Source organism: Anopheles ziemanni, chromosome 2 (genome assembly GCF_943734765.1).
Source record: "Anopheles ziemanni chromosome 2, idAnoZiCoDA_A2_x.2, whole genome shotgun sequence".
Classification (NCBI taxonomy): Eukaryota; Metazoa; Arthropoda; class Insecta; order Diptera; family Culicidae; genus Anopheles; species Anopheles ziemanni.
In genome coordinates, this window is record NC_080705.1 from 45,601,109 (window position 1) to 45,673,197 (window position 72,089).

The 72,089-nt window shown below is 39.6% G+C and overlaps 3 protein-coding genes across 3 annotated transcripts; 2 read left to right on the plus strand and 1 right to left on the minus strand.

The window, feature by feature from the left end:
• The first annotated feature begins 14,657 nt into the window (after positions 1-14,657).
• On the plus strand, positions 14,658-15,603 carry LOC131285760 (ER lumen protein-retaining receptor). Its single transcript, XM_058314620.1, has one exon. It carries the CDS (start codon positions 14,767-14,769, stop codon positions 15,403-15,405), a length of 639 nt encoding a protein of 212 aa, XP_058170603.1. The 5' UTR covers positions 14,658-14,766; the 3' UTR covers positions 15,406-15,603.
• Positions 15,604-17,611: 2,008 nt separating this feature from the next.
• On the minus strand, positions 17,612-18,707 carry LOC131294957 (zinc finger protein 62 homolog). Its single transcript, XM_058323012.1, has 2 exons — positions 17,997-18,707; positions 17,612-17,931 (listed from the first exon to the last, which is right to left on the minus strand). Exons 1-2 carry the CDS (start codon positions 18,659-18,661, stop codon positions 17,637-17,639), a joined length of 960 nt encoding a protein of 319 aa, XP_058178995.1. The 5' UTR covers positions 18,662-18,707; the 3' UTR covers positions 17,612-17,636.
• A 50,746-nt stretch (positions 18,708-69,453) lies between these two features.
• On the plus strand, positions 69,454-72,006 carry LOC131286091 (zinc finger protein Noc). The gene is made up of 2 exons (XM_058314961.1): positions 69,454-69,965; positions 70,255-72,006. The coding sequence occupies exons 1-2, from the start codon at positions 69,879-69,881 to the stop codon at positions 71,878-71,880; spliced, it is 1,713 nt and encodes a 570-aa protein (XP_058170944.1). The 5' UTR covers positions 69,454-69,878; the 3' UTR covers positions 71,881-72,006.
• The last annotated feature ends 83 nt before the right edge of the window (positions 72,007-72,089 follow it).

The following is a 72,089-nucleotide window of genomic DNA, read 5'->3' on the forward strand; positions in this document are numbered from 1 at the left end:
GCATCTGGCCTGACTTCAAGAGCTGTTACTAACGTCTCATACTCGTCGGGTAGACTACTGAACAAAATGGCGACAAGCCATTGTTCGTTCAACACGTCGTTCTCTTGTAGCCCGTTTAACCTCTCCACCAGGTCGGTCAACGTAGCAATGTGCTGTTCCATATTGCCATCCTGCTCTAACCTTAGTCGGCATATTTTACGCATTAACGACACTTTTGTGCTCAAAGTTCTTTTCACGTGCACTTTATCCAAGTTTTCCCATGCCTCTTTCGCGGATTTTGCTTTTCTAATATGTACCAACTGCCCATCATCGACCGCTAATCCGATCGTAGCCATGGCATGCTGATCCTTCGTTGTCCATGCGGGAGTAGGTGGCTCTGGTTTCGTACCAATAATAGTCTCCCAACTATCCTCCTTTATGAGCAGAAGCTTCATTTTAAACGACCAATTTTCATAATTGACAGCGTTCAGCTTAATAAAGGATGCCATTTTCTCCGCCATTTTGCACCGATCACAATAAGGTTTACAAGTAGCACTAGAACTGCTCGCCCAATAATAAAGGAATGCGCAAAACAAGTTTACGAGGACAGACGCGGGAGCAAAGCAAAATAACTCAATTTTCAGGAATCGTTCCTGGGCCCATAACCTGTTGAATTTAGGATTAGACACGAAAGACGGTTTTGAAATTAACGCACGTTTATTCCACGGTTTGCTACAACTGACACTGACACGAGCGTTTACCGTGCTTTTTATACAGATGGTCAAAGTTCATACATATAGAAGGTGTACCCTTGTCACCATCGCGGTTTAACATATGATTGACACTTCTCCTGTCATTTGATGCTTGTATGAACAGTACATTCATGTCAACCTACATATGTCAACAATCATAACCAACTAATCTATCAAATTTCGGAACAAACCGATGATGTCTCAGAGACACCTTTCCCAACTTACAATAGAATAATTATAAAAAGACCTAATTTTGACGAAACCGCAATAGTAGAGACCCTGAAAAAGTATCATAATGGAAAACAAAAGCAATATTAGCTCCAGAAAATTTACTGAATCTAATTCAAATTTCTTTTAAGAATCATTTTAGCAGCTCGGGTTACTTTGTAATAACGCACTTCCAAGTCGAAGACGTGGCATCTGTCGAGGAACAAAACAGATTGGTCACGAAGGAACACGAAAGAGCTCACAGAGGAATTAACGAAGTCGAAAACCAGCTGAAGAGAGCGTATTTCTTTCCGAAGATGCGCTGCCAGATAAAAGCTGTGGTGAATACATGCACTGTGTGTAATTCACATAAATACGAACGGAGACCGTATAACATCAAAATATCACCAAGACCGGCTACTGGGAAACCCATGGAGCGTCTACACATGGATATCTTCAGCATTGATTCACGAAGTTTTCTGTCAATGGTCGACTCGTTTTCTAAATTTACACAAATGATCCCAATAGAATCCAAGAATTTAGTAGATGTTAAAGCAGCACTAGTAAAGTATTTTAGTAATTTTGGAATCCCTCTTGAAATCATTACCGATCACGAAACGACATTTACGTCGGTACAGTTAAAAACATTTTTAAGCAACTTAGGAACTTCGCTAAAATACGCGTCATCATCAGAAAGTAATGGACAGGTCGAAAAAACTCACTCCACTATAATAGAAATTCTAAATACGAACAAACACAAATTCCAAAATTCAAACACTTCAGAACTTATACCAATATCAGTTTCATTATACAATGCTACAGTTCACTCATCAACGGGCTACAGTCCGAACGAAATTATTTTCAACCAGTTAAACGTTAAAGATCCCAAAAAAATACATGAGCAGGCTGAGAAAATATTCTCATCAGTTAGAACCAGCCTAGAGCTCTCTCGACAAAAACAAACAAACAATAACAATAGGAAAGAACAACCACCCGTGATAAACGAAGGTCAGGAAGTTTATGTAATTCCAAATGTTCGGAAAAAATTAGACCCAAGAGCGATTAAAACAGCAGCGGTTAATGTTAAACCGAGAACATTTGAGAATTTACGGCAAACAAAAAGGAATAAGAGTAAGATTAAGAGAATTAAAAGTACAATTTAGGCTTCACCATTAACTATTCGGCCGGGGACGTCCGTTTTTCCCCCCCGGGAGGAATTATAAACTGGTATAATTACCCTAAGTAAACTAATTGTCGTTACTGGCAACACGGCCACGCGCGGCGAAGCTAGCTGGGAGATCGAGAGACAACGATCGCCCCTTTTTGATTCGAACCTCCGAGCGAGCAGGTCCAGCTTAGCATTTATTATTCAAAGTTAGATTAAGTTTAGTTTAGGTTAGGTTTGATGAGAGTATAATAAATTTATAACGTTTTTTGAAAACATAATTATATGAATATAAACGTTCCGTTGATGTGTGCTAAAGCTGCAACAGTTGAAAACCGTTTTGAATTTCAGATATGGACATATTGGTAACCAGAATTTAAAGAAGTTAATCGCAAAACGTATGGTGCATGGATTAGACATCATAAATGACACATCGAACAATCTCAGTGAAAAGTTTTGCCATGCTTGTGTTCGCGGCAAAGCACCACGAAAGCCATTCAATAGTAGGAAAGAAAAACGTGCAACTAGACCGGTCAAAATAATTCTCAGTGATGTTTGTGGACCTATTACACCGACGTGGGATGGTTGTAACTATTTTGTAACTTTCACCAATGATTACACTCGTTTGTCTGCTGCGTTTCTAATAAAATCTAAAAGTGAAGTTTTGGACCGGTTCAAAGAATACGAAGCTATGTGCACAGCACTTTTTGGAAAGAAGATTGAAAAACTAATTTAAGACAATGGAACCGAATATATGAACACAGCGTTTAAATCATGTTGCCGACATAAAGGTATAATTCTACATCCCTCTATACCAGGGATGTCAAACATACGGCCCGCGGGCCACATGCGGCCCGCAAGCACATCGGATCCGGCCCGCGACCCCTTTGAAGCAATACATCGAAAGTTTGGATCTTTAAGTATTAGCTATTGTTTGAATAGCAAAATGTTTTTTGTTGAATTGAATGAATTGCAAGAGAACTCAACGAACGTCAATTTCAACAATTTCTATAAGAAGCTGATATACAACTTTGATCCACATCACGCCGATATATTGCGGTGAACATGAGCAAAGATTTCACACAGATTTTCGAGACAAGCGAATAAATAGTGTTCATTCAAATCAACGTCATGAACTACAAGAGCATTCTAAATAAAATAACAGATGTGGAGCAATAAGTTAGCTATAGTAATAATGCACATTCAAACTTTTTTACTTTTTTTAAATCTTTACCAAAATGCACAATAGCGTAAAAGAAAATTTATCTTTTACTGAAAATTGTAAATTTTATAAGAAGTAATATAATATTTAAAAAATTTGAAGGTGTTAAACACGATTGACTGTTTGGATCAAACCACACTGATAAGAACATATTTTCATCAATCCAATCAATTTTACGTTTTGGCCCGCGAGCCTATTTTGGGGCGAAATGTGGCCCGCGAGGTCAAACGAGTTTGACATCACTACTCTATACTATATACACCACAGCAAAATGGTGTTAGTGAGCGGCTCAACCGAAAGATCATCGAAAAGGTGCGTGCAATGCTCATCTACCAAAGTGTGTCTAAAACCCTGTGGGGGAAGCAGTATATTCAGCTATTTATCAAATAAATAGAAGTCCAACTCGTGTGCTGGATGGAGACTCGACTCCTTATGAAGACTGGTATGGTAGAAAACCCGATGTCTCTAACATGCGTGTGTTTGGCAGTGAGTGTTTTATCGAGATATCAAATCGAGATAAGAAAGAAACTAGACGACAAGAATGAGCGGGCAATTTTTGTTGGATATGCCCCGAACGGGTATCGTGTTTTTAAAGACAATAAAATATGCATCTCACGCGTAGTGCAATTCAACGAAAACAATTTACCGTACAGTAATATCAACGAACAATCGCATATTGATAGTGACATTGAGTTCATAACGCGACCAACTGAAAACAATAAGAATCAAGAAAATGGACAAGGCAGTGAAAATAAACTCGATGAAGAAATGTTAGGCAGTGATGATAATACCAGTGAAACCGACTACTCTTCGGCGAATGATTCAACAGTTTCAGCAGGGAGTGAAAATGTTGCAACTGAATTTGCACAAACTGGACTACAATCATCCAGTGTACGAAAAAATCGAGGAAAGCTACCAGAATATTTGCATGATTTTGTGGTTGGCGTAGCACACAACAAAGAAGCAACATGTAACAGTAAAAAGGGGGATATACAAAATTTAAGTGAAGTGTTGAATATAGCAACAGACGAAGAACCAGCAAATCATCGAGAAGCTTTACGAAATGCTCACTGGAAGGCCGCCATGTTGGACGAATTAAAATCGCATCATCTTAACCAAACCTGGAAGCTTGTCCCTATACCGAAAGATAAGAAAGTAGTTGGTTCGAAATGGGTGTTCAAGCTAAAACGTAACGAAGCAGGAGAAGTCGTTAAGCACAAGGCCAGAGTTGTGGCACAGGGGTACACTCAAAAGTACGGCGAGGACTTTGAGTAGGTGTATGTCCCAGTCACACGACATACGACTTTCCGAACATTCCTAACCATAGCAGCGAACAGAAAAATGATAGTGAAGCAACTGGACATCAAGACAGCGTATCTTTATGGTGTTCTTGAAGAGGAAGTTTACATGTATCAACCACCTGGATTCGAAGAAAAGGGAAAGGAAAATCTAGTTGGCAAGTTGCAAAGGAGTATCTATGGACTACGACAATCAGCTCGCTGCTGGAACAAGCGTATCAACGAAACTAAAGTTTAAGGAGTCCATTGCGGATCCATGCATGTATGTAAAAACGGACGCAGAATCCAGTATCTATCTACTCATCTATGTGGATGATATACTCATCGCGTCACAAGACGACGCTACAACAGGTCATCCGGAGTCTCAACGATGAGTTCGAGTTAACTTGTCTTGGGGACGTGCGCCAATTTCTTGGCATGGAAGTTCGTCGAGATGAAAAAGGTTAGACCATTGGACTAAGAAGATACATCGATAATCTGCTTTCAGCTCATGGGATGAATGATGCAAAGCCATCGAAAGCACCGATGAATCCAGGATTCTTGAAGGAAGACAACAAAGGTGAAATGTTCAAGGACCCTACGAAATACAGAAGTGTAGTGGGCAGTCTGTTGTATCTGTCAGTAGTGGGCAGACCGGATATTTCTACTAGTGCCGCTATACTAGGAAGAAGATGTGATGCAGTACGACTGGACAGCTGTGAAGCAGGTGTTGCGATATTTGCTAAAGACGAAAGACTACCGTTTGCGTCTCGGAGGAGGGCAAGATGACTCACTACTGGGTTATTCAGACGCGGATTGAGCCGGCGATCTACGAAGTCGAAAATCAACATCTGGGTTCGTCTTCACATTTGGAGGGGCAGCCATTGCTTGGGCAAGCCGTAGACAGACAAGTGTGACTTTGTCTTCTATGGAGGCAGAATATGTCGCACTCAGCGAAGCATGCCAAGAAGCTATCTGGTTGCGGCAACTTCTGATTGATTTTGGAGAGCAGCCGACGGGACCTACAGTGATAAGAGAGGACAACCAAGGATGCATTGCGTTTGTCCGCTCTGAGCGACCGAGCCGTCGATCGAAGCATATCGACACACGTGAAAGATTCGTTCTTGAACTGTGTGAGAGAAAGCTAATCACCCTGGAATATTGTCCTACCGAGACGATGGTAGCAGATGTCCTAACTAAACCCTTGGGGCCGACGAAACACAACATCTTTTGCAAGTTATTGGGATTGGAGTGACGATGTTTCTGCGTAGCCTGCACATCGAGCAGAAGTGTTGAAATGACAGCTAAATATGAATTATGAATTCTGGCAGCACTGCTGTCACCACAGCAAGGTATCTTCTTCTTGACGTAACGACCTCTTGGTCATGCCTGCCCATTAAAGGCTTACGAGACTTGTTTTCCTGTTGTACGTGGATAGTCAGTCCTCTCGTACAGGGGAGGGTCCGGTCTCGGTTGGGATTCGAACCCACGCCGTCGAGGTGGTGAGCCCCGGCGCTCATGGGCCGATTTTCTAACCGGCGCTACCGCTCGGCTGTCGCGGATCCCCACAGCAAGGTATAAAAGAATGAATAAAGACTCGAATGCGTGCACTTCCTTTAGTTAGACGTTTCCAACATGCAAGGCTTGCGGTATTACTTTACATTGACTTTGGTCCTATTTTCTCTTTCCCAGTGTTTCGTTTCGCCAGCCCACCAGCAGTCGCTTCATGATGCTTGTAGGAGTAGGCATTGAAGAGAAGAAAGGAGAACTAAAGAGAGAGCGATCGCACGGAAAGAGAAGTTCCAGAACGAACGATCAGTCAGTAGCTAGGTGACAGTGCAAGGTGACGGACGGAATAAAGACTAGTGGATTCTACAATTGGCGCAGCCGGTAAAGCAAGGAAGAAGAAAGAATAGAAGGAAAGGAAAGCGTTGGCTAGACTTCTCGCAAAGGAAAGGAACCTCTAGATCTAACAATGAAACTATAAAGTAGCGCAATCATAAGTCTGGCACGCGAGAATTCGCACCTTGACTACAATGCTACAAGTGAACCATACCAGAGTGACGAGGAAAAGTTAGAAAAGTGAGTGAGCCCTACACATGCGTGGTACAAGTCAAGCGAGTGGAATCCATAGCGCCACAGTGGAAACAATAGACTTCCAAGAAATGTGAGCCCGGCGCAGCCGTAGCACACGAGACACGTCTGGAAACCCGAAGTGAGTCCGGCATAGCCGTAGCACATGAGACGAGCCCGGTCGAACCCGTAGCGTCAAATAAGTAATACCCAAGAAAAGTGAGCCCGGCACAGCCGTAGCACATGAGTCGTCTGGAGAACCCGAAGTGAGTCCGGCATAGCCGTAGCACATGAGACGAGCCCGGTCGAACCCGTAGCGTCAAATTAGAATAGACCCAAGAAAAGTGAGCCCGGCACAGCCGTAGCACTTGAGATACGTTTGGAAAACCCGAAGTGAGTCCGGCATAGCCGTAGCACACGAGACGATACCGGTCGAACCCGTAGCGTCAAATAAGTAATACCCAAGAAAAGTGAGCCCGGCACAGCCGTAGCACATGAGTCGTCTGGAGAACCCGAAGTGAGTCCGGCATAGCCGTAGCACATGAGACGAGCCCGGTCGAACCCGTAGCGTCAAATTAGAATAGACCCAAGAAAAGTGAGCCCGGCACAGCCGTAGCACTTGAGATACGTTTGGAAAACCCGAAGTGAGTCCGGCATAGCCGTAGCACACGAGACGATACCGGTCGAACCCGTAGCGTCAAATAAGTAATACCCAAGAAAAGTGAGCCCGGCACAGCCGTAGCACATGAGTCGTCTGGAGAACCCGAAGTGAGTCCGGCATAGCCGTAGCACATGAGACGAGCCCGGTCGAACCCGTAGCGTCAAATTAGAATAGACCCAAGAAAAGTGAGCCCGGCACAGCCGTAGCACTTGAGATACGTTTGGAAAACCCAAAGTGAGTCCGGCATAGCCGTAGCACACGAGACGATACCGGTCGAACCCGTAGCGTCAAATAAGTAATACCCAAGAAAAGTGAGCCCGGCACAGCCGTAGCACATGAGTCGTCTGGAGAACCCGAAGTGAGTCCGGCATAGCCGTAGCACATGAGACGATTCCGGTAGAACCCGTAGCGTGAAATAAGAGTGGACCTAAGAAAAGTGAGCCCGGCACAGCCGTAGCACATGAGACGTCTGGAGAACCCGAAGTGAGTCCGGCATAGCCGTAGCACATGAGACGAGCCCGGTGGAACCCGTAGCGTGAAATTAGAATAGACCCAAGAAAAGTGAGCCCGGCACAGCGAGCTGGGACGAGCCTGGTTGAATCCGCATTGTCGTGGGAGAAACAAAAGACCCATGGAAAGTGAGATCAGCGCAGCCGTAGCACATGGAGACGAGCCCGGTCGGGTCCGCAGCGTCGTTGGAGAAACAAAAGAAAAGCGAGCCGGCACTGCCGTAGCACATGGGACGAGCCAGGTTAAGTCCGAAGCGTCGAAGGAGAGAGCACTAGAAGGCGAACTCGGCGCAGCTGTAGTACGTGCCACGAAACAAGTGTAGCAACACACGGAAAGAGCAATTCTTGGAAGAGTGCGAAAAGAACCAGCGATGAGGCATGAAAAACGCAACGAGAACAAAGTAGCATTGGGAATTGGTAATGCCGGGGACGAACTGGAGAGGAAAGCAAAAATTGTCATCGCAACGTACTAAAAAAAAAAACAAGCGTATGCCGTAGAGCTTACGTGAAAACAAAAGAGGATGGATTTCAAAGCAGCTAGTACCACAATATCACCTCACTTGGGCACAGTAATGGAACCGGAAAATACCCGTTAGAGCCGTTCAACTCTGAGGCGAAAACCCCAGACCAGAGAATGGAATGGGAAGAATGGCCCAGAGCACTGCTTCTTATCCTAACCTAGGAAGGGCTGAAGACGAAATTCTCCCACCGCAATTGCAAATACCATTTGCCAACAGGGAACTCCCGGAATTCGACAACGCAGTCAAACGCCTGAATAACTTCTTCGTCGGCAAACGCAATGAACGCATTGAATTGGAAGTATTTCGAAACATAAAGTAGAGTGACGAACCGTTCAACCAATTCTTACTACGATTACGCGAACAAGCATCAAAATGTGGTTTGGAACACGCAGGCATGACCAAGAGGTCGTTACGCCAAGAAGAAGAAGAAGAAGAAGTGCTGATAGAGCAATTAATATAAATTGAGGGCTAGTAGAATCCATTATAGAAGAAACTGCAGTTTGGCAAATAATATAAATTGAGGGCTAGTAGAATCCATTATAGAAGAAACTGCAGTTTGGCTCACCCACGAATCGGCACGACTGTTTCATGGTTAAGTTAGCGAACATTAATCCCTATTCCTCCACCATAGGCCGTATCCGATAATAGCTGCAACGTCATCTGCAAAGTTTTCACGCTCCGCTTTAAGCGACTCGGGAGCAGCAATCAATACAGTGACAGAGACCGTATGGGGTTCCATCGAAGCTACTAAATGCACGATTTACAAGGAAAAACTCGGATGCGACCGCAAAATAACAGCTTATGCAAGCCAACAACAACTACAAATCCTCGTTGTATTTCAATCATGGATCTCGGTCAACGTAACGAAGCCGAAAGCGTATGCTGAATTTTTCGTAGGAAAAGGCGCGCATAGATCATAAAAGCCTAGAATATATTTTCGAAGGCAAGCACCAAAATGCAAAAGAGCTTGCTCGAGAGCCGAGGGTTGGGCTCTTCGTCTGCAACCATACCAATTTCGGATAAAATACATCCCTGGGAAAAACCAACATAGCCGATAGCCTCTCTCGCGTTTGTAACCAGGCCACTGAAGCAGGAAAAATCCTTCGATGAGGACTCAGAGCACTACCTACGCAACATCACTGATGGATCAATAGTGATTACACTACACGGCATCAGAGAAGAAACACGTAAAGATATAACTTTAAAAACGGTTATGAAAGCAATAGAAGCTGATAGCTGGCCACCGTCTTTGGTTCGATACCAAGCATTCTCCAAAGAATTGGGAGTCATTGATGGAATCGTTGTAAGAGACGACAGGATAGTGCTTCCAGCCACTCTACGCGATAAAGCCTTAGAGATAGCGCACAGAGGGCACCAGGGGATTGTGAGCATGCGCCGGAGTCTTCGCGAAAGAGTGTGGTGGCCTTACATGGACCGTGATGTTAACAAATGCATATTACAGTGCGCGGGATGCACAGCAGTTAGCCAGCAAATGCCAGCTGAATCCATGTTAAGAAAGGAGATGCCCGACCGAGCATGGCAAGATCTCGCGGTTGATTTCTCCTCGGCAAAGGAATTCGCTACTTTTCTAGTGCTCGTTGACTACTACAGCCGCTTTATCAAAATTATAGAAATGAAAGCTACAACCGCAGAGAAAACTATAGACGCACTAGAGACAATCTTCGCCGAACACTCATACCCCGAAACTATTCGTAGCGACAATGGACCACCATTCGCCAGTGAAGAATTCAAGGCTTACTGTGTAAACAAAAATATCGGCTTGATACATTCCATACTATATTGGCCGCAGATGAACGGCCTCGTCGAAAGAGAAAATCGGGGATTGTTAAGAACCCTCCGTATAGCAAAACCACAGAGGAATGATTGGAGAAAAGCGATCAAAGAATACAACTACGCATATAACACTACGCCTCATTCTGTAACTGGAAAGCTCCCTTAGAACTACTAACCGGTAGGCCGGTTAAAGATCTCCCTTCTTTGAGGAGCGACCCCTACTGGAATAGGGACGAACAAACCAAAGACGAAGATGCTATCAAAAAAAAAAAACAAAAAGGCAAACTTTACGCTGATAAGCTTAGGAAGTCGGAACCCTCAAACATCACAGTCGGCGATGAGGTCCTAATGAAAAACTACGACACGGACAAATGCGCGCCTAAGTTCCGCCAAGAAACGTATAAAGTAATAAAACGCTCCGGAAACGACACAATAGTAGTTTGCGGAAATGGTATCAAATACAGGCGGCCAGTGGCACACCTAAAAAAAAAGGTACATACAAAAGATAACGCCATAACGAACCGGATAACCCCAAAGCAGCCAGATCAACCACCGATGCGCACTCATGCAGGAAGTAGAGCACTCAGAGGGCCAAATGATAATCCTATTCGCCCAAAGAGGACACTAAAACGACCTTATAGATATCAATAATTGTATCGTCCGTTTCAGAAATAAACTGCAGCAGTGGAAGCCCTGGGAAGAACTCTGTCAACCTCCAATACGCCGGGAAGAAAATCATCGGAACCGAAGATCACAGGATTGAATTGTTGACCGATTTTTTTGTCTTAATTGTTTTTTTTCGAATTTGTGTAAAATTATCCTTAATTTAGTTGCGAGTAAGGAAGGGATGTAGGAGTAGGCATTGAAGAGAAGAAAGGAGAACTAAAGAGAGAGCGATCGCACGGAAAGAGAAGTTCCAGAACGAACGATCAGTCAGTAGCTAGGTGACAGTGCAAGGTGACGGACGGAATAAAGACTAGTGGATTCTACAATGCTAAGATCGATAAGATGCAAACGATCTGCTACCACGACATCCTAGACTATGTAAAAAAAAAAATCTTAAAGAAGTGTAATCGTTCTTTGGTGTCCTGCATAGGCACCTTGCCTGAATCCTCCATCAGTTCGTTGTGTCCCAGAAAATACAATGGTACGAGCAACGCTGACGTTGACCTACGACAGTACATTTCTGGCAACTGCTATAACCAACATGTCCTACTACACCTGTGAAAATTAAATGAAAGAACAATTAAATACATGTGAAATTGTCTGCTGATAAGTTTTGTAGTCACTATCCCGGCTTTATTGGCGGCTGTCCTTGAAGACAGCCTAAAAGGACTTTACGGGCTGGGTCGTCCGGTGCCATTCTCATGAAATGACCAGCCCACCGGAGCCTGGCGAGTCTAATTCGCTTTACGACGGTGAGGTCTCCGTACAGCTCGTAGAGCTCGTCGTTATAACGGCTCCTCTATTGTCCCTCCTCACATACGGGGCCAAAAATCCTCCTGAGCATCTTCCTCTCTCGGAGGCGTATGTGAGCACTGGTACTATGTATGTCCGGTATAGTCCCAGTCTTCGACTGTCTTGACAAGTATCGTGAGTGGAAGAGATTTCTCAGACTGTAATATGTCCGGTTGGCTGCAAGCACCCTAGCGTGAATTTCATCTTCAATGTTGTTGTCGGTGCTGACCTTTGACCCAAGATATGTGAAATTTTGGACGACTTCAAAAGTGCGTTCACCTACTTGTACGTCACCCCCGCGTAGGCTTTCGGCAAATGTTGGCAGGGCCGCTGATGGTGCCACCATCATCTTGGTTTTCCCCTCGTTTATCTGCAGCCCGAGGTTATTCGCCGCTTGCTCGATCCTTTGGTATGCTTCTGCTACATAGGAGAGTCTTCTACCAATAATTTCAATATCATCAGCGTATGCCAGGATTTGGATTGACTTATAGAAGATGGTCCCCGAAGTTTCCACCTCCGAGTCTCGGATGGCCCTTGTAACGAAGCGGATTGTCCAGCCGAGCGCGAAGGTAAACTCGACTGAGTGCGTCCTCGTTCTGACGCGAGAATCTTCACCGGATTTGGAGGTCCGTCGATTTCGGTATCAACGTGTTCGGCCCGTGTTGTGACGTGCCAACAACGGTGCAAACAGCGTGTGATACCTTGATCTAAAGTTAAGGGAAACCGAGAACCCGGTCCGCAGCGTGACGTGCCGCTGAACGGAGAAGTGTTCCGCGAATTGTCCTTAACTCTTTTCGGACAAGGAGTTGGGAATGCTTGTCAGCGTGACCGGTCCGAGCCGTAACTTGCCGGCAGCGGAGAGGACCACGCAGAAGCGGGAAACTTATTGAATCTTCTAAAGTTCCGTCCTAGCCGTGACTTGCCGACGTCGGAGAGAAGCCTTCAGAATTTTCTCTAAGTTTTTTAGGAAGGTTCTTACGAGAAGCCGGTCTGCAGCGTGACGTGCCGCTGAACAGAGCAGAATCTAGCGTAAGATTGGAAGGGTTTCGGGGTATTTCGGATTTAGAACTTGAGCAAGAATTTCGGTACTTTACTCGTAGGTGTCCTGGTGAAAATAACTAGTTTATTCAAATTTTCGAGCGCTTATAAACTATTTCGGTTACATTTGATCAATAAGTGTAAACAAGATAGAAGATCTCGCTCTAATTCCAGATTGCCCCCTGCGCATCGTGAGAAAGTTACGCGGTGTTCTGTTCCTGTCACGCGTCCTTTTTTCCTAAACGTCTCACTTTCTCCTAATGAGAAAACGAGGGGTCGCAGCGTCGATCGATATCGACCCACTTGACGCTTCGTCGCTCGATCACGTTGATCGCGCTAAGATTTTAACCCTTCATCGCGTGGGGCGTCTGGTTATCGTCACGCTGACGTGGCTATGCTGGGGTTCGTAAGTTTATCAATCGTGTGAAACATTTTGGTTAATAATTGACCTTTTTTGGTCTCTCGAGCGCATGCATGCTCGTTCTCTTGCGACATCATGCATTGTCGCTTATTCCTAAAAGATCTCACGTGGCTTCAATGCTCACGATTGTATTCCTACTTGCTATGCACGCATAGTTTTCCATCTGGAAAACATCAAATATTTCGGGTTTTCCTAGATTGCGTCATTCTCGCTCCTTCTTTCTTTGTCCCATCCTTCTTGTTCTAACTTTTCTCGTCTTGTGATGGAAGAATTTTGTCCCATATAATTTCCCGTTTTCTCTACTTTCTTATACTTTGTTTTTCTATTCGCGGTCAGGGGTAAAATTTTTCTATCCGTTGGTATCACGAACGAAACATATCGTCCGTCAGTAACAGCCCTCTCTAGCGCTAGGTTGAAGAGTATGCAGGCAAGCCCATCCCCTTTGTAGTTTTGTAGTCAACCTGTTATGAATGCTCTTGCTGGAGCGTCTGCACTAATAGCCCTTAGATTCCCGTTGATGTTTACTCCACATTCCATTAATAAATAGCGTTGAAACCCCATTTCATCCACATAAGCTCCATCTCGATCTTCAACTAGCATTTCTGCTTCCACGGATATATTGCCAGCTACAGCTTCAATATTTGCTGTAGATTGCTGCGTTTTGAACATTTTTTGGACATTGTCGGATCGACGATAGAAAACTGCATTCTTTCGCAAATGTTTTAATTCGGCCACATTTTCATGGGATTTCTTGTACAAAATAGACACCAAGTTTTTACAACATACTGGACGAGCGGTTACTTTAAAATGTAAACAATTTCTCAACGGGCTGTTGCTCACACACACACAAGTCTATGCAGTTGGCAAAATAATGCGATAGAAAAGGACGGAACGATAGAGCAGCCAGCATTTGGATTGTCATCAGGAAGTGAGGGGTATGTCAAATGGTGGCGGATTGGTTGCAGGGTAGCTCTCCCGTCGTGGAGGGGTTTTGTTGTATGGAACTTTCATGGGTTCGAAACGTAAATTTGGCGCTCCTTGGGCTCTGTCGCGCTTGGCTTGCGCGATTGTTCTGCCGAAACTGGGCTACTTTTGAAACGGGACGTTGCGCTGTAGTGTGGACCCCGCGTCAGATGGGATTCGAATCTTTGGAATCCGTCTAGGGATTGAATCTTCGAATCTTCGGAATCTAGAAGTTGCCAACACTAATGCGTTCCATAAAAAAAGAAGAACACACCAATTTGCCATCGTGGGAAAGAAGTGTTTACACGTCAGTCGGACGGAATCTAGTTGCTTCGTTTTCTAGGCTGGAAAAATACATTAGTATTTGGAAATACATTATTTTAAGTTAGTTTATCGTCGATTAGGTGTCTAGTGGAAGTTTGAAAATATCGGACATCCAGCAGGATCTAAACTTACCCCGTGTTTTGTTACCGGTGACGCAGAGACGTGTACGTGTTCTGAAAACCCCTCAACCCATATTAACGTGTGCATTTCCAAGTCATATTTTCATTCTTCTTTTGTTTGTTATTTCTAGTGCAAACTGCCTCTTGCGGCATCCTTTAAAAATTGAGGAAAGAGGTGAAACAGAACTACCAAAGTCGTAACAACGATACACGTCTGGTTAAACTGCACCACCTGGCAAACAGACAACAAACGAGAGGACAGGAAGGAGGAAGGATACTGAAAATGAATATCTTTCGATTGGCCGGTGACCTATCACATCTGCTGGCAATAATTCTTCTCTTGATCAAGATATGGAAAACCAGATCATGCGCCGGTATTTCAGGAAAGTCGCAGATTCTCTTTGCAATCGTGTACATTACCCGTTACCTGGATCTAGTGACAACTTTTATTAGTTTGTATAACACGTTTATGAAGCTGGTCTTCATTAGTACCTCCGTGGCTACGATTTATCTGATGTACGTCAAATTTAAGGCGACATACGACCACAACCACGATTCGTTTCGCATCGAGTTTCTGCTTATCCCATGCTTCGTACTGGCCCTGTTGATAAACACGGCATTCACTGTAGTTGAAATACTCTGGACATTCTCCATTTATCTGGAAGCTGTTGCCATCTTACCACAGTTGTTCCTGGTAAGCAAGACGGGTGAAGCGGAGAGCATTACCAGTCATTATTTGTTTGCACTTGGCTCATATCGTGCACTTTACCTCCTCAATTGGATCTACCGATACTACGCGGAAGCACACTATGACCCGATTGCCATCTTTGCTGGAGCCATTCAAACGATCCTGTACTGCGATTTCTTCTATCTCTACATTACGAAAGTCCTAAAGGGTAAAAAACTCCAACTTCCAGCGTAAATAGCGCTGAGTTAATAAATAACCATAAATTACTTTGGAGTGTAGGGAATACTGGAAAGGCACTGCAAAAGAGTAGAAGTAATGTTTATAATCGGAATCCACCACATACAAACTTCTTATGTTTGTGGTGACTGTATGATTTGAATAAATAAATTGTATTTGCGCTTATTAGAATCAACCCGATCATAAAATAAATGGGTAAACTGTAACTGGAATGGAACTGGAAACTGTACCCACATCTACCCTAATGGGCGCGAATATCTATCAACTAATCGCCACTCCGTATGGCAAGGCACGGTAAACTAAAACAGAATTGAAAAAATGAAGTTCGAAAAAATAATTAGTTACACTTATGATTTCGTGCAATTTCAAAGATGTTTTAAAATTATTTTACGAGCTGTATGTCCTCTTTTTGCAGGGCATCTTTATCATTGTATATCCATTCTGTAATGTATCCATGTATTCCTAGAGAAGAGTAACAAGTGACAAGGTTGCAATGCTAGGTTATGTGAAAAGGAAAACAAACAGGATGGAATTCACTATAATATCCCGCGCAATCAGGAGTAACATTCAATAAACCTTCAAGGAAAAACTAACGGCACAATAGTTATGGTTTCAATTTGAAATTTAAAGAATAACTTAGCTGGTAGTCAGTGAAATACTTAATACTGACAAAAAAGCATTGCATGATTATCTTTCGCTTGTTCTTTCTTCGCACACTTCTGCAGGTTATGCCAAAGTTGCAAACCTGAATCACCGATTACAAACCAATAAAATTAAATTTTATACAATTTTATACGGCAGGGCATGGGATTCAAGGATTCCATCAAACCTTCCCAGTATATTTAATACGGATTTATTGAAGAATTATGATCTGAGAATTTATCTCCGGCATTATAATTTACACGTATACCATACAGGCCTAAATCGCTACTACTATGACTTTTTCACACACCTTCTATGGTACCAATGAATCATTTCACTATGTACACCGTTTAATAATGTTCATCAACGACTCCAAAGTCTCTATCATTGTCTTTATTCAATTATTGCAATTCAGTGTACTAGATTGTTCGTACAGTCCTATAAAAGATGAATTTAAATAAATTATAGAATTAACATAACCTAACATTAAAAGAAAAAGTTTAATGATTTTATATGATAGTAAACTTGATGTAAAAATGTCCAGGCATGGCTTGAAGGATACATTACAACACAAAAATCAGAACACATCTGGCAAAAATAGAAAAAAATGCCATTTGCTTTGAAATGAAAAGGAAAAATTATTTAACAAAAGTAAACATAAGGAGCGGTAGCGCCGGTTAGAAAATCGTCTCATGAGTCCCGGGGCTCACCACTTCGACGGCGTGGGTTCGAATCCCAATCGAAACCAGACCCTCCCCTGTACGAGAAATGTCTTGTAAGCCCTTGACAGCCATGGGGCAGCCATGACCAAAAGGTCGTTACGCCAGGAAGAAGAAGAAACATAAGGAATTGTGTTTTGCACTGTGCTCTCCGATTCTCAGAATTCTCGCCACAGTCGGGGTCTTTATTTTGGGCTCAGCATTCAAATTCTTTTAATGATGCGACTCACCCGGTTCGATGTGACGGTAAAACGACCGGTTCTTAATAAATTTTCTCGATTTATTCCATTTTTCCATCATTGGAGGAACATTTGCTTTACGAAGGACATCGCATTTGCTCTTGTTTTAGCCTGCTGTGCACTGTATTGTTTTGTATGATCTGTTTTCAACACATTTCGAAAGCCTTTTGAAAAAACTCATTAGTAGTAAGCAGCATAATCCTGATGGTAATTTAACCCTTTTTAATTTTTGTATACCTTCGTAAGTCCTGTAACTCTGAGTGCAACAAAATCGACGAAAACTTCAAAAACCACATTCAATAGTTTTCTGCCTGAGAATTTTATCCATCTAACACGCTGCAGGCGGGTGCATGGGCCACCTTCAGAAAGTGTATAAAACTGTAAATCTTTTTTATTTCTCCCGCAGTTGGAATCTATTTTAAAGTATTTTCAATTCTCTTCGTGGGATGCGTTTTTTTATTTGAAACACAAAAGGTGTTAGGCTTTGCTTACTAACAGTAAGAATAGCTAATCAGTTTTTTTATATGAATTGATGAATAACTTTTTATTTTCAACCATAGCAGAAAAAAAGCGTTGGAAACACCTAAGCCACTCAAAAATGTTCAAATGATACGATTATTATTCTTTTTTATACATTCGGTTTTACCAAATTCATCAATTCGCTTACTTCCGGTTCAGGATTGTGTGTTATCCAATCTTTTTCAAATTTTTCATCAATGCCATGCTGACGAATGATATGATCTTTCGCCATGTGTCTGTACCGAAAGGCTTTTCTGCAAACCTTACACACAAACGGCCTAGCTTGCGTGTGAGTTCTCATGTGCACTTTTAATTGGAAGTTGTTAAAAAATGTCATAATACAAAACCCGCAAGGATGATTCCGTTCTCCAGTATGGTAAAATCGATGTTGCTTCAAACGTGACCTGATTGGGAAGAAAAAATAATTAATTAGGGCAAATGTCGATTGTAACTTTTTTTCAAATGCTACCTTGTAGTGAATTTCTTGAAACAAATATCACACTCAAACTTTGGTTCTGAGTGAGCTTCACGTTTATGACCAAGTAAATCGCGTCTTGCACGGTATACCCTGCCACAAATGTCGCAGGAAAAACTCTCATTCCCATGTCGACATCGTACGTGTAAGCGGCGTGCGTGCTTGCAATGGAAAGCAGCATTGCATGCTTCATTTGGGCAACTGTATGGACGGATCCCCATATGTTTGTTCCGATGGCCCTCCAAACGATTTCGCTCTATCATTTTTCCACAAGTGTCACATGCCATGAGCAATGATTTGTACAACGCTTTGCCAGAAATATTTGTCGTTCTGCGACGAGGCTTTGGGCGCGTCTTAGGAGGACTGCCGGCAACACTACATGGTTGTTTAGATGTGTAATCATGGGGTTTCAGATGGTATTTTGTTTCCAACGGTTCCATGCTTATGTCCTTTTCATCCAAAATTTCTGGTTCCAAACTTTCCAGCTCCAAGTGTTCTGGTTGTCCATAATTTTCCAGATCTAATGCTTCTATTCCTGTAGATTTTTCTTCCAAAACTTCCAGTTCTAAAGGTTCAGACTTCACAGACACTGGCTCCAAATTTCCTTCTTCTAAATTTTCTGGTCGCAGCTGTTCCAACTCAATGGCTTCATTATCCATGGCATTTCTAGATTTCTGATATTCTCGATTCGTAATTGCTGCTTCATTTTCTTGGTCCGCATTATCTGTTTCTTGTTCAAGTGTTTTCTCATCCGAATCATTTTCCTTGGGAGTATGCATCGGATAATTTAGTTTGTTTGATCCTTCCAGTTCATTTGTTACCAAGTCCAGTTTATAATCCAAACATTTTAGTAAATGTTCATCCTCTGTGGTTTTAGAACGAAGTGTAGACGTTGGAGAATTTATTTCTACTTCCTGGATTTCCACCATAATTTCTTTTTTAGCTGTTCGTTGTAATGCGCGAATTCTATTTTGGTTACAGCTGGGACGAGTATAGTCCATTGGCGAAAGCATTTCTATTTCTTGTTTTTGAACCCTCATTTCACTATTTACGTCGGACCGAAATGATCGAGTGTTAGTTAATCTGGAGTTGGAGCGGGCATGCTCTATTGGAAATTTGTTTTGTGTTTTTTGGATGTTGAACATTTTATTTTGAAGTTCAGGCTGCAATGCTTGAGTGTGCATTTGTATGCGGTTGGACTGAGCATGATCCACAGGAACAAGTTTGTCTGCTTTTTGAATTTCAAGCATCGTTTGATTTTCAACTTTAGGTTTTACTGGCCGAAGTGCGCTAGGGGAAGATTGTTGTACTTGTTGTATTTCAATCATCATTTCTTTTTTAACTACTGGCCGCAGTGGTCGAACAAGATTTCGCTCCAACTCCAATCCATAATCGTCGAACAGGTTCAGTTTGGTCACATTTGCAATTTCCATGAAATCCCTTTGTTTTGATAGAAGCGTTCTTTGCACTTTCCAACATTCTTTTCGAAATCTATAAAATTTTCGAACACATTTGGTGCAAGCCGAGCATACTGCGATTGGTAAATAAGCATCGTCCAAATTTATCTGAAAACGATCCGGAGCGGCATTTTAGTTTGTTTTGTTTAATCTTCCATTAACGAAACATACCTCCACTTGCAGACATTCGCTTATTTTCTTGTATGTTTGATTGTCAGCAACTTTTTCATTTATGTTTTTGGTTCCCATACACAGGCGACAGACTGATAATTTGACACGCATTTTGGACAATTTTGATTTAATGTTAATATCCTTCGTTGGAAGAACTAAACTAAACTATAATTAGCCAAATTCAACAAGAATGTTGTTGTTGTTACTCGGGGTCCACACTATCAAAATCTAGCGCGATTCGCGCGACATCGCGCAAGGTTTTTTTTATATGGAGTTCAGCTCCTGTCAGGCGACGCCGCGCTGTAGTGTGGACCCCGAGTTAAAGATTTATAGAAACTTTGAACCAAAGTGACTACTATCCAGGTGGGTTCATCCCGAACAAAAAGTTAATTCAAGATTACTAGAACTAGAGGTTGGGTCGAAGGTTACTCCCAATGTTGGTTTATGTGCAAAGTGATTACTATCCAGGTGGGTTCATCCCGAACAAATCGCCTTGATTTTTTTAGAAAAATAAAGGAAAAATTTGACAATCGTTCCGGGTTTTGTTTATGTTTACAATTTGCCAGTTGTTGTTTCCAAAGTTCTTTCCGATAGCGTAAGAATGCTGTATTTATCCTGTTCAGCTGTTTTTTGCAAAAATAACTCATGGAATGGGAAAACATGCGATATAACGAAGATATTGTCGTTTTAACAAACACGTTTCATGTAGCATTGTAGCAACAAAGTGTTAACATATGTGCCTTTGGACGACCTAACCGCTTTACCCATCTCGTCCAACCTCATTTACTAGAGAGGGCAGAGGCTTCCGGTAACCGTATCAACTGGAACCAGCAGCTTGCTAACGCGTCGTAATCCTTTTGTTGGTAAACAAAACTGTCGTGACTGTTGAGCCCCATCCGTTCTTTTCAAACACAACTGCTGCACCTTGTCCAATTTTCTACATTTTTATTTCTGTTTACCTCAAGTAATCCTCCATCGATCACTTCTCTTTACGACACATACCACAAGACTGACGAGCCCAAGTGGGGCTCGCGTGTTCCTAATCCTTCTCTTTCCTTCTCGCTTCTCTCGCTAATTCGCCTTATTCGAATTTTCTGACACCCTGCTTTTCTCCTGATTTTGAATTTGAACTCGTTTGCGATCTTGCCTGATACGCATGCCGTTGGGGCGTACTATGATTCCATTACGTTCTGCCTTCTTTTTACTTTTACTATTCCTTATCTTTCTGTTACCCTATACTCGATCCCTACAAAAACCAGGAACGATTGTCAAAAATTGATTTCAAAATGGCTGCCACAACCAGGCCTTTGAGCTCACCTCCCTTAGGACCCACCTTGTTTATGTGGAACGATTTGACAAATAAACATAGCGCCATCTTGGAATTTATGATACCCAAAACAAACATTCGTAATGAACGTTTGAACTCAATTCTGCAGTTCCAGTTCGGTAGTCCATCAGAGCGGATGTTAGCAGTGCACAAGTTTCCTGAACAAGTTTATTTATTTGTTTATTTATTTATTTATTTATTTATTTAGTTATTTATTTACTTATTTATTTATTAATTTATTTATTTACTTATTTATTTTTTTATTTATTTATTTATTTGTTTATTTACAGTTGGTCCCCGCAGTACGCGATACTCGATATACGCGAATTCGCAATACGCGATTTTTTACAACTGACAGCTCATAGCGTTGCTTGAGTTCTGACTAGTCAATTTTACTTTGTTTTGGTAGAATAAAGTTTTTAATATGCAATTTTTAACAGAGACATAATTATGCAATGTAAGAAATGGAACACTTATTAGTGATTTCGATAAAAGATATGTTGAAAAAGCGGTTCCCTCTCAGTGTCAACTCTTCAATATGAGGTATAAACGAAATGGCAGAGGAAATCCGCAATACGCGAAAATTCGATATACGCGATTGCGTCCGGTCCCAAACATTCGCGTACTGCGGGGACCAACTGTATTTATTTATTTATTTATTTATTTATTTATTTATTTATTTATTTATTTATTTATTTATTTATTTATTTATTTATTTATTTATTTATTTATTTATTTATTTATTTATTTATTTATTTATTTATTTATTTATTTATTTATTTATTTATTTATTTATTTATTTATTCATTTATTTATTTATTTATTTAACCGCGTACGAGTACCGCGTATGTCCGATATCTACTGTACCTGATTTTGTTACAGAATTGAGTTCTTCTTCTTCTTTCGTTATGCGAGTCGGGGTATATCCTCCTACGCTAAGACGAACGTTTGTTCCCTTAAGCAAGCCGTAGAAGTTGCGAACTTGTTCGCGCGAACAATTTGACAACCAGGCATTACCTATGTTAACGAAAGGAAAGGAAGATATAAGAGGATATCTTCCTTTCCTTTCCTTAACATAGGCAGTGCATGGTTGTCAAATTGTTCGCGCGTACAAGTTCGCTACGTCTCCGGCTTGCTTTACTCGTAATCAGAGGCGTACCGACTCTGTCCGAACTCCTATAAAGGGGCTCGTCCTTTAGGACCGACTATAAAAGCCATATGTCCACCCGCCGTCCACGGGAGGCATAATTCCTTCCGTTGTCAGGACACAAAAACTCGTGGTCCGCTTGATTGACTCAAACAGCACGAGATGTGTGGCAACTAGGATTTGTCTGACCTGAGCTCCAGCTCGGCGTCACCACGCGGTCGTGTCGTAAGCTAACCTTACTTTTCCGCTAACTACTTCAGGAAACTTGTACACTGCTAACATCCGATCTGATGGACTACCGAACTGGAACTGCAGAATTGCGTTCAAACCTAGATAAATACACACGGTAAAAGAGTAAATGAGGCCCCGGCCGCCATGTTTTCGATCGTGGCTACACCTCTTGTCGACGTTTAAACTGAATGTATGCAATTGGTGATACATTAATTCGTTAATTTCAACCTACGAGTATTTGAACCGTAGTGTGTACCGTTTATTTCGGCTACGCAATCAACCTAGGGTGCTGTATGAGGTGGGCCCACAGGCCCCCCTTATTTCTCAAAACTATAACAAACTCTCTTTTTCGGTAGACCTAGCGCAGTCCGCTCGCTGCACTCGCTGCGGGCGCGCCGCCGTTTCCAAATAATTTCTTCGGCTAAACTCATTGTTTCATGCTGTCCATCATGTATGGTATAGTTCACTTACTAGTAACTTAACATGTAAAAGAATATTAACCCGCATTCAACCTCCACTGCGTGATTAGTTTAAACCGTTAGCGAACCGTTAGCGTTCAAAACTTCGAAACGAATCCATGTGTCGCGCTTTGCATAGCTTCAGGCGCTAAATGTGAACCAGTAGGAAGAGGAGAATCTAGCCCGGGGCCTCATTTACTCTTTTACCATACACACTACATAAGGTAGTGGAATGTAGAGTATTTTGACGTCTAGACTGCAAAAAATTGAAAAATAGCTTTTGACAGTATGCTGATACACAAATTGGGCGGGAATCGTCCTTAGAAGATAAACAAACAACAACGCTTGAGAACCAAACACACCGAATCTTTAATTGCTTTCATTTTGTTCGCATGGCAAATGTTTAAGAAGCCGACGGCTGTAGTGGGTCACCGATTTTTCGAGCAAATGAGCCGAAGTTTCACCTCACGTACCTTCTGCTTATTTGTATAGTTGTTTACATTCTATGCTGTTTATCACCATGCTGTCAAAAGCCACGGTCGCCATTTTCTAAAAAAAAACCTCCTAAAAAGTCACCTATGCAGTATTTAATCATCTTGGTTCAAACGTTCATTACGAATTTTTGTTTTGGGTATCATAAAGATGGCGCTATGTTTACTTGTCAAACCATTCCACATAAACCAACCCAAACCAACCAAAGTAACCTTCGACCCAACCTCTAGTTCTAGTAATCTTGCTTGGGTATCAAGGTGTATAAATATAGAAGGTGACTTTATGTCGCTTTGGAAGGGGTGCCATCAAGGTGTGTAAAATAGAAGGTGAAGTCGTCCAGTGTAAAATGACATTTCATGACTTGACATAACACTTCTTTGGTATACACGAGGGTTTGAGGGGGGGTATCGGAAAAAGGTTCATCCAGACGACAACAATGTTTTTCGGCAATGTTGACGTTTACCGTATTCGTACATGATTTCGTTGACTGTATGTGTGTGCCAAGCAACATTGCCGAACGAATTGACGAGCTATCCATGTGTCGATGGATAAGCTAGAAACATTGACGAGCAATGTTGACAGCGTTCCGTTTGGCATTTAACAAGGTAACGAAGCTAAGCTATATCCTGTACGAACCTTAAGTAAATTATTAATTAGAACGAGTCAGTTTCATGTGGGCAAGTGTTGGTTCAGTTTTTTATCATGCCACTAATTAAATTCACTTTTGTGATGTTAACTAGTTACCATATGTAATTACTTTCTATTGATACATATTTTACCAAGATAACTATATGCCATGAAAAATGTTTAGAAACCTTAAACATTGTTGGAAACATTGATGAACGTTGATTGCCATCGTATGGACAGAATCCGCCATTTTTGAAAATGGCTGACAACCATGTTTGAATGTGTGCGAAAGATTGACGAAAAGATTGCCATCGTCTGGAAGGGCCTAAAGGATTGGGCTTTTGACACAACTATTCTTAAATATGGCACCCCTTCCAAAGCGACATAAAGTCACCTTCTATATTTATACACCTTGGGGTGCCATATTTGAGAAGAGTTGTGTCAAAAGCCCAATCCTTTTCCGATGCCCCCCCTCAAAACCCTCGTGAATAGGTTCATCCAGACGACAGCAATGTTTCTCGGCAATGTTGACGTTTATCGTATTCGTACACGACTTCGTTGACTGTATGTGTGTGCCAAGCAACATTGACGAACGAATTGACGAGCTATCCATGGGTCGATGGATAAGCTAGAAACATTGACGAGCAATGTTGACAGCGATCCGTTTGGCATTCAACAAGGTAACGAAGCTAAGCTATATCCTGTACGAACCTTAAGTAAATTATTAATTAGAACGAGTCAGTTTAATTTAGGCAAGTGTTGGTTCACTTTTTCTATCATGCCACTAATTAAATTCACTTTTGTGATGTTAACTAGTTACCATTTGTTGTTATTATCTATTAATACATATTTCACCAAGATAACTACATGCCATGAAAAATGTCTAGAAACCTTGAACATTGTTGGAAACATTGATGAACATTGATTGCCATCGTATGGACAGAATCCGCCATTTTTGCACATGGCTGACAACCATGTTTGAATGTGTGCGAAAGATTGACGAAAAGATTGCCATCGTCTGGATGAACCTAAAGCAACCCGTAGACGTTGCGAACTTGTACGCGCGAACAATTTGACAACCAGGCATTGCCTATGTAAAGGAAAGGAAAGGAAGATATAAGAGGAAATCTTCCTTTCCTTTCCTTAACATAGGCAATGCCAGGTTGTCAAATTGTTCGCACGTACAAGTTCGCAACGTCTACGGGTTGCTTAATACCAAAGAAGTGTTATGTCAAGTCATGAAATGTCATTTTACACTGGACGACTTCACCTTCTATTTTATACACCTTGCTTGGGTATCATAAATTCCAAGATGGCGCTATGTTTACCTGTCAAATCGCTTTGCATTGGTTTGCTTGATGGTGTGGGTGAAACTAGCTCGCGTGTAGGTGTGTGTGTATGGTATATTCTATAAATTTATAAATCTCAGTTTCAATGTCCCGTGATGAGATGAGGCAATAAACCCTACATTTTAACAGTGCACGTGAAGCATGCCTTTTTTACAATCTGACTCTAAGTGGAAACGGGACTCGAACACGGGTTTACCAAGAGCGAAGCCGTAGTCTTGCCGAGGAACCATAGTACAAGTTAGAAACAGCGAGGAAATATCGCTACTTGAATGGCAAACGTAGGTTTTGAAGAAAAATTTTATTTCGTACCATAAAAGATTTTCCCAATCGGGATTCGAACACCAAACCTCTGATGCAATGCTCGAGCACCACTACCAGTACACCAGTGGTACGAGTGGATAGCATCGGGAAAATACAGGTATATATCGCTATGTGAATAAATTGAACTACCAAGCTTTTAATTTAATAATGGTTATGATAATTTGAAATCTATGTATCAAAATATGATCGGATTTGAAAAAGTACATTAAATATCTAAAAAAAAACATGAAAAAAAAATTTACAGCCGTCAACAAAAAACTTTTTCCTAGCCTAGATTTGAACTCCGATCCTCCGGAACAACACCCATGCACTATTATCGGATTTGAAAAATTACATTAAATATCTAAAAAAAATCATGAAAAAATATTTCCCAACCGTCAACAAAAAAGTTTTTCTCAGCCTAGATTCGAACTCTGATCCTCCGGAACAACACCCATGCACTTAGCCCCCTAGACTATTGATGAAAGAAAATTTACATTTGATATCACAGCTACTAATATGTATGTAGGCAAACTGAATGTAGCATAGAAAATGAACCAAGAATAAAAACTTCAGTCACATTTTTCCTCCCCGAGCTTCGCCGGGGCTTCGAGCTAGTATTCTATAAATGTGATATTTTCTTCTACCCGCAGAATGCTGCGGTGAAATCAAAACATTTGCTTTTTGAGAACTAAGTCATCGGATGTTTATTATTAGGATATTTACGATCATGCTGTTTTCTGACTTACTAGTGTAGAGATCCAGCATTTGCATTGGAGTTGCCGTCCCAGAACGATCCAATTCTTATTAGCATATGCGATCCAGCTGATGCATCATTCGACGCACTCTTTAGCTTTGCTTTTCGTTCCTAAAAGTAAAAAAAGTTAGAATGTTACAGATTTAAATTACCTAAATTTCAATCATTTTCATAAATTTATTGGTTTTTTCTTACCTCAACAGTATTAATGGCACAATCATAACACTTGCCGCTCAATGCACTTGCGCCTGCACTCTGCGATTGCTATGACAAGGAAGCGCAAATACATGATGCTGTGGTTGCTCTAACAAGAAACACACTCATATATCTTAAATAGGTTTCGTACGTAAGTACGTACGTTTACGCGAATAACGACACAGTAAGCATATTGGGGATAGTTTGGCGTTGCATGGTGCACCCTCACTTATATCCATTTTATAACAAATTATTGAAAAATTAAATCCAGAGAAACGCACAGCCGGCTGTTTGGCTGACCCGGTATGATTGCAAAGATCATCTTACCAACTCGGAATAATCTCAATACGAATGTATATATTTTCATTCCAATTCATAAGTTACTTTATGCAGTTCAATGCTCAGTAAAATTCCACTTATAACATTTAAGTTCACCTCCAGAAATAGACAAGTTTTTGATTATATATAACTGTACTTATCGAAAATGAATCAAATATAAAAGTGTATAAAATGAATTTCGTGGGTACAGTGTCGGATCAAGTGAAATTCAAAACAACCATTTTATTAGTGGTCATAAATTTACCATTTCCTTCATAATTCGTGATGATAAGCATCCTCCCTGACCCCGCTGGCCTGACCTTCCTGGGTTTTTGGCGACTTTGTGTGTGTGCCCGTTATGTGCATACCGCAGCCGTACTATCGGTGTCTCGAACACGAGCACCACGCAGTTATTAATGAAGCTATCCCTTGAATTATTTTAATGGATGATATCAAGATTTATTTGTTTGTTTGCCCCTGTCACAGAATCGTTGTGTATATAATTCGTTGTCAGTTTAATGTCGCCACCTGTCGCTAGCGTTTCCTATTAATCACTCCAATTGGAGTGTTTCTCTTGCTCTTGCGCGCCTGGGAAGATACAGAGGGGGATAGAACAATAGCAAGGGTGAGAAGAAAACATGAAAACACATTCGTTAGGACGGGCGAGTGTGTGAGATAGATAGACAGCGAGAGAACCTTTTTGTACCTCAATCGTCTCTCTGGGTTTTCTCGTTAGTGCTTCGTTCGCCTTCACACGTTGACAGTGGCGATGAGATCGTTTTTCAAATTTGCTGCCGTCGGTATAAAGGCAGTGGTTCCCTACCCCCGGTTCATGACTGCTAAAGGCATCTTGAGGCAAAAGTAAGTAAATGATTTAGATTACTATTAGATGGTTTTGTCTACAAATTCATAACAAGTTCTGCTTAGCTATTTTAAAACTTGTTTATGATTCATATGAAAGATATAATGAAGTATGTATGAGTATGAACAAAAGTTTTTACTGTAACTGTCCTTCTTGTTACCTTCTTGTGTGCCATGAAATATTTTTAATTTGTCATCATGCTCCGTAAGATGGTTGGGAAGCACTGAATTAAGGGATTATAGCAGTGGAAGGAGCAGGAGAGGAGTGCTCCATAAAATGTAACACGACAAAAAGCGGGTGCAAGCGATCGTCGAAGCAGAACGTTGGCGGCATGATGAGATACGGCTTGGATCCTAGGTTGTCAGCAATTAACTTTCGGTGCGATTTGTCTTTTCCTGTCAAGCGTGTTACCTTACCATTCAAAACGGTTTCGTTTTCGTTCACCAGTGCTTGTGAACGCACTGCTTGCATCTGTCTATTTCGAATCCGATGCAAACACAACCTCCGCACGCTCAGAGGCAATATTTGCCTCGAGGGCTGACACTGGGATTTTAATTTTGTTCCTCACTTTGATTTATCACCTTGTCTCTCGAGATTTCAGTTACCGCTTCAGCAAGATTACTTCTTTGCTGGCAACGTTTTCAGATTTACTTTCGATCGTTCTTTTGCTGACATAATGCCTATGTGAAACGCAGTGAAATGTGCATTCCGCGATGCTGCTAACCACCCTGTTTAACATTTAGATCATTTTTAAAACTTGATAACGTTTCATGCTACGACATTTCTTGCCTTCATCACCGCATTGCCCCGCCTGATGTTTGCCGGCCTCTTTTACAACAGCTTTTACGACTTGCCAGCAAAGCGTGCTCTTGAAGCGCTTATAAGCGTCCCAGCATAACGAACGCTGGTGTGGCTGGTCCGGCCGTCCCTCGCGAGACTACACAATAATCAAGATTTATTTGTGCATGTTTTTCCGCCCGTCGTTATACTCGGTCGAGTTTGAGCGTGAAGAATTAAATGATTTATGGTTCAATATCGCGTATAAATTATTGCCGCCCGTTATTTATTGTTCACTGGAATATGATCGCTTCATGGCAACCCTAGCAGCCCGTTATTGCGGCCTGAGTCGTTTATACATTTACTTCCCGACCTCATGGTTTCATCATGGTGTGTTTTCTCCTGGTTAGTTGAAAAGGCCGGAGTGGTTTGGTTTTGTTTACGTCGCCATCGATGATACGCTTATTTTAGATCGAAAGATCTAAAATAGAATAAGAGCTTATTTTTTAGATAGAGCTTATTTTTTAGATTTTAATAAGGCAGCTTAGTGAGTGTAAATTTTCAGGACTTTTCATCGACGGTAATTGTAATTATTTTGTTAGTTCACACTTCAATAATCCCTTCACAGTTTTGCCCGAGCCTGGCTCGGGTAAGCGGATGGCATTTGTACTGCTTTGCCCGAGCCTGGCTCGAACAGTTTTTTGTCGCACGTTTTGTTTCTACTTTCGTTGCGCGTCGTTTATTTCGAGTCCCCGGTGGCAAAATCATCATACTTTCTCGTTCTGGCGGTATCAATTGTCGATTGGACAGAACGAGAAAGCATGCTGATTTTGCCACCAGGGGTGTATCTGCTTCGAAAACACGATCTAACATGTTTGTTAACTTTTATTCATATAACGAACACTAATTGATGCGATTGAACCAAATTTTCGCTTATTTTCGGCAAATTATTGCTAATCACGATAACAAATAACACACAAGCAAACTGACCATTGATTAAATATCAATGAAATCCCAACAAAAATTGGAAAATTTTATTTTTTCTGTGGTTCTAGACCCAAAACTATACAAAACAGTGTGACAATTTTTTGAGCCAATTTCTCAACTTGGCAGGACTGTGAAGGGGTTTAAAACATTTTTACTGCAATCTAATAGAGTGTGTATCGCTTATATAACACACCGCACCTACATTCTGCAGTCAGTGATCCAAAGAGTCAATGCACCACCCCAGCGTGCAAAATCGTTATGCTATCTTGTTTCATTGTTAACAATTGTCAATTATACAGAACGAGAAAGCACGATGATTTTAATGAAGAGAAAGTTTAAGAATACCTAGGAATGTGTGACACACTAGGAATGCAGCTTTTTCTTCACGAGTAGGGTTATTCAACCATTTGACAAATGATCGGTTTAACGTCCTTCTGGGCATTTTAGGTAAATTAAAATTTACCAATAATTCCACTATTGACCGTTTTCGCAAGGATCATGCGTTGAAGATCTTGGATTGGTTGATTGCCAATACCAGAATACCACCCACACAACACATATGCATGTAAATCGAATATCAACTTGAAATAATCGAACTTCTATGCAATATGATTGAATCGTAAATGATGAAAAAATAATGCCTATACGTACAAAAGTGGAGGCGCTAACCTTACATTGTTCAAAATGTATATGTTTAGTCGTATATTTTCTAAGTCGGCATCATATACGACTTACGATATCCATCAGCCGTTCATAGCTCGTTTATCTATACGTATGCATAAAGAAAATCGTATTACATTCTTAATCGGCATCATATACAACAAAGAATAAACATTGCTCATACATTGTCTATTCATAATGCGATTCCGATTCGAAATATACTATTATGAGATACAATTTATTCAACTTAATACGACTTCGTGTTGTGTGATCAGCTTTCAACCGCGATCTATTTTCAGTGCTATATTGTCTAAAGAATTATTACTCATCTTCTAAAGTTCGATGGCTCACTAGGCTAACACCACTGTGGATTTTAGCGAAATCTTGCTGATGTAAAATTCTCCCATTCTCAATTGAAGGTTTTTAATTGAGTGCAACCTACTTAGGAGTGATAAATGAATTTGGAAATGATTTAACGATTTATTCAAAAGTAAAATGGACAGAAACCTCAAAAAAGATAAACGCTGTTAGAATTTTATTGTTCAATCGGGTTACGGCTAATAGATTCTAGAAAAGTTTCTCTCGAATGTGTTTTTAAGAATAGGAAAAGACACAAAATCGCGATGCCCAACACACCAGGTTTTAAAACTGGGTAGGCAAATAAAATATACGATCTTATGGCTTACGATCTTAGAATACACAAGATAAGGAAGTGAAAGGAATGTAAAAAGGAACAACCACAGAAAACTAATTCAAAACAAGTCACTCCAAATTAGAGTCCCTGCCATAAGCTCTAAGAATCCAAATTTATGGCACCACTGCCTAACAACCGTAGGACGCGGCAGAGTTTCAAGTGCTGTTCTTTGCTTAGAAAGCATACTAGACCTGATTTATTATTCCGTCACGTGTCACGTGCGTATCTGTACTTTTATTTTCTGGGAAAACATACTGCTGATATAAACGGACAATCTTACGAGTAAGCAAATGGGGCAGATGAGAGGAGCATCTGTCATTCTGTACGGCAGTGACAGCGCCATGACATAACGAACCACTCGAATGAGTATGGGGTGATGCTGTCCTTCTCTTTTTATTGATGTTGATGCTCGTTTAACACTAAGCGAGTGTGAAAAGTGTGTGATGGTTAAAAATGTCCCAGTGGAGTTGCAGAGAACTAACGATTGACTCAACCAGAAGGGGCAACGCGAGGTTGTTGGTGTTTCCGACCGATTCCAAATGGGCTATTCGTACGAGAATGGGCAGTTGGGAAATTAGATACCGTCGCTATGTAAGTCTGCTCTGTTCACTTTGTACAGTGATAAATTTATTGCTCATTTCCTGTGCCACAGAGGGCATGATGGCGGGTTTTAAGCAAACCACTGCAAGATTTACGTCTTGAGTATGTCATTGTCTATACAAGAGGCGCTTGTATGGTATGTTCGTTCATGAAATCGTCATCGATGTGAAAATGCCATGCGCAGCAATGTTTTAGGTTTAAAAATTGAACAACACAGTTGCATACTCTAGTTTAAAATCTAGAACAATTGGGGCAGGTTGTTTATTTTTGACAAGATTTTATAATTTTGACTTTTGACAAATGTAGTTGAGAGAGTAGGTTAGGATAGCAAAAATAATGGTAAGTTCATGATGACCATGGTTGCGAATATTGAAAGGCGTGTAAAACATGTTGTGAGCTAATATAATAAATGTGTGTTAAAGCTGGTGATGGGTAATGTTATAGAATGTGTTACATTTAATAGCTATTATGCACATCATGCACGTCAAATGGTGAATCAATAATACCAAGTTTGGTTGGTGAATCAATAATAATTCATTTTATAGAAGTGCGATCATCATGCGCATGCCTATTGATTTTAGAAAGCAAATGATTCACATGGACATTCTTTAATCAGCCAATTTTTATGTGTACCACGTGATATTGTTCCACTTTTTTCTGGCATTTCGGGTATGTATGAAAGAGGATAATGTGTTGTGCATATTAATTGTGACCTGCATACACAAAGGTGGGCTCAGAGTGACAAAATTATTCAAGACAACACGATACAGTATAAGAGTCTTCGACTTAAATTTATTTTCAGTATTTTTATTTTCTGAACCGTGCAAATCTAGTTATGATACACTGCAGCTTGCCTTCTAATTTTCAGATCGTTTTCGAAACATGTGTGTAAATGTCCAAATATTTTGAATTGGCTAGATTCAGCTAAACATTATTTTGAGCAACGTATCATCATTTAAGATTCATGTATTATTGGAAATTTTACGTTAGAATTTAAACGGTATCAAATTTTATGCAATACTCAAGCTACGTAAATATGTCTTTTAAGTTTAAAAGTTCTAATACATCTTTTTCAATTCTAGAACAGAAAGAAGTTTCTTCAGCACTAGTGAGCTTCTGATGATTCTACACTTGCATATTTGAGTGTACAGTTGGTCCCCGCAATACGCGAATGTTTGGGACCGAACGCAATAGCGTATATCGAATTTTCGCGTATTGCGGATTTCCTCTGCCATTTCGTTTATACCTCATATTGAAGAGTTGACACTGAGAGGGAACCGCTTATTGAACATATATTTTATCCAAATCACTAATAAGTGTTCCATTTCTTACATTGCATAATTATATCTCTGTTCCAGAACTCAAGCAACACTATGAGCTGTCACTTGTAAAAAATCGCGTATTGCGAATTCGCGTACAGTAGATATCCGACGTACGCGGTACTCGACATACGCGGATTCGGAGATACGCGGTTTTCAAAATTTGACAGTAGATTGGGTTTATTACATTGATTTAAATTCCTGAGATGTAGAACCACACGAATAAATATGTAAATTACACATTTGCATAACTTACACTTTTTATTTCGTTTATTGCAATTTATGTTGTTTGAATACACTTGCATTGCATTCATATTAATGGACAAAGTAAAATTTTGAATACTCCCCGGTTGACAGAAATTGACATTGTTGCTGGTACTATGTAGTTCCAGCAAGAGTCCCAGCAATCTGCCATGGAAAAACTTGCTGGTACTACATGACAGCTGCAAAAAATTTGAATTTTTGTCAACCGGGTCTATGATACATGTACACAAGAACTCGATCTCTTAACTCCTAGTATAGGCTATGTGTCTAGCAATATTCGAGATACGCGGATTTCTCTGGTCCCTATTATCCGCGTAAGTCGGATATCGACTGTATATCGAATGTAGCGTACTGCGGGGACCAACTGTATATCTGTTTAAACTTGAGCATACATACTGTAGTAATATATATTAGTAGTTTTTATAATTAATCCATCCTCTTTTGGTTTTCAGAATCTGCTGAATGAAACTGAACCAGGTTTTTTAGACGATCTAATTCCTCCCAAGCCGCTCCTGAGAAAAATTAGTTACACCAGTTTTGTACATCCTGGCGTTGAGAATTTACGCCAATTTTATTTCATAAGACCGGAAGAAAAACTTAGTCTTTACAGTATGATTTTAGTCGTTGCTCTGCTGTAACATTAACTTTTCTTCCAGGCTTGTCTACATCAGTGAAACCTTCAGATTTTCCTTCAAGATTTTGATTCACAAATTTACAGTCTTTATTTTATCTATTTATATAACGCTTTCCTTTCCACTCCTTGAAAAACATCTACAGACCACCAAATTTCGGTCCCAATACATTCCTATGCCTTCCATTCAACGATCCTGATGTTCCCAGTCTGCGCTACACACGATCATGTCGTTCTCGTTTTAATGTTTTTAATTCGTCTGATAAAAAAAACCATTTTGTAATACTAAAGTGCCACAACAGCATGCTCCTAAACAAATTCCTACTGCTTGGCTGTCTTTGCTTTATTGATATAAGAGCGCCTTCAACTGAATCTGGTCTCTAACCTGTATGCTACGTGACAATGACGAAGCGTTCATTGTAAAATGGTAGCTGTAGTGTTTTCAAGAAATTCTGGAAGATTACTCTTGCGTACTTTATTATTTTGCTGATGATCTGTGTTCAAACATGCATCAATTTTACTTACCTCCGCAAGGGCAATCAGTGCTGATACTGTACGACATTTTAATTTTGTTGCAATGTGTCCACACGCTTTACGTTCTATTTTGTTGAAGATACTGTAGATTTTGAAAACAAAAACAATACACAGGACATTTTAATGCCCATTCGTGGAAATAAGTTAAAAGTTTCATTACGTTCATATGAATATGGCGGTATATTTAAAAGAAATTCCTTAAAACGGAGTAATAAATTAATATCTTAACAATTTGTTCATAAGCCACTGAGTAAATAATAGCATCGACAAGGTTGGTCGTATTCCCGACGTAGCTAAACATACTGCAGAGTTTGCGAGGTGCGATGGACACCAACAATGCTGTTAAACATCGTTTCACACCCAGTTTGTGTTAATCATTTCGGCCCAGAATCGAACTGTCAAAACAATATCTCTTGACACCGGGTGCATTTCTTGTGATCTCTTTAATGATTATACCGCCTTCTCAGCATTCGTATTTCATATGTTTGTTCTATTGCTTATAAATTTATAATTGTTAGAAACCATTTGTGATGCAAAAATTTTATAAATGGTGTTCACTGGCTTTGCTACAATTCGAATGGTCGAAAAAATTTTGTATTGCACCAAAAAATTACCACAAAAAAATGGTTATATTGCGATAAATAATGAAATCAAGGATGTTTGGTTAAAGATGTTCGGTTTTAATGGATGCGTCTGTTTGAATATGTTTCTTAATAGGCAGACTAGAGACGTCAGTAGATTATTTAACTGTTTCCTGACGAGATCTGTCATTACATACCCGGGAAAGAACACCAAAGCATAATCACTAACGAACTTTGGCAACTCGTGTTAAATGCGGTAAACCGAGCAAGCATACATGATATGTGTATGCAGTCAAATTTTCGGGGAAACGTGACGATGAAATACATTTGTTTACTTTACGGCGGTGCTTGCGGCTTTCTTTGATCTAATATGTGAGCTTCTATAAACACGTTTTTATGCGCTTGATGCTTTTCCGCCTTTTTACTCCATGGTTTAGCTTGATCTGGTTAGTTTGCTGGCGTTACTGTCAATTGAGAGTTCAAAGACAGACACCGCAAACCGGTACCGTAAATGAAAACAAATAAAATATATTTTCAGTTCAATTTTCCGTTAAACCAAGTTTTTGAACTAGTGCTGATAAAGTATAAGAGTGAATTAGCAATATTTAAAAGATGCGTTTGAATGGTCAATCAACGAATAAGGGCGTAATAAAAAAGTGTGCCTTAACAAACGATTGGTTTATTTTCCCATTAATGAATGTGCGAAGAACAGCAAATAACCTTATTAGACAAGCATTAAAAAACAGGCTTATTTTTGATTAAAAAAGCCGGGTCTGATAAATTGGAACTCAATCTAAGGCAACCAATTGAATATTTTTGGAAAACTTTAGAAAAATTAAATTGAAAATTACATAGGAAAATTACCAAAACTTCGCACTTCGTTCGAGTAGGTTAGTAAATAGTTAAATAAAACTGTATATAACATTGCAATGTAAGATAAAAAACTACCTCGCGAATCGCTACTGACAAGACTTCACGACGAAGGCACAGTGAAATTCGAGGCAGCCAACAAAAGTGAACCAAGAAGCTTGCTAAGATTTATGATCCGGCTGTAATCACGGTGGCGCATTCACTCATAGTGCAAAAAAAATGCTAGTTTTCCTTCCCCTTTTAGCGGGCAGGTTGAGTTATAGCAACTGGTATTCTCTTTATTCATCTCTATGTTGTTGCTAAAGCATATTTCTCTCTATTCGGCTTCTTTCCCTTTTCCGTATGTGTGCAAGTCTGTCTCACTTCGGGTTGTGGCTGGTATACGTGGTAAATCAGGCAGTTTCCATGGCTAGCAGAGGGGCAACGAGCAACCGAACTGAATAAAAACTATATAAATCACTGCCGTATAATCCTCTGAGCTAGATTTATATCACTTTAGAGGTCATAAATCTACATTTTGTTAAAGTTATGCAAATTAAACCATTATATTGCTTTTTCGCTTGATTCGGACTGTTGTACTTTGTTTTTGTATTTAGCCGACCATCGCTCTTGTCTCCTAATTTTTATTCACATGTATTCGCCAGTTATTAGATCATTGAGGGTTTTATGATATTGGTGAGTTGCCATTGACGCGTTGCAACAGTACTAAAAATTAATAATTGCCACCCTATGTGGTGAAGCTTTACTTTTTCCAGCTGGATGATAAATTTCCTTTTTTTTATGCCAATTGATTTATGACGACCGTAGTTTATCGGCTTCAACCGCTTGTAAGTGACCAATATGTGCTAATGGTTAGTTGTGATGTTGAGATTAATGAAACTAATAGTAAAAGGATCTTTTAAAACTGCTGAGTTTAAGTTTATTGAATAACAGAAATCTTGAATGTCATATGTTTTATTTGTCTTAATCTTCTCATTCGATTGCGTTCGATATCGTTTTAGTATAAACGGCGCAAACAAAAAGTTACGATTTTCAGCGGAACGAACACGTGTAGATCCTCAAAATGTGATTTTGTCGGATGTCTATAGGGCCAGCGTTTGCCACAGAGTGTTTATTTGCAAGTTTTTCTCCTTTCAATTACTAAGCATTCTCACTACGTATACGTATACATGTTTCACTACTGCTTCATGGTAGTAGTGTCGTCGGTGGATGGCTGGGGATCCTGCGCATTGAATCAATGGGAGGCCATCATGGTTTTGTTTACACTGTATGTGTTGGTTTCAACATAGGTATCAGTTGTGATTTCAGATGAAAAAGTGTTGTAATTTTGGCGCGCTTTCGGAAGATATCGACAAAAAGTATTTCATTTGAGAAGCACTTGCAACGGCACTGAATTTACATCGAAATGAGAGGCCATCGCAATGCTTGAGTTTTTTAAATAGATAATCGACATAGCAATGTTGTTGTGAATGCAAACATATTTGACAAAACCACGACCTACAATTTAGTGGAACAGTGACAGGAAAAAAAACTGTGAGATAATGGTTGTTTGGCGTTGAAATATGACATGCTATAAGAAAGTGGGACCATAATATAAACATAAATTAAACGTATATCATTAACATTAAGCCATTCGCCTGGAACCATCTGATAATAATCATACATCATTTGTGGTGATAAATTATAAGCTTGGCAATTTCCATCTCTGTCTACCAAGCAACGATCATGGTGAGGTGAGTGGTAGATGTTTAACCGTAGATTACCACTTGCGTCGTCCTACTAGCATGAGCAGTTAGAGTCATTTCAAGAATTTGTAGCATAAAATAAGTCGTATTTATGTAATTCATGAAGACAATTTTTGAAGTTTTGTAGGCCGGAAATAAGTGGAATGATCAAATTAGATAGCCTGAACCAAATGAACAATTCAAATTATTAGGGATTGGGGACTATAGAAAATACAGTTTTTTTTATTAATTTATATAACCCTCGGCGGTGAAGTTCGCATCCCATCTGAGACCGGGCACTCGTCTGTACGGGAAAACTGACCATCCACGTACACAAAGGGAAAATATGGACGGACATGACCGAGGACGAATCTTTTGGATCCGATTCATACCTTTTGAAAATAGATCAAAAAGAGAACTAATTTATATCACGTTACCAATCTGTATTAGATTGATAATAAATCCAAAATAAGTATTCCGGTTTTTAGTACAGTGACATTCAATTACGGTTTAATTATTATTTGATTATTGTAATTAATTTTTCGAAAGAAAACCTGTCTTTCAATGCTATCTTCCTCCTTATTTATATTTTTTTAATTTACCTTCCTCCGATGTTTCAGTTCAATCAAGTGTTTTGAGTTATAAACATAACTTCTGGTTTAAAATACGAAAGGTCAACCCGTATGTGTAAAGAAAGGGAAATGCAAATTGAGAAGGAAACAGCAAAAATAAAATGACGAGATAATAGAGACGAGTAATAGAGGAGAACAATGCCACCTCAGGGCAGCTGTCGGATCGATGTCGTCGTTTCTTCTCAGACATAAACGAAGATTAATGAGTGACTATTAGTTGTTCAACCAATAAAGCACCGCATTCGACAGTTCCATTTTTCCCGGCGCTATAATATATTATCTAGCAATGGAAAAATATTCATTTTTCTGGCAACTGGAATTTTTATTGTGCATACTATCCAAGTCACTTAGCAGAAGCTCATTTATGATTCGTTTTGACTGTTCGAAAGCATGCGCTCTTTAGATATATTGTGCCCAAAGGATTGTTACTGAAGTGGTGACCAAATTATGGGTTCACTAGTTATTTTGGTAACTGGTATACATGCTCTATATACCCACTCCATTTATTGTTAGACTATTAAGAAACTCCGTAAGCATCGTATTGGGACCAACACTTTTCAATCGGAGTTTGCGATGTAGTTTTATGAGCTGAAAACAGCCATTTTGATAGAAATAGCCTTTTGTTTCTGCTTCTCGAACTTATCGCTTTGGTCGCTTGGCTTGCGCATTCGAAATGCTTCAACATTCCTCATTTGCGCTCCTTTATTTCTTATTGCTTCGGCTTACTAAGTTGAAAAACATAACTCCCACTGGGTCGATGGTCGGTTGAAGATCGAGGATTTCCTTTACACGGTTGTTCGCTTATTTGGCCCAACCAGCGTGCATGTTGTCCCATGACGTTACCCGACGGACAGGCGGCACACTTACAAAAATGAAACGCCGCTATACTCATGACACACACGTACAGACGACCAGCAGCCGCAGAAGCAACAGCAGCAACAGAAACACCACAAAATAAATGTTCGCTGTAGCTCGTTTAGCTCGGCAGCGTGTCTTTATTTATGACAAAATAAAATATATTCCCCAATAAAACAGGAATAATTAATTGCCTCATTACGTTTATAGATGAACTTGAAGAAATATCAAATTACGTGAAATATTTGTATTTTATGGTGCGTCGTAAATTTTATCGATATTTTTCCATCCCTTTTGTCATTTTCCATTCCCCTTTTTCTACATGGAAAGACACACCAGCACTCCATTCCTTAAGAGTGAGGGCAGGCGATGAACTCCTATTAGTGTGGTGAGTTTTTTCTGCCCATGACGTCCGATACGATCAACGAATACTGTTGTTGGTGTTACGGTGTTTCTTGTAGCTATGGAAACTACAAAATAGAAACTTCATTCGCTTTAATAACAGTTTTAATTAGTATAAATTAATTTATATGTTTGTGTTGAATACATTAACAAGCAACACTGACGGGCGGCAACGATGGTGATGACGATGGCTGTGTCGGATGCGGCAATCACCCATCCGCGATCGATGAAACCACGGTAGTCTCTCAAGGCAGAGTCAGCAGAGCTTGGTGTCGAGATTATCTGCGTTTTTTTTACTCTTTTGTAACTTCATTCGCTTAATTTATGACCCTTGCTACGTTTCTTCCGACGTTATGCATGGTAAATGCTTAATCGGTGCCGCGGATCGTTCCCAGTTAAGTGAAATTGAACAGGCGATTATAAAGAACACGTCCAGGTCGGACTGCAAACAGTCTCATATCATTAAGCTAAGCATCTTGTGGCATGATCGTGGTGTGTCGCTACCGAGGGGTGATTTTATTCTCTTGACATTGATCATTGGCGCCTATAAATCGGCTAAGTATGGAGGTTGCAGCTTCTACCTTTTTTATGAATATGGTAACGATGTCCAATTAACCGATTCCAACAACTATGGTATTCAAAGGTTATAAACTGACTAAACCTGTCGAGGTATAACTTCATTACCCCGCACCCCATTTTGCTTGTATGAATTATGGGAGAAATCCGTGAAGAGAAGAAAACGTCTGGTTATTTTGTTTCAGGATTCGTTGCCTTTTAAAAATTACGGGAAATCTCAAAAAGAATTGCAAGCTAGATCTGGATTAAATCGCTAGAAAGATCAACATTAGACCAATTATATAGTTCTCATTTTATTCTCGTTGAGACCTCCTTCCGTTCTCATTTAATACTACGATATTTAAAGCCTAATTTTTATTAAGTTTTTCGGTATTTAACCTTCAAATAGCGGATGAATAAAAAGTCGAATCTATTTTTAATCACTCTTCATGTGGAAATATAGATATTATATTGAGATATATTATAGTATTCCGACAAAATAGATATAGGCGAAAAGCTTCGGTGAACGCTGTTGCCAGGAAACGTGAGCAAGATTTATATGATTTCAGTCATCTTTGAGCGCAAAAGGTTGATTTTATTATCTTCCAAGTACAGAATGATTTGGTCATCTTTTTCAATCTGGTATTAACTTTTGGTATTCTTTTATAATATATACCATCAAACGTGTCGAGAAATTGTATATTTTTTATATGGTATAACACAATAATAAAGGATACTGCTCGTATCCGTTGAAAGTTATCATGACTCATTAACGATCTTTTGTAGATCGATGGTCATCAATTCGTACAACGTACATTTGGGATTCAAACTCTCCAAAATACCACATGAATAGTCGTTGTCCTACCGTTTTGCTTTGAATTATGAAATAAAATCCCATATGGAATTTCCTTTTAACACTGCAACATATTTTTACAAGCTACGATGTTAATGATAACATAGTAGTTAGTAAATAGTGAATGAATTAGCTCGCTTTTACAATAGTACGATAAATATAAAACAACGCTATACCTTTTCGTTATCGTTCGTTTCTTATTGGTGTTCGTATTTTCACACAGCGGAATAGGCATAGTTAACGCCAGAATGGCGACGCTTGGCTGTCGAAATGACCGATTGACTATGAATGATTGCTTCTTTAACCACCATCGTATCAGTATGACAGCACCACCCAGTCGCTGAGTGACGCTGTTTACATAAAGATGGAGCGACGGTGTTAATGATGCTTATGAAGAAGATAGTTGTGCCACAGAAAAAAATCGAGACGTTTCAGGAAAAATTCACCGTTGCGATATTTCCGAGTCAAAACTGGAACCAGCAAACACCGGGGGGCCCCGAAAGTGCGATCCAGTTCAGTTTACCAACCACAAACACTACTCGCATATGCACCCTCTTCAAGCAGGTCATTCCAGACACAGCCCTAACTTGACGGGCGATGAAACAGGCCGACCGATATGGGAAGCATACACTTTTTGTGGCCGTCTAAGCGGCGGGAGGAGAATGATGAATGACTGTTTTGATACCCACCCTGCTGCCATTTGACTGATTGATATGTTGTAATAAACGATGCCTTGGAGGGATATTGACTAATCTTTTACCATGTTTTGGCTCAGCATTTTCCGTCTTTTTGTATTATTTTTTTTCTACGGTCGTTCATCAATCTTCCGCCGCTCACCTCTTCACCATCTTTCTAAGGCATTTTAACTTCAACCCACCGAACAAGTTCCGTTGGTGGGATGTCACAACTAATGGGAGCTTTATGACAGTACGCAGCTGTTTTTAAATCGGCTTACGTATATCGTGTGGACAAGGAGTGGTATTTGAAAATTTTACTCAATCTTAATCAACTTTTGTTGATCAACAAACATGTTTCGATTGTTGCTGTAAGTAAACTGGCTAATTTTTATTTCGACACTGGTGCTTTACTTTTATCTACAGTAGGTCATAATTTACTTAACAAAAAGGCATGAAATTACATCATAACTAACTTAATGAGAGTTGATTTTGTGGAAATATTTTTCAACAATACAAATTGCACTATTTGTTCACACATTTGAGTTGAAATGCTTATTATTTGAAGGATATTGTACATTCATAATCCGAAATTCGGAGTCGCATTGTTCAGGGGAAATCTCAGATCCAGATGGCTTCTCTCAGGCACAAAGTGTAAAATATACCGCACTCTGATACGACCGGTCGTCCTCTATGGGCATGAATCTTGGACTCTGTTCACGAAGGACGCCAACGCGCACGTAGAAGGATGAATCACGAGCAGGCTGTATGGTGATCCGGGCATTCTGACGGTGGCAAAGGCCGGGATCCATTGGTTAGAGCATGTTATGAAGCTACCGGAATCATACCTCACCAAGAAGATGCTCACCAGCGCCGGCACAAGATGACAACGAGGAACTCGGCGAGATCGGTGGATGGACCACGTGGAATAGAACCTGCGGGACATCGGATGCGACCGGGCATGGAGAGCGGCAGAACGATTAGTGATTAGGCCATGTCAGCACGGCGTGCTCAATTGTTAGCGGCACATGAAGGAAGAAGAAGAGAAGGATAATCAGTCGTTTCGGGAGAGGAAAGGGAAAGGTCCGCTCGAACTCACGTTTTATTTAAAGATGAAATACGATGAAATTTTTCCTTTAACCATTTAAATTATTAGTAGATTTTCGTTGAGGTTTGTCACTGGTAGATTTATGCTCTCAATAAAGCAAACGGCGTATTCACATGGATGGAAAATGGTTGGTCATTACTAAAAAGTTTTTTTTGTGATTTATACAAGTGTCAAAATTTTCAACTTCCTAGCAGGTGGCCTATCACGAAAAGGACACACGAAGTACATAACAAAAGAATAAGGCTTATCGTCAGTTGTCGTTCAAATAAAAAACCATGAAAAAGAGGAAGAAAAATAAACCAGCGAAATAAATCTTAAGCGCTTCTCATCCGAAAGTGCTCCACACTGGTCCTGTCGCTTTAGGTATACAATATACAATATTAACTCTCACTTATATTTTTGGTAGTAACGAAGAGAAACAAATCTGTAGGCTAAGCTTATACGCTCTACTGACACATCACACATCATTAACATTAGGCCCAAAATGAACTTCGTTTTGTTTTATGGGACTCTATTAACCATAGAAAATATCTTCTGGTTAAATGTAGTAATGTGATGGTGAATTATACAGCCTTTTACGATGGATAGCGTAAGATGAAACGCGTTGATCGTCTTTGTAAACTCCGTTATCGCATCTTGAAACCGGAATATGACATCTTGCAATCCTTCAACGCGTTTGTCACCTTCATTAATGATTCGAATATGATATCCTTAAACTTCATTATCGCCCTGTCAGATTGGAGGCCGGTTTGTTTTGGGTTTCATAGATGCAAATTGTGTACTACACATACATATATAGTCAACCATTCGAAAAAGACGTTACTGTTCACAAATTGTATCCACACTGTGAATCAATTATTTTAAACGAAATTTTTTTTGTTATGGAAATGGTATATTGTGGTATACACGAATCATAGGAGGGCCCATAGAAACGGAAATGTAAGATTTATTCTTACCAATCTAGTAAGCTTAGATGGGCTGCGGTGAAGGTAATTGCAAGTGAGAATTTCAGATCCCGTGATAAACAAGCTCAGCGAAGGAGAAACAGGATTTATTTGCCCACTGAGGAGTAGTGAGTTGGCATTTTATTCCCCATTGAAACTGGAAAAGAAGTGTTAGAAAAGAATGACGCGTTGGAGGCACTGGTCCTGCTGGGTGCATATGTGAAAACAAGCACGGTGTCAGCTCAAGACGATGAACAGCAACTTTCACTGCAACGCATTTGATTTGATGGCATTTGATGAAATCAACAATCAACGAACAAACCTACCGCTTTCTGAATGAGCCATCATTGTTCGAAGACGAGTCTAAGAAAGCTATTTATATTTTGTTCATTTTTGTGGCGATCTATGTATAAATTCCTAAAACCCACGCTAAAATGTTGCATACCATGCAAATAATCATGCAGGGCCTAGATTTAAAACATTTTCATACACAGTTCAAAACATATTAAGAGGATCAGTTTATCTCAAACCACTGAAAAGCATTGTAACATTGTTGTATTATTTTCTTGGCATGCAATTCAAAGTACACGTTTGAGGTTTGCTATTTCGACCAAACTATAGTTTTTATTATATTTTTAAAGAAACACTTAAAATTTGTTAATGCCGCAAGTCATAAGTAATTAAACGTAGCTTTGAAATTGTAAGTTTTTCCTCAATCATTAAGCATGTTGTTTGCGTAGCTTTCGCAGTCTTCTCTTGTTATGCGTTGTCTTCCATTTTCTACAGCCTCAATCAAGCCAGCTACGATTTGAATATTCGCTCTTCTCACAATATTTTTTCCATTTACAATTCTAACACTTCTTTTCCAATTTCAATGGGGAATAAAATGCCAACTCACTACTTCCTGTGGGCAACTACTCAGTGGGCAAATTAATCCTGTATCTCCTTCGCGGAGCTTGTTTATCACGGGATATGAAATTCTCACTTGGAATTACCTTCACCGCAGCCCAATTTCGCTTAAAATAATTGATTCACAGCGTGGATACAATTTGTGAACAGTAACGTCTTTTTCGAATGGTTGACTATATATGTATGTGTACACAATTTGCATCTATGAAACCCAAAACAAACCGGCCTCCAATCTGACAGGGCGATAATGAAGTTTAAGATATCATATTCGAGTTTAAAGAATCATTAATGAAGGTGACAAACGCGATGAAGGATTGCAAGATGTCATATTCCGGTTTCAAGATGCGATAACGGAGTTTACAAAGGCGATCAACGCGTTTCAGCTTACGCTATCCATCGTATAAGGCTGTAAGGATTTATCGCAAATCGAATTCGTTCGTTGAACGACTTTGGAAAAGACTGCTTCCTAGTCATGTAAAGAACGTATCTGAGGCGCATGTTTTCGCAATCTAAAAAATAATTTTTATTTCCTTCAACAACCGTCTTTCCAAGGAATGTAGATTTTTTAGCGTAAACTAATTTGTCACAAATGACAAAAGTGTCCTTACTTTTAGTTACATTTAGGGTAACGGTACCAATAGTGGTGCACTGAGTAATGTAACTAACAATATGTTGTTAATTTATAAGTGTAAAGAACAGAATATTTTACATATTTGTACCAATTATGATCGAAACACGACTTTTCTTTTGGAAAACATCTATCGGTATCTATCGTGTTCCTATAGTGGTTCAGTACTTGGAAATGACTGAATATATTTTGACTGTAACTTATTTTTGAAGCAAATTTAAAACAGTATGGCCAAATTACTCATAGGCCAACGCATTGTCTTGGTCATAGACCAATGCAGCGTTTTATAGCCTTAAGGAAATCATGGCATACCTGATAAATTCTTAAGCAACCCAGCTCATTAGTACATCTTATTCAGAAAATATTAATTTTGGAGCCTTAGTTTATTACGGAATTAGAAGGTTATTCGTTTAAACACTTCGCAGAAGATCAAAGAACATTTCATAGAAGAACAAATTGTATTTATTTCGTCGTAGAGCTGGAATTTTGTTCCACTACATCCACTATTGGTACTAGCACCACTATAAGAGCACTTACCCGTGTTTAGTTTAGTTTCAGGTGTTCCTTTTGCAAATTGTTTATGCATTTTTAATTCACATAATTGAAAACAATCATACTGTGATTGGCATAAAAATGCTTTATCCATACAAAAAGTTGAATAATTTAATTAAGCTTATTTATGAAAGAAGTTACAGTAAACGATATTTTATTATTTACAACCTTATTCCCCAGAAATGTAAGTTAAGCTACAATTTTTGATGATCAGTTATTTCTTATAGTTTTGTTTGCAATACCGTCGCATGTGTCATCAGATGACTTGCCAATATTCACTTTTTTCTACAGGACTTCTACAGGCGATCAGGACAGGAGCCTTAGCGTAAGAGGGTATGAATAACATCACCGACAGTCACGCTGAACTAATTTGTATAGCCAAAACATTATCGACAAAATGTTTCATAATAATGGACCGTCATTAATCATTCTAAACTCCCTGGTTTTCATAGAGTTAGGTAAGGATGGCACTGCGTTAGGTACTATCCATGTCAAGAGAATGAAAAAAGATGAAAAGTGAAAATGAAACAAAGATAAATAGCCATAGTTCTTGTACTATGAGAAACATTGAAGAAGAAAAGGAAAAAGGACTACAGTTGGTTGGATTCCCAATCAAAACTAAATTTTAAAAATGTGTAGATTTTTTTAACACTGCGTCGATAAGGCAGAGGATATAGGTTCGTAAATTTTGCAATTATTTCCGAATCTGTTCTTTTTATTTATACATGGATGAACTGGGTTAAGTATTAACTGTGAACATACCAATTTTGTATGTACTATAAATCACTAACATTATTTTATATTTTACATGACTTGTATAAATTCTGTACTGAATTTAGGTTTAGTTTTAATATATTTGGTTTTATTTTATATACTTGTATTTAAAGACATATGAAATGAATATAGTCAACCTAAATTGGGTTTGCGAACACTGTAGAATGTGCAAACAAACTGAAACGGAAATGGGAGGTGTCATGAATCAGCAATGCTTCCTGGTCATTTATTATGTTTTATATTTCAACCGATGGTTTCCGGTACAGAAAAAGTATGTTTATAATCACATCTGCACTGTGTGTATAACAGAGGTAGAAAGATTGAAAGATAGAGGTGAAGGAGAAGGCATAGTGCATTGTAAATTATACAATATAACGTACAGAGTAGGAAAAGAAACGCAGAATAATGATGAAAAGGATTTGGATGGTCATAAATTAAGACCAATGTTAGTTATAACGCACTCATACAATACCATATCATGCAGAGTTAACTACTAAAATGGTGTAACCCAAAAATATACTCCACCTGACTATGCTTGGAAAAATGGCTGGAAGTACAGGCTATATATAGTTTCGCGTGTTTAGTTAACTATATATAGTTTCGCGTATAGGTTTTATATCTTATTAATTTTTTTGTAATAAGCTAGGTTAAACCACCATAAAATCTAGTGTACAAATTTCATGCCTCGCGCATCGATGATTAAGTTGTAGTGGCACTGACACAGGAGCAGTACATGCCAGCGCTGTAAGTTTGCAATCAAATAATGGAATGTTGCATACAGTTCCTGGAGGTATGCAATTCTTCTCTGGAGCATTGCAAAGAGAGGTGTGAAGTTTTGTGGAATCCTACAAATGCCACGTTTCAACAACTTATAAAGCTGTATGTTTTAAATGTATCGAGTGGGATCGGGTACACTTTCATACTTGGGAAGAAAAAGGAATTAAACTGATTGTTTGTGTAATTTTTGCATTTGTTGTTACCATTTTGATAATTTTTTACTGACCGAGTAATGACTGTAGACGCTATTTAACGCCAAAGCATCCTAGCATTCACTGCAATTAACTCAATTTATTAAATTTTTGAGTGATAGACAAGTTGGTCTCTAAGTTTGCACCCCTTATTATGTTGCTCCATTTCGGATGTTATTATGTTGCTGTCAGGCAAAAACACTCAGATAAAAGCATGAAGCTTGTGCTTTTATGTTCCCTAACCTCGGAATGAGTCTTGAAAACAAATGGTTGAGCAGGTTGGGTAAAATAGAAAGATCTAGTAGATCTAGTGTAAAATATCTAAAAACCACATTCATGCATGTACTTCAACGATCAACGAATGTTGCCACCGATCGGTCATTAGCATACGTTTATCTTGTCAATATGTCACACGAGGAACCTCACTTTGGAGGTTCCTTCATTTGCATCTTCGCTTCCCTGAATGGAATTTCAAATTTGGTTTATCAAACCATTAACAACTAAGCATGCAAGGAATGACGATGAACGAGTAGGATTCGCTTTACAATGCCTGATTGGACTAAAAAGCCGCCACTGTGCTTTATTTAACGGACACGCGAAACTATCCATTTGCATATGATTTGATTTTTGTTTGGGTTAGAAGATTCCATGAAGTAGCTCTCTTAATCTGGGCAATGTTATCGGGCATGGAGATTTTATGAGCAAATTTTTAGTTAAACTAGTTTACGTCTTAACGGCCAAGACTGAAACTGTCTTGAAATAATTTTCATGCATAAATTGAATAAAAACTTACCTTTAAGGACAACAAGGGTTTATTATTTAACGTTCACAAAAACAAATTTGAAACAAGCGATCCAATTCTAGCACTATCTCTAAAGTGGCTAATAGAAAATATAGATCTAGAGCTAGAAGAAGCGGGAAAAGCGAGTGTCAGAGTGAAGTATCGCTGGTTAAAGGGGAGCAAGAATTATCGTTAAAGCCATCAATATAAATAATCTTAAATTTATAGAGCGAAGAATAGATAAAGGCAAATGGAGGATCCACAATATTTAGCTGCTGTGAGCCATGACTGGCTTAGGATTTTTATGTGTTTACGTGTATAATTTCGGTCATAAATATCGGAGTAAAATCCTATCTCGGTGTTGCTCAAAAGGATATAAACTAATAAAAAGTCGTAAAATAAATTTTCACTTTTCACTTAAGATAATTTATGCCATGCTTTATTTGCCTGGTTGGTTCGATCGACTCACCGCGGCAGCAAACGCATACATTCGTGTGCTAATCCCTGCTCTGGCTCATCTTCATGCAAACGGTATAGGTTTCGTTTATTGTTATTGCCGTTGCCGGGGTATGCAATCCACCATTTTCTTTGGCGCAGTAAATGTTAAATAAGGACGGAGGTATAAGACGATAACTGTCGGGTAAACGAAGTGTCGGCGATAAATATCGCCAAATTGTTCACTTTTCGGCTATGCGATCACATGTTCTCCAAATTCGAATACAAAAGATTAGTTGGTAGCATGATAATAGTGATTTACTTAGCGGTAGCTCACTCATTCACCATTTTTCAGTAACGTTACTGATACAATTTGAAACAAATTATACGCACTAGCAAAACAATTGAAAACTAATAAATTTGTTTTGCAAATTAATATATTTGAATTTGATTCTTTCAAGCATACGATTTAAATAAAATAAATACATTTACATGTTACGTTGTGTATCTCATTGTGTACTGAATGTTTAGTTGAGCTTCCAGAGATATTGCAATAGTAATAAAATACTTACACACATTCTTCGTAATCATGGAATGTAAGGAAGCATCGAGTTTACAGCGTTTTACAGTTCACCTAGCAACCGGTGCAGTGTATGTAGAACATCAAGAATGATAGCCTACTGCAGAGTATTTGATGTAGAATAGCAAAACCCACAAGTGGCAACACAAACCGGTAAGTAGAATCCCTGCTGGCAGCGGTAACTCAAAATTCCGTGTCACGTCTACGTCTCTCCCGTCTCCACCCGTTTCCACCCCTCATTGGCCCACACTTTTCAAACGATGTGCTACATCGTCAACGGTCAATTGCTACAATCAGCAGGCCATCCTACTCCCACCTTCGACCCCGAATTTTCGTACTCGCTCTTTTGGGACTTAGTCAATTTTTCAAACCGTTTTCATTTTTGCAAAACTTAAATAAATAACGTAGATTTGATTAATGATTAACAAATTTGTCAAATTCCAAACGTATTTGTACTTTTGTACGTAACTATACAGAATAAAAAAGTTAAAAAGCATGTCCATAATGCACTTCAAATGATTTCAGCACATTTTACAACGGAAATAAACATAGAAAAGAGATTATGCGTTCGATTCCAACATTTTCAATATGATTTACGTCCATGTATTTGAAAATAACAATGAAAATCAAATTCCCACTTCGACCAGATTTTCAATCACTCCATGCCAAGCGAAACCGCCTACATTATTGTGGGATTTGGTTGTCCTGTGGACAAAGTTTATTGCGGGTGGATAAATTATTTTTATCACCGATTTTTCATGCAATTGTTGAATAGGCGAAACCTCAACCCCGTACAAAAAAAACATTATCAAATTAAAACAATTTTAGGACAGATAAACTTTCGCCACACGCGATTTTTGTTCAACGATCACACTTATTTTTGACCACCATAGTCTCAAACCCACGCTCACAGTCAAGCTGTCAGGGGAGCGTTCAGTGATGGCAGCCGCCGGGACCAGCTTGGAGTGCGTCGAGCGCAGTGATAATAAAGTGTGTGAAATAGTGATGTTTTCAGTGTTAATTAGTGGACATTACAGAAATGACTGAAAAAATTGTGCTTGTGTTTCGTTTGCGGTTCATATTCAGCCCGAAAATGGAAGTGTAGTGTTTGTTTACATCGCTACTATTCCGCACGACGAGGTACTGCAGCTGCTGGCGACTGAACAGATTTTGCAGAATTCATCGATGGAAAACAAGACAAGATAAGTATTTCATCACTTATTGCGTATCAACATTAATAATTATTGAATTCCTCTCTATTCTCATTTCTAGAGTATCTTCCGTCGGAAGTTTGTTTTGGATCCCGATCCCGCTGCTCGGAAGTGCATGTGGAAGATATTCCCTAGAAATGCGATCTAATTTATGGTTCAAATGATTTATGGTTAATGTGTAGTGATATAAAATGAGTTTTAATATTAAGAATAGTCTAAAGTGGCGTTGGAAATAATAAACCTCAATAAATTGATTGTTATAATGTTATGGAACTGGCGGACTTATGTTTGCATGATGACCATCACTACACAGGGTACTCGGGGGCCGCCATTACTGACCCATGCGCATGCGCAAAATCGCCCACGAGGGCATCTCAGACCCGCTGGTTGCGTGTCACAACCAGCGCCAAACCAGCGCCAAACCAGCGGGGTTTACAACATTTTTACGCGTCCCCTAGTGGCAAAATCAGCATGCTTTCTCGTTCTGTCCAATTGACAATTGATACCGCCAGAATGAGAAAGCATGCTGATTTTGCCACCGGGGTCGACGCGATCGCGTGACATTTTCTGCCTCCAGGGTGGTAGATCCTAGAAAGTGATGGATATTCTACTTACCGGTTTGTGTTGCCACTTGTGGGTTTTGCTATTCTACATCAAATACTCTGCAGTAGGCTATCATTCTTGATGTTCTACATACACTGCCCCGGTTGCTAGGTGAGCTGTAAAACGCTGTATCGAACTCACATAGTTTTGATTTTTTTTAGCGGAACATCTTTAAGATGTTAGATAAATTAAAATAGAGCTAGAAGTGCCTTTCGTTAAATGCAGTCGACAGCTCCAAACAAAAAGTTAAATTGATTGTTGTTTCTTATTTTCCTCGGCCTCGGTTTTCGTCACCAAACGGGACTTTGAAGCGCCGAAAACCGAAACTTACGTTTATAATACAAACGTTGGTTGTGTAAATTCTTCTCGTCTGAATTTTCAGTGGTTGATATGATGTTGTTCTTCAAACAGAAACAAAGTTCGTGTGTTTTGCCATCAAATCAATGGCTATCAATCGTTTTATACTCCGTTTTACTTCCTTGTTTTGCATGCCGTATAGGTTTAGAATAATACATGCAGCCCGGTTGACGAAAAATGTCAGCTCATCCTGGTTTTGGGCCCCCGCATCCAAAAATCTGTACTTCTCCCTCCCTCAACTCTATGATTAGAAATGAGAATGTGTGCGTTGGTCGTTTTCTTAGGGAGAGAGAGGGTGCGAATGCTTCCTATGCATATTCTATCCATTGCAACCATGCAACGCCAAACTATCCCCAATATGCTTACTGTGTCGTTACTCGCGTATACGCACGTACTTACGTACGAAACCTATTTGAGATATGTGAGTGTGTTTCTTGTTGGAGCAACCACAGCATCATGTATTTGCGCATTCTGGTCATAGCAATCTCAGAGTGCAGGCGCAAGTGCATTGAGCAGCAAGTGTTATTATTGTGCCATTAATACTGTTGAGGTAAGACAAAACTTACTTAGGGGGTCCGCGACAGCCGAGCGGTAGCGCCGGTTAGAAAATCGGCCCATGAGCGCCGGGGCTCACCACCTCGACGGCGTGGGTTCGAATCCCAACCGAGACCGGACCCTCCCCTGTACGAGAGGACTGACTATCCACGTACAACAGGGAAACAAGTCTCGTAAGCCCTTAACGGGCAGGCATGACCAAGAGGTCGTTACGCCAAGAAGAAGAAGAAGAAGAGTAAGACAAAACTAATAAACTTATGAAAATGATGGAAATCTAGGTAATTTAAATCTGTAACAATCTAACTTTTTTTACTTTCAGGAATGTAAAGGAAAGTTAAGAATGTGTCAAATGATGCATGAGCTGGATCGCATATTCTAATAAGAATTTGATCTTTCTGGGACGGCAAGTCTACTGCAGAGGCCGGATCTCTACACTGGTAAGTCAGGAAACAGTGTGATCGCAAATATCCGAATAATAAACATTCGATGGGTTAATTCTCAAAAAGCAAATGTTTTGATTTCACCACAGGATTTTGCGGGTAGAAGAAAATATCACATTCACAGAATATACCATACACACACACCTACATGCGAGCTAGTCTCACCCACACCACCAATCAAAGGTGTGCGGCAATACATGCGCGATCCGTCAATTTTTGACTTGCTGGGAGGTTGCTGGGACTCTTGCTGGAACTGCATGACAGCAGCAAAAAATTTGAATTTCTGTCAGCCGGGAGTGCTTCATTTGATACTTGGGGTCCACACTACAGCGCGACGTCGCCTGACAGAAGCTGAACTCCATATAAAAAAAACCTTGCGCGATGTCGCACGAATCGCGCTAGATTTTTTTTGCATGGAGTTCAGCGCCTGTCTCGGGGTCCACACTACAGCGCGACGTCGCCTGACAGGCGCTAAACTCCATGCAAAAAAACCTTGCGCGATGTCGCGCGAATCGCGCTAGATTTTTTTTGCATGGAGTTCAGCGCCTGTCAGGCGACGTCGCGTTACGCGACGTTGCAGTCTGGAAAGCGTGTGTCAGGCGACGTCGCGTTACGCGACGGTGCAGTCTGGAAAGCGTGATAGATATTTTTGATTGCGCAAAGTAGTCTGAAGCAGAAAACCTGCACCACTTGTTTATGAGTCCATGTTCAGATCTTCTGTCATGCAAAATGCATTGAATCGAATGAGTAAAGAACAAAGCACGCTACTATAAACCAGCTTTGAACGATTTGTCAAACGACGAAAACCAAGGCCGTCGAAAACCGGGAACAGCCTGTTTATTGGTTTTCTATATTTACACATTATTTATGCATCACCTCAACAGCATCGCCGCAAACAACCATTGCAAATTTAAAAGATTTGGATATTTGTGAAATAATTTGTCAAGTAGGCGGTATAGAATACAACGGTAACAGTCGCAAAAAGTGTCGGTTAAGGTTTACTTTAAAAAGCTAACTGGATCAGCTCGAGAGCTACATGGAAGAATCCTGTAATCTTCAATATCCCAAAAAGACTTTTATTTCGGTTCTTGCTTAAACGGAAGGATGTCACGTCATTAAAGATTGAAATCTAATTTAAATTTAAATACAATGGTCCATGTTCCGTCAAGACTCGCATTTATTTGCGATGGTCCGTAAACCATCAATCCTCTTCAATGTCGTTCAAAAGCCGCATGCTCCTTCTTTTTCAGATCTTTTTGTTGTTCCAGTGTCGTGATACTGTCGCCACGTTTTATTGACCTGCGCCGGTTTTCATTGTGTGCCGTCTGCACCCGGAGATCGTATTATGTTTTTCTTTTATTGTAACCGCTGTCAATTGTAAAGAAATCTAGCCCGATACATTTTAATTGGGTCCAGACCTGTTATCCATTCGTCAACTTGGTTTTCTGGTCTTTTGTGATGTCCATTTATATGGCGGTCTGCTTTGTTTCAATCTTAAACCGATCGATTCAAAGTTGAACCATCCCTTCAGCAATATTTTAGTATGAGCTTTGATTATTTTGACAGGAAATCGCTGTCGATCAACTAGAAGTTGGAATGATTTCGATTAAGATCAGTAAAACGAGAGGTCAGGTCAAAACTTTTTTCCGCTCCGCCATTGATGTGACAGTTGGTTGGAAAAGTGTTAAACATAAGTGGTTAAAGTAGATATCCGACATACGCGGTACTCGACATACGCGGATTCGGAGATACGCGGTTTTCAAAATTTGACAGTAGATTGGGTTTATAACATCGATGTAAATTCCTGAGATGTACAACCACACTAATACAGCGTTTTACAGCTCACCTAGCAACCGGGGCAGTGTATGTAGAACATCAAGAATGATAGCTTACTGCAGAGTATTTGATGTAGAATAGCAAAACCCACAAGTGGCAACACAAACTGGTAAGTAGAATATCCATCACTTTCTAGGATCTACCAGAATGAAAGTTGTCTCATGGATGTTCGAAGTAGTGACGACCAGTTGAAAGGAACAGGATAAGGTAGGCTATGATCGCTTTTTCGCATCAGAAAACGAGCGCGAATCACAACAATCCTCGCAAAAGTATGTTTTCGACCGGAAAGCGATTTTCCCCTACTTTTACCTGCACCCCTAGACTGGTCGTGCCTACTTCGAACATCCACGCGACAACTTTCATTCTGGTAGATCCTAGAAAGTGATGGATATTCTACTTACCAGTTTGTGTTGCCACTTGTGGGTTTTGCTATTCTACATCAAATACTCTGCAGTAAGCTATCATTCTTGATGTTCTACATACACTGCCCCGGTTGCTAGGTGAGCTGTAAAACGCTGTAAGTATGTAAATTACACATTTTCATAACCTACGCTTTTTATTTCGTTTATTGCAATTTATTTTAATCGAATACGTCAGCATTGCATTCATATTAACGGACAAAGTATTTTATTATATTCTATGTTACATGTACACAAGAACCCGATCTCGTAACTCCTAGTATAAGCTATGTGTCAAGCAATATGCGAGATACGCGGAAATTCGAGATACGCGGATTTTTCTGGTCCCCATTACCCCCCCCCCAAGTCGGATACCGACTGTACTGGCAGTATGTGGGACATCTTTTTGCGAGGATTGTTGTGATTCGCGCTCGTTTTCTGATGCGAAAAAGCGATCATAGCCTACCTTATCCTGTACCTTTCAACTGGTCGTCTCTACTTCAAACATCCATGAGACAACTTTCATTCTGGTAGATCCTAGAAAGTGATGATTTTTCTACTTACCCGTTTGTGTTGCCACTTGTGGGTTTTGCGATTCAACATCAAATACTCTACAGTAGGCTATCATTCTTGATGTTCTACATACACTGCCGCGGTTGCTAGGTCAGATGTAAAACGCTGTATTGTAAATCTATACGGCGTGGAAACCCAGGAAGTAAAACGGAGTACAATACGATTCATAGCCATTGATTTGATGGCAAAACACACAAACTTTGAAAAACACCATCATATCAACCACTGAAAATTCAGACGAGAAGAATGTACACAACCAAAGTTAGTTTTGTGTCATTCAAGTCTTGAGTAGGTATTATAAACGTAAGAACTTTAGTCCGCTAGCCTCGGTTTTCGTCGCTGTCAAAGTCCCGTTTGGTGACGAAAACCGGGGCCAGCCTGTATCAACATGTATGGAAAGATAAAGAACATTTAGAAATTAATTAACTTGAAATGGGTCGCTGTATCGACCATTAGACAGCCAGGAAACGCAATTGGATCCACATAGCGAGCAACCGGGAGCCGGATGAAGCTCCGTAGACCGGCCAGTAGTTTAAGCCACAATTAAACTTTTCATACAATAACTATTTGTCAATGTAATTTGTCTCAATTTGAATAAAAATCGTTGAAGATTTTATATGAAATAACGGAATTGTTGAAGATAACAATGCCTGGTATAAGAGAGTTTGTGATTGGTTCACTATTGGTAAATATCAAGCTTACCAAGTTGCTTTCGCCATGCAATATTTATTTATTTATTTATTTATTTATTTATTTATTTATTTATTTATTTATTTATTTATTTATTTATTTATTTATTTATTTATTTATTTATTTATTTATTTATTTATTTATTTATTTATTTATTTATTTATTTATTTATTTATTTATTTATTTATTTATTTATTTATTTATTTAAATAGCCTCAGCAATGCTTAATCCTAATATAGGTGAGTCATTGTTTGCGTTTGTTGAAACATTCCAGCTCGACATGCGCAACGTATTAAAGTGCATTGATCATGTTATTGTAAAAAATGAATCATTGAAACCATTTGAGTCTACGCTTTGGACTTATGTTTGATAATTGATAGCACAAATAATAATGTATAGCACAAACACATATATTCTTTTCTAGAGATCAGATAAATAATTGGTGTCTGTTGAAAAAATGTGAAAACTGCTACAGAACGGACAACGGGGCATGAATAGGGACCGTGAAATAACTTATTTCGCTCCTGAAATTCTAGACTACCATCACTAGTCTATTTGAGTGGATGTATCGATTTTACAAACAGCATAAATCATCTGGGATAGGTATCAAATCCGGAGAATGTATTATTCTAATGCTAAAAATACTTTTCCTGACACCAAAACACCGACTTTAAGACAAGTGATACCCGGCACAACAAATATTTATATTATACTTTGTTTTTTCATAGCAATCATTCCAAGATAACACCACATCAGTTTCTTATTTTAAATCAAGAAAATTGATTATTGTAAGATCATTGCTGAAGCAAAATGAAGTAGATTTAAAATAAATCATAACCTCACTAGTTCTAACTCATGCTTCATCAACTCAAAATATGATAAGCTCACAAGTTCTAACTCATGCTTAATAATATTGTGTCTATAGTAAATGTAAGCACTAATAACTAAGCAGTGTAAGTAGATAAACTAATTGAATAATTGGGATCAATCATAAACACTTTTATAATGTAAATAAATATAAATTTTTAAATTTAATTTTAAAGATAGAAGTGTAAGGTTGATTTATAAAACTGTTATGTTTCAAAAACTTAGTTTGAAATTAATCGGAACTTTGCTTAATACGCTACCACACAATTTAACGCGGACGGCTGTATTAAATTTTCTCATATCTTTTGCTCTGGGACAAGTCGCCTTTGATCCGCATGCTTGGTCCTATAGATAGTATCAAAGGCAAGCCGACTACCGGAATTCGGAAAAGCTACACATACACAAATGAAACACGACCGAGACCATCACACACAGGCACAGTGAGTGTCAAATAAAATGAATTTAGTGAAATTATTTATGAATCTGTTGAGAGAAAACAGCCATTGAAATAATTTACATTGATTTATGTGACAATTTACAGTTTCTCCCTGCAACTCTCTCAATCTGTCCGCCTTGTGCGATTCGTTAGCTTTAGTGAGCCTTCCCTTAACCGCATACAAGTTGGCATCAACAGTATTCTGTACTCTTTCATGTTACCATCTCTCTTTTCCCAGTTATCTATCATTCATCTCAGAAACGAACCGATGATCGTAAGGAGATATAGCAGTTTGGATTCTGGCAGAGGAGGGTTGGCACAGATGCGGCTCAGTTCGGGTCGTTTTGGTCTCGGTTTCATGTTTTGCTTGTTACTGCCGTTGGTGTTGACTGTGTTGAGCTGGGACCAGTGAAGAAAGGTGAAGTAGCAGAGAGCATTTGTCATATGATGTATGTCTTCCTTCTGGGGATATTTTTAAGCTGCCGCTTGCCTTGTTATTCTCTGTAAAGGGTAAACTTAAAAGACCTGTGTTGACAAATGCTGAGAAGCTGCAGAGTATCCACGGTTCTACTTAAATGAATTGCTGAAGGATTTTTCATTGTTTTTTACTTAACGGCACACACTCACTTGTTGGGGAAAACGATACTGTTAATAAATGCTTGTTGTTCAATAATATCAAGATAGATTCGGTAATAAAAATATAAAATATGCGTATATAATAGGGGTCCGCGACAGCCGAGCGGTAGTGCCGGTTAGAAAGTCGGCCCACGAGCGCCGAGGCTCACCAAGGCTAGGCGTGGGTTCGAATCCCAACCGAGACTGGACCCTCCCCTGTACGAGAGGACTCATGTGAGCCCTTCATGTTCAGGCATGATCAAGATGGTCGTTACACCAAGAAGAAGAGATTCTAATATAATATTTATAGTAAGTTTAAGGTTACTTACTTAGTATTCAATTACCATTACACACTTCTTTGTAGCACAAAAGGAAATTTGTATGTAATGTGAGTATGGTTAAAGGAAGTCTGAAATTGTCGTACAAATTGCTTAAACAATAATAATATATCAAAGAATATTGCTACCAAACTACCAAAACTACTTGTTTATAAGGTTAACGATTCTTTTTAGACTCGATTTGTCGATTCGAGAATAATTTTGTCGTTAAGCTACTGTGCGTTTACCAACACATTCAAGTTTAAACAAAAGGAAATGCTTAGGGTTATACCACATACAAAATTTAAAACCAGAAACACCGTGCATACCACAAGCATCTCTCTTTTTTCGGACGGGATCGATGCGGCATTTCTTTGAACGCTCGGTTAACTCTTCTTTAGAGAGCATCTCTTCAATCAACATTGAATACTCCATCACCGAAGTCGACGAAGCCAGTCTACGATATCAATGGCGGTTTACTTTGGTCTGTTTTTTTACACAGCAGTCTTAAAGTTTAAATACTTCATTCTTCTTTCGGCATCTCTGACAGGATACGGGAGCGAAAGAAATCGTTCGTTAATCGGCTTATTGTGTACAAGAAGAGGAAAAAATCTATCAAATCATTCTTGAACCTGTCAGTCATTCATCTTATTTGACATGTGACGAATGAAAACGGCAGACACATTTCTTTCGTGGCACAAATTCAAGTCACGTTTCTTCAGTTATTGCACACGTCGGTTTCCAAGCTCAGCAAAAGCAAGAAGCCGCCTGTTCCACAGTGGCTATTTCAGTTTCAGTTGTTCAACAATGCGCCATGGCAGGGTTCTTAAGTAAGATTCCTACAGAATATTGCATCATCTTTAGAACGCCAAATCTTGTTTTTGTTTAAACATTTATTAAAGGTTTCAGATTATTGATATGAAACAGTCGCTGAACAATAAGTTAAGAAGGTACGAATAATATAATATAAGAAGAATAAGAATAAAAACTATTTTTATATTGATTATACTTTATATCATAAATCAAGAGCCAAACTCAGATTTCTATAAATAAGATATAAACTAAAGATATACAATCAATTTATAGCGTTTCGCCACCATGGATGGTTCGAGCTCCGTGGGATCACGTTTTGGTTAACTGTTGATTCCCAAATTATTTATTTGTTTCTCTCAATTATTCTTAAATAATCGATTTCTCTGAGCGACGACCATGAAGATTAGGTCAGAAATTCTCTGTAACACATACCACAGCTTATCCACTCACGTTGCAGCCACACATCACGCCACAGCGTTATAGTAATGACAGACAGGGTGTTTCCGGTTCATAACAAGCAGGTGACAGTCAGCAATCAGGAGGCGAGAATAGTTGGTGTGGTTTTCTCAATCGACTACAGGTGACTGTTTATTTCACTCTTCTTTTTTTACAGCTTCTTTCAATCAACAAAGCTTGTAGACTTCTATGTTTCTAACTTCTATCTGCTTAGAGAAGTAATGACGAAAAAACTTTAAGAAAGCTATAATTTTTAAATTTTCGTCCGAAAATGATCTGATCACCAAGTACACAGACTGTTTAAGTAACAACATAGTAACCACTTGCTTCCTGTACTAATTTTGCTTAAACCTTAATTACTTTATGGAGCAAGCTGAGTAGAACATATTAGCATGGAAGATTCCTGAACAGTTCAAATTCTCTTTATGCCTCTGTCGCTAATATCTCTTTTTTTTTCTTCTCTTACCTGCCTTCCTCTCTTACCTTCATTTTTTTCTTCGGACACTGTCTGTTTATCTCTCACACTCTTTTGTACCTTTCTTCTGTTTCAATTTTTTTCATGGTTTTCTTTTTGTGTTTGCAACTGTGCTTGTAAATCTATCATTTACGAATTGTCCTTGCAGCACCTGCCTTGTATTGTACGACGGTTAACCGACCGCTTGTGGCGTGATTTATTAGCACCAACAAAATTTTGCTCTTTTTTCTGGGGAATATCGCAAATAGATATTCTTTGTATTTATTGTCAAAATAAATTATTTTCAACTAGGATGCATGGTTTTGGGTTAGGATATCTTTAACCTAGGTTAACAAAATTGTAGTCTTAGAGCAAAAGGATATTTGAGAAATTTACCCCTGATCCAAATGAATCGGAAAAAGGAAAAACCGACTACAATTTTACCATTGCCAGATGTGGGGTTCGCGACTGCCGGCCCGGTTAGAAAATCGGCCCATGAGCTTTTTTGGAGCTCACCACCTCGGCGGCGTGGGTTCGAATCCCAACCGAAACCCGGACCCTCCCCTGTACTAGAAGTTTGACTATCTACGTATAGAAAGGGGAGAAAGTAACCCTTTAAAGGGCTTGACCAAACACGGTCGTTACGCCAAGAAGAACTTTTTTTTGTATGTGGCACGATCTCCCATAGTGGGACAAGGCCTATCTATGAAGAGAGTATCTGTGACCGAAAGACGGTATATTAAAGCTCTTGCAGACATGAGCAAGGTAATACCTGCCAAGGTAATACCAAAGCAATACTTGACATCCTCTGTTTTTCTGTCAAAAATGCTTGCCTTGGCATTGCTCATGTGTGAAGTATCACCGCAAGTTGACGACAAGTTGTCGACGACAACATTGTTTTACACAGGGAGTCGGCGTACATTGCCCTAAAGGGCCGGATGATTCAAAGGAAACTGAAACCGCGGGCCGGATACCTTAAACTATGACTGAATATGTTCAAATTAGTAATGTTTTTAATGGAGTATCATCTTTCTAAATAGTAAAGTTATATAAAAAGTGGTAAAAGATAAAATATTTGAAATTTTAGCATTAAACTTTTTAAAACTTTTTCATACTTGTGTTTGTTAAAAATTTGATTTTGGATCCCAACATATAACAGGAACACCTCGTTGAACAATTTTAATCTTCAGTTTTGGCAAGAAAACAAACCTGACAAATCCGATAAAAATTGAGGTGGGTTTTTTATATGAACCACTAAAATTTTCTTACGGGCCGGAGGAAATAGGTTGGCGGGCATGTATTGCAATGAAAATGAAAATGTATGTATGTAAGAGTTTTTATAGATCGGTGATCAGCAGAGGCGGATCTAGCTATGAGCGGACTGAGCCGCCACTGGGGGCCCGTCAAAACCCCAGACTGCAAAGGTAACTACCGGGTTTTAAAAATCTCGCAGTGGTATACATACTGTGATCAAAGTTATTATAGATGTACTTTGATATTACTTAACCATTGTTAATTTTCACCTAAAGCCTTGGCAGGATATTTCATCAATCTTTTTTCCATCCAATATTTCCGTTTGACTTAAAATGTTCTCAATTTACCGGCCGCCAGCAGAAGTCTGCTATGTTACCCTTTTAAATTGTTTTTCTCACCGTTGTTCAAATTGAATTGAATTGATTCATTAATTTGAGAGCGATTTAAAAAACCCTGGCCTTTAAAAATGAAATAATCATTCGGTATTTGCACACTTGACATCTGGTAACAGTAAACTGCATTTGTATTTACTTAAAAAAAGAAAAACATGACATTTATTAAAAAAATATTAAAATTAGTGTTCAATAGGTATGGTTGGTTTAGGCCATAATTAACATAACGAAAGGAATTTTATTAACTTCTTCAGATTGCTTAATTCAGAGTGATTATATTTAAATAATGAAGTTTTAATATCTGATTTCCTAAAACATGCAAATAGTGTGAAAGGAAAGTTTCCTATCTCATTATATTGTTGATGATTTTGATTATATATTTTAGATTATTTGCCCAATTTAATGTTTGCCATAAGATATGTAACGAAGTTATGGATGATAACGGAAAGATGAGCAGAATTTATGCTTATTGAAAAGCATGAAGTCTATTTTTTTGACTATATGAAATGTCCCGATTAATCAAACCGCTTAGGGCCCCCAAACTGATTGATCCGCTTCTGGCGCTTCTGTTCGCTTCGTCAGCCGTTCGTAATACCGGAAGGTGCCAGACTTGATAATCAATCCTACACTTGTGGCGTGGTGTCTCCTTGCGCTACCGCTTCGCCATGGGCACCCCCAGAAGAATATTAGTGATAAAATTATACAAACTATATCAATCCCCATAATTTATTTTTGCATAGAAATTCCGGTATGCAGAATGTATGCTAAAACGAAAATTAAATTTTTTTGACAACAACGGTAAAAATGTTGTGCAGTAAAGACAAATATAAATATAAAATTTTCACTAAGTCTCCCAGAATAGACAATGTTATTCTATCTTGATCCGCATAAATTGAGAAGTTAGCAATATCACACTCATGTGAAAACGCAATTCATAGACATGAAAAATGGTTAGATGTAACTAGATTTGATTTTATAAAATGATGAAGGGTGACCGGATGTACAATTCATAAATGTATGTGTCTGGGGCTCTGAAATTGCTAACAGTTGCGTGAAACTCTAAGCTGCATTAACGAAGCAAAATGGCATGTTGGATAATGAGTTGGTAATGGTGATACTTGGCAATGCATCACAAAGATCATTCCATTTCATGCCATTCCTGAAACCCTGTTACCTCAGTTACAGTTGCTGGTCAAAGTATAGGACAGGAGCGAAAATTAATGGTTGGAATATAGTGTGCCGTCACGTGACTAAATGTTGCCTGTTCACTGCCTCGACACCAGTGATCAATTATGCGTTGAGTTGGGTTGCTTGCAGCACTTACATCTCTTTCTGGCACTTCAGACCATTTCACAACCAGCTCTCACCAGCACCCTTTACCCTCGACTTCGAGATGCCGTTGACAGTTTAGATGAACGACTTTCCTTCGCCTGTCCTTCTCCGTGTCCTTCGCACCATGTCTCGTAGCTAGGTTTCACGTCACTTTACCGCTGCTTCTGGTTGTGCTGCTGCCAGTCATATCTTTCGTAGCATCACGACACGCCACTTGGCAATTTATCGTGATTTTGCGCCTTGGTTGGGTGTGCATATGACATCGATGAAATGTCGGTTTGTTGTTTTTTCTCGAATTTTTGAAGGCTAAGGCATCTGAATCTATATGTTAACGAATAACTCACAACTTCTTCCTTTGCATGAGTTTAAATTTCTCAAAATCATTCTTAAGTTGAATTATGACATTCATGACAACGCTCGGATACTTTTCGTTCGGAGTTGTCTTTATGAAATCACTTGCTGTTTGCATTGGTTTAGGAAAATTGAAATGAATTAATAGCACTATTAACGAATCAACCTATTAAAAAAAGGAGCTTAAATTAAAATTTAGTTTAGTGAACGATACAGGCAGTTTGATAAATCACTCAAGTAAAGTAATTTACTAATTGTCAATGAGGTACTTATGATACAATTACCTACAAAGAAGTCTTATGATAAGAAATTATACTTAAAAACTTCAATTGTTCACAAAGTTCGTTGAGGTGAAAAATTCACCAGAAATGCTGACGTTGATTGCAGATTGAAACTTAGCTTTAAAATTGAACTGAATAATTCCGGTTTTTAGCTTGTATCACAGTAATTTTATCACTTTCCTCGTTATAAAAACATGTTATATTAATTGTTATTCCGTTGCATTGTAAAATGAGACACACAATCTATTGAAAGAAGTCGAAAGTCAATGTCTAAAAAGTCTACAGATGTGAATGAATAAATGAAACTGTTCAAAATAATAAATTTAAGCTTCAACAACTTCATTCGTTACCAACGCCAAGCAATAATCTTACCTTCACCTTAGCAGCGAAACTGTAGAACCGATGAAAAATAAGTTGCTTTAGCAGGTTTTTACGTCGCACCAACATCACTGAATACATCCGCTACCTGTTCTACTCTTTAGAAAAACATCTAAAAACTCACTACACGCTTGACCCTTGGGAAAAGTCTTGTCACACCGGTATTGTTTTCAGCCCATATTGCTCCTTAGAATCTTTGGCTTTCCCAAATGATATCGTATTCACAGTGGCTTGGAAGACAAACATGACACATTTTGTCTATGACCCATTATAATTTTCATTTGCTAATCTTAATTTTAATCACATTCCTGCCGCGATAGGATACAATTCTCTTTATCGTTTTCTGTAATCCAAAGCACAAGACAGCCACATTACGGCTTCCCCCGTGGGCGAAAGATTGTTTTGCTTTCCGTGCTGATTTAGACGCAACGCTAGATTTATGTGCCGCTCTTTGAACCTTTTTTCAAGGCAGTGTTTCATTGCGCGTTCATTCCGCCTCGACTGACATTAATTTATAAAATAATTACCCCTGCAGTGACAAGGAAGTAAAATATTACGACGATGGGAAAGTGTACTACAGGGGTCGACTGTGAAATACACAAAGAATCTGGGTTTTGTTTATGGTCCTCAAGGTTTAGGTGACATGGTCTGACTGTATTTATAACGTTAATGTCTTGCTAGGCGAGTACAAGCAGCATTTTATGCATCTTAATATGCATTCACACTTAACATATGATAAAATACCGGAGTGTTTGCGATAGTTATTGATAACATATAAGTATTTTTTGTTCCTAAATAAAAGTTATTGTGCAGTAGTGCAATGCAATAGTGTAGTTACTGCGTTATTATTTATAGTTATTTATTTAGTGTATATCCAGTAGTTTCAACCAGATTGTCAAAAACATTTAGAGTTTGGGTAGACCAAGTAAAGGTAAACCTCCAATATTGGAAGTGTTTATTTGGTAAATAATTTACACTTTCTTATAACAATGCACGTTTTGTAAAACTGAAGCAACCTAATACCACGAAGTAAACCTACTAATTGAACTAGTATTCGTAGACTAACTTAGTAGCTTTGTTAATTTGTACGAACCGAATTTGTAAAGCGATATTTTTACAACAATATAACAAATGTTCCAGAATCTTTCCCATGATCTATCGATTGAGAGTCACTCGGGGTCCACACTGCAGCGCGACGTCCCGTTTCAAAAGTAGCCCAGTTTCGGCAGAGCAATCGCGCAAGCAAAGCGGGACAGAGGTAGGGGAGTGTGTGGAAATATGTATTAAATTGGAGCGCAAAATCGGCCCAAAAATTTTGTTGAATTTGGACGTAGTAATGAATGATACTTGTTTAGCTACATATTTTATGCACCCTGAGTGAGTTTGGGGCTTCTACATTAGAAATTTACTGAGAAAACCACCTAAAACAAATATCGACGATATTTTGCCCCACCGTAGGAGGTATATATTTCTCCGTCATCTCCTACTTGTAGAGTGCAGTTTGTTTACGTTTCGGCACCCGAAAAAACTTTAGTAAAAATATCAATTAAAACGGAGTTTGATAACTGAATTACATTTGTGAAGGCAGTAGTAGTACAGTAAGTAGTACAACGAAAAATCCGATGTTTCGTGGAGAATATTGCTCGTTTTGTTCGCGTTTGTTGGTTTGGTTTGGTTTGTTTGGTTTGTTTACGTTTTGTCCAGCTGTCGGCTTGTTTTCGTTTCGAATTGACATTTGACAAGAGCTAGCGCGACGTCGCGTTTTTCGCTGTTTCTACACTAGCGCGAGTTGTGCGACACTTTTTTTGTATAGAGTTCTGCCGCCTGTCAGGCGACGTCGCGTTTTGTGACGGGACGTCGCGCTGTAGTGTGGACCCCACTTCACATTGGGGCGCAAACCCGGCGAAATTTTTTTGTTGAATTTTGACGTAGTAATGCATGTTATTTGTTTAGCTACGTATTTTATGCACCCTGAGTGAGTTTGGCGCTTCTACATTTGAAATTCACTGAGAAAACAACCTGAAACAAACGATATTTTGTTTTTATAAAAATTATATATTGAAATTTTCGACTTAAGACCAACATTCTTCATATGACAAATCAACGGTGTGCTCTATAACATTAATGAAAGAATTACGTTAAAATATATACCTTCTTCTTCTTCTTCTTCTTCTTCTTGGCGTAACGATCTTGTTGGTCATGTCTACCTGTAAAGGGCTTGCAAAAATTTTTCAAGAGAGGTCCGGTTTCGGTTGGGTTTCGAACCCATGCCGTCGAGGTGGTGAGCCCCAGCGCTCATGGGTCGATTTTCTAATCGGCGCTACCGCTCGGCTGTCGCGGACCCCCAATGTAATTTATTAAATCTTTGCTCAGTAGAATAACATCAAAATCGTTTCAAATATTTTGCATACTAGCTTGACGCCCCGGCGTTGCTCGGTGACGAAGGGATTGAGAAAAGGATTAGGGTTTTAACTAATACTTGAAAGATATGTTTGAATATAATAGCTACAATAACGACAAATTTAAAATGTTTGATAATTCATCAATTTCCCCGTAATGTATAAACCTTAGGGTAACTATGTTGGATACATCTTGATATTTGTTTACATGCTTGTTTTGTTTGTGTTAGTAAAACTGAGTTTAAATTGTAAAATTTAGATGATTTTATCATAAAATAGTGATCAAACAAACCTTCAACCACATCTGTAGTACTTAAACTTGATGTGTGAAAAGTTTCAGAAGCGACGGTTTAGTATTGGTCGAGTTTTCAGTGTACACAGAACTCCATACATAAAAAAGCTAAAATATGTAGTAGATAATCTATATAAACTCACTAATAATTTTGTTGTATTCCCTAGTGTAGTGAAAAATGACTTCTTGAATCGGAGAACAAGTAAAGCCAACAATACAATCGAGCAGAACCAGTAGAGGAGTGTAAGGAAAATAATCTGTTGAAAAATCAACTCGTCGTCGGCGAACCCTCTACTCAATCTATCTGAATCTGAGCTGCATGTCCGACAGCCGGAATCGAGTGTAATTTTGCTGTCAAAATCGTGTTATTTTCCACTCCAGTCTGCGGTATTCCATTCACAGCGAGCATGTAATCTTTCATCAGTGCGCTTCTATCACTTGAAGCCCCCACGGCCTTTTTATTCTTCCTTCAATAAAAGGTCTGGCCAGGGCAGCAGCAACGAGAATAAGTGTCAATACGGTGCTCGACGGCTCAACAGAAAGGCTAAGAAGGAACATAGGCAGCAGAAGTGGTTACTCATCTTGCGAAGTTGAGAACACGTTGTGGGGGTCTAAGCGACCGCGACTTAGCATGTTTTTCTTTATGTACAATGGCCAAGTCAGTTAAATGTACCATCTTTCTGCCCCTCATACACCCTCCAATATTGGAAGTGTTTATTTGATAAATAATTTACACTTTCTTATAACAATGCACGTTTTGTAAAACTGAAGCAACCTAATACCACGAAGTAAACCTACTAATTGAACTAGTATTCGTAGACTAACTTAGTAGCTTTATTAATTTGTACGAACCAACGCCTTAGATACTATACTTTGACCCAATACTTGTGTTTGGAAAGTATGTACCTGTTATAAACATTCGAACGAAACGAAGTAAACTTAATTAATAAATTGGAAGTAACGGTGTGTTTAAATGTTAAAATGTTCAATTCGAAGACAAGTAAGGTTGCGTTGGTTGGTTGTAAGTTAACAGACTAGAGTTAACAGTAATGAAGCTAGAAGGAATGAATATGCTTCCTTATACCCCTAGGATCAACCCCTGTAACACTCAATAAATTTTCCGAAATGTGTTTCTTGTCATCCCTTCGATGCTTTTCTGCTCGTTTATGTTGTAGATCTTTATTGCCAACGAGATAAAGAGCCATTACTATAAATTATTGCCATTTTATTTTTTCTTCTTTTCCTATAGGATGGAACAAAATCTGAAGGACAGTGCCGATATTCGAAATCAGTGGTGGTAAGATATAAGCACCTCAGAGGGTTCAGCATACAAATATGTGTGGTCCAATTAATGTTAAATAATGTTTGTCACACAAATTCATTGAAGTATACACCGATTTTTACGAAACAAATGTTCAAATAAAAATAAACTTTTGTATTTAAAAATACAGTAATATCGTGTTGTGGAAAAACGCGATTGATACATTTTGATAATTACAGATAGTAAAGACAGAAAGTGTTTGATAAGTTATGTAATAAGATTAGCTTAGGGATAAGATGTAAAATTTTATATGTAACTATTTAATGATAAAGTGCTTAAAACATAAAAGTACCTTATCACACGTCACTCACTAATCTCATACAACGCATAAGCCGAATAAGAATGTAAGATATCTTTCAAATAGTCGGCACCTTTTGAGGGACTTGCGCCCTGTGCGGTACGCGCAATAATGTGCGTCGCAAAATCTGTCAAATAAAAAGACAGCCTCATTTCTTGTGTAACAAGTTATCTGTCCGAGTGCATCGATGAGTTTTTTTTTATAGTCAGACGTGTTCACAGCATCATCCGTCTCGCATGCACTCTATGCTACGATGGCTAATGGAGAGTTTGTAACGCGACAGAGGAAAAAATAAATATAATAAACTAGCCACAAAACGACGCGGCGGAAAAAGGTCTTAACAAGGTTTAGTTTTTTTACAACACTGCCTCCGTTGTGCGGAACGAGACGAAGCGCATGAACGAAACGCGCATGTAAGAACGCAAGTCTCGTTGCCATTTATTTATGTCCAACTTAGATGTGTACGTGAGTCAACTAGCTAGGCTAGGATTTTACTACCTACGATCGTCACGATCCGCCAAGAAACGGTCGACGATCGTTTTGTTTGACCCTTCCCCTACAGCGCACAGCGTATGCTATGCGCGGCTTCGGTGGGCTTTGTTCAAATTTATGCTTGACGTGTTAAGTGGTTTCTCAGAATATTGCTCACTTTTGTTTACTTTCCATGAGTTGTATTTCTACTTTTTATTCTGCCCGCTGCGTTGCGGCTGCTGGGTTGATGCTATTTAACTGTTCAAAATAATCTCTTTATTGCTCCGACGGTCCGAGATACAACCGTCGTGTTTCTGTCAACGCCGCACGGTACTCTAAAGATCTTCGTTCAACTGGTGTGTGTAGGTTTGACAGCTTACACACCTCACACACTCTGATGCCACGGGATCCCGGAGCAGAGAAAATCGAGCAGTTCGGATACTCTCCCGCTCCGGGAGCAAGCGTGTGCGAGGATGAAAAAGCGTTTGCTAATGCACTCTCCTTCCCTTTCGAAAGAAACTTACACTGTGTGTGTGAACACTGCAATACCATGGAGGTTGCTACATACAAGCAGTGATTGGTTGAAGCTAGTCATTCATCACTGCGGAAACCATTATGAAAATTTCCCCTTCACACACACAGTCACCCAGGTTGTGTATCTGACCAATTCGAGGCCATTGCTCGCAGCTGGTTCCCAGTAAGAGTTGAACTTTCAAGCCCAAAGGAGCTGCAGTGTTCGGGAACGCGAGTGACCACGTCCCCGCTTTGGTGTCGAACATATACTGTGGATTATCAACAGCGCATCGCTTTGTGTAATACTGAAAATGAATATATGAAGCTCTCAAATAAATTAAAAATAATTAAAATTTCATAATCATTTGTGTGTGTATGCCGTGGTTTAGTTCTCCCGTGGAAAGTGGAATTCCTGTGCACTGCCTACCCTACCTACCTTATTGAGTAATGTAAATGTGTGCCGTTCTAAGTGGATACTTTTCATCGGTCCATGGGATCGTCTGTAATAGTTTAATAGACGGTAATGGTTGACATCATTACTGATTTCGTGTATAGTGTGAAGAAGAAAGAACAGACGAAACTATCGTCTTCGAAAATGCAACCCCAGCTAGCCGAGCAATTTAATGTGCTAGAGGTGTGAGGTGCTGTGCTATCATGTATTTTCTTCGTTCGTGTGCAAGCGGCTGATATTGGAAGTACGTGATGTTGGCTTAATAAAACATGATAATTGCTGAAAATAAAATGTGATGTACATTGAAGTGCATGATTTGGTGCAGTGCAATTACAAATTGAACAGTGTCGCAAGTAGCGAGAAAATTGTGAGCGGAACTTACCGACGGCACGTTGGAAAACTGAAGGAAGAAATCTAAAACTCCCGTTCTACGTGTTCCATGAATGTAAATAGTAATATATTTAAACGGTGTGTGCGTGTGCACACTTAGATCGCTGGTTTATCCCGTTTCGTGCAATTTCATCCTTCCCGCTAGCTCAAATGGTGGTACTTGAAGGCACCGCAATGTTACAAGTAGGAAACAACCAATATCTACAGCCGGACTACCTTTCTCCGCTTCCAACAACGGTGAGGACAAACGCAGAAGTTCTTGTTCTGCATCATACATGTCATTTGTTAAGTAACTGCTAGTTATTTTAGCTCATCTTGACTAAGTTAGATGAATGAGAATAATAAGGAGGCCGTGTAGGTGCGGTAGAGTAAATATTCGATTCGTTGTAAATATAGCATGTTACATTAATCATTCTGAACAACATTGTGGAAATATTATTTTCGTAAATTGAATGGTTTTGCTTTAAGTACAAAAACCACACCATCATACTAATTCCTATTTTCTTTATTGCTTTAATGTATACAGTTGGACGCGAAGAAAAGTCCTCTGGCGTTGCTGGCACAAACATGTAGTCAGATCGGTGCCGACCCAGGAAATATTACCGTCAAGTCACTAGTTTCGCCATCGGAAAAGGGCAAGAAATCAACATCCTCGAACAACAGCAGCAGCAGCAGCACGTCGTCTTCCGGCAGTAACTCGTCGGCTTCGTCTCATGTCGATCCGACCTCCAACACATCCATGTCCGGATCACCATCGGCCAAATTAGAGAAATCCGATGCTTCTCCAGAGATCAAACTCGCCTTCAAACCGTACGAAATGAATGTGCTAACAACTAAAGTGAACCTTAGTAAATCGGCGGCCGCCGATGATCGGCCCTTGTCCAAGATGAGTAGTGGAAGTGATGTGTTGAACAACAACAGTGTGAGCCAAATCAATAATAATAATAATAATAATAACCATGGTGAAGGGGGCCGAAAAGAAAGCCGAGCCCTTTCGCCTCGTGGAAGTGCTGAGTCCCCGATGTCTGGTCGCAGCGGTGGCAGCGTTAGTGTGAAGAGCAATGACAGTGGCAGTGGTGTGTGCATGATTGATCATAGTGGAAACAATTGTACTACGCCTGATGCAAACAGAAGAGCATCTTCCGCAGGAACACCGAGTGATCGTGATAGAATGAATGGTGGCAGTGGTGTTCCCATCACATCCACCAGCCCATCTGCGGGAATGATGGCACTGCATAAGGAACACGCGGGCCAATTGACGCCGTCGGTCGCGTACAAACCTAGTGCATACGGGATTAGTGCAGCTGGACTGCCAAGTCCGTCGGGAATCGATCACGCAAATCCAGCCTTCAGGCCACCTTTCGCTGGCGCGTTCAACCACCACCATGCAGCCATGCTAGCAGCGGCTGGCTATTCTGGCGCGGCGGCAGCTGCTGCGGCTGCTAGTACCAATCCTTACCTCGGCTATACCCGCGTTAAAACCCCTTCGGGTGGTGAAACGCTGGTTCCGATCTGCAAAGACCCCTACTGTACTGGATGTCAGTTTTCGGCTCATAATCACCAAATCATGATGGGAAGCCAGTGTCCGGCAGGTTGCACGCAGTGTGAACATCAGAAGTACATGGCCATGGCACTCAGTTCTATGCCACCCGCTGGCTACCCAGGGTATCCTCCACCGTCATCGGCGACGGTTGCGGTTAACACGGCAGCCTCCCAATCATCGGGTAGTGGCGGTGCCGCCAGCCGTCCGTACATGTGCAACTGGGTGGTGGGTGATTCGTATTGCGGTAAACGGTGCAATACAACGGATGAGTTGCTCTCCCATCTACGTACTCATACGGCCAACCTGTCCGATCCGGCCGCACTAGCCCTACAGCAACAACTCATGCCTCTAAGCGGAATATTTCCGCCATCCTCGCTGCACCATCATCACCGGGGCTATCCTAATCCACCCCTGAGCCCCCTGTCTGCTGCTCGCTACCATCCGTATGTTAAACCCGGGGCCATGCCTGCGGGACTTCCCGGTTCCCCGTACAATGCTGCGGCGGCAGCGGCTGCCGCCTTTAACCCAGCAGCCGCGTTCGGGCAGTATTACTCTCCCTATGCGGCAGCCCTGTATGGTCAGCGGATAGGAGCCGCCGTACATCAATAGGAGGATGAATAAGCTGTATATGTCCCGAGGAATCTTTCTACTAGCATCGCCAAGGGACGCTACAGACGTCGCGTAAATAAACTGAAAACTAAGGGATCACTGGTTTAATACATCAACAAGTGGGACACATTTCTTTCACTGGTTCACATCCCACTGGTTGGTATGTGTTATGCTTAAAAGTGGGTTCATTTCTCTTGTTCGCTTGTGAA

Bases quoted from the DNA above. Each gene is read 5' to 3' on its own strand.
- LOC131285760 (XM_058314620.1), top strand. From the start codon at position 14,767: ATGAATATCTTTCGATTGGCCGGTGACCTATCACATCTGCTGGCAATA.
- LOC131294957 (XM_058323012.1), bottom strand. From the start codon at position 18,661: ATGGATAATGAAGCCATTGAGTTGGAACAGCTGCGACCAGAAAATTTA. The intron at 17,932-17,996 runs GTAGCATTTGAA...CTTCCCAATCAG, and splicing joins TTCAAGAAATTCACTACAAG to GTCACGTTTGAAGCAACATC.
- LOC131286091 (XM_058314961.1), top strand. From the start codon at position 69,879: ATGGTGGTACTTGAAGGCACCGCAATGTTACAAGTAGGAAACAACCAA. The intron at 69,966-70,254 runs GTGAGGACAAAC...TAATGTATACAG, and splicing joins TTTCTCCGCTTCCAACAACG to TTGGACGCGAAGAAAAGTCC.